The following is a 72,089-nucleotide window of genomic DNA, read 5'->3' as shown; positions in this document are numbered from 1 at the left end:
TTAGACTTAGACTTGCATGAGATTAAGGTCTGGTCGGAGAAAAACATCGAACGTAATTAACCGTCAACGTCAACAAACAAATCTATTGAGTATACCAATCACTACACCTCTAACTACTATCCCACCAACCATACCTGACATAATGGCTGAAGAAAGAGAGACTCCTCTCTCCGACTTTTACAAAGCCTTGAGCGATAGCCCTAAATCTTGCATCGTTCTAGCAGACCGATTGGGGATTTTTGAATTCCCCAAACATATTTAATTTGTTACCCGTTTTCCATGGTTTAGACCATGAAAACCTTATCAACACATCGTAGGATTGAACAAGTCCTTACAACATTCCATCATCCTACGGTTGGTGCGGAACAAATTAAACTGAGGGTATTCCCTTTCACCATAGCCGATAAAGGCGGTCTTGGTTAACTGCCCAAAGCGCCTAACTCGTGGACTCGTGGGCTAAACTTGTTGTTTGTTTATGGAACATTTTACCCACCCCTAAAGACGGATGAGATGCTTTCCAAGATTCATTTTTTCCAACAAAATCCTCATGAATCGTTTTCTGAGGCTTGGAATCGTTTCACCGATATGCTTATTAAGTGTCCACACCACAACCTAGCAAAAGACACGTTAGTTCGTGCCTTTTTCAAAGGACTTCAACATCACCATAAAGAAGTCCTTGACATAATGAATGGGGGTAGTTTCCTAAGTAAAGGAGCCTCGGAGGCTTACAAATTTTAGAAGATCAAACTAAACGTAATAACAATTGGGGAGTAACGATATCCCCCGCGCAGTTAGTTCTTCTTCAATAGTTAAGGCCGCCGGTATGTTTGAGATGAAACCCGATCTAGAACTAAAAAGTTTAATCGAATCTCTAACTAAAAAGGTTGAGGCTATTTTTGTGCAACAAAAGCCTACCCCCGTCATGAATGTTAACTCCAACCCATGTAATGTCTGTTTGAGTCCTGAGCACCCTGACTCCTATTGTCCTCTCGCCTATGAACAACAACAATTAGAGCAAGATAATGTTTACTCCATTAATAACTATCCTATTCCTAATGCCCCATGGAGACAACATCCCAACTTTAGTTGGTGAAACAATCAACAAGTTTCACCTCCATGGTCTAATAACCAAAATGTTAGGCAAGCAAACAACTATAATCAAGCTCCACCTAGGCAAGGCCAGGGACTAAGTCAGGGAAATTATAATAATTATAACAACCAAGCACAACCACGACAAGGTTTAGCACAAGGTCAGGGTAATTATAATAGTTATAATACCAATAGAGGTATCGTTTCGGTTAACAATAGTAACTATCACAACCCACCCATAAATAATCAACGTGAGATAGTTCCAGTCGCACCACCTGTGACTACTACACAATCACATCCGGATCGTATAGACGCCTTTATATAGGTTACCCAACAACTTTTCCAATCAATGACTCAATCAAACCAACATATCTTACAATCCATAAATCAGGGCATACAACAGTTAGCCCAAGAGAAAGTCCAACCAAAAGGCGTGTTTCCAGGACAAGCCATACCCAACCCTAAAACAACAAACACAGCCTTTGACGTAAACGGTAATACTAGTACGGAAACGACAATAGTAGATGACCTGAATGCCATCACCACTCTCCGCTCTGGAAGAGTGGTTGATAACAAAGTAACTATGCCTATAGTTACCCCATCAAGATACTCTTACACCGGATATCGAACTAGATACGAAATAGAAACTCAAGAGCCTACCAGCGTAGAGGTACCCGGTTAAACCACAACCTAAGAAACGTAAAGCCAAGGTAACACATCAAGTCGAGCCATACGCTAAATATAGAGCAAAACCACCATTCCCTCATAAGTTAGCCATGCTAACCGGGGATACAAACTTTGAGGAGATTAGGAACGCGTTTTCAAGAATTTAACGATAAACCTTCCTTTTCTCGGCTATTAAAAGCTCCCTAACCACGCTTAAGTTTCTTAAAGAGTTGTGCACTACTAGGCGTAAGACCAACATACCTAAAGACGCCTTTTAAGCGAACAGTTCCCAACTTTATCCGAAAATAATGGAATCGTTAAGTACAAGGACCCTGGTCGTCCTACTGTAAAATGCACCTTAGGAGATTCCTACATGAGGACCGCTTTATTAGACCTGGGGGAGAGTGTTAACTTACTCCCGTATTACTTGTATAAACAAATAGGTCTACAGGAAATGCAACCTACAAAAACAACGTGCAATTAGCGGACAGGTCAATTAAGGGTGTAGTGGAAAACGTGCTTGTTAAGGTTCAGGATTTTTACTATCCTACTAATTTTGTTATCCTCGATACAGAAGTTGCCAACGATTCTGTACCAATCATCTTAGGGTGCCCCTTCTTAGCAACTGCCAACGCACTTATAAATTGCCGCGATGGTAAGATGTCCTTATCTTTTGGCCATCTTACAGTTGAGGTAAATATTTTTAAAATGATGAAACAATTACCAGATTCGCCTATAGATGGGGAGGTTAGCATGATCGGAGAGCTTAGCTCAAGATTATTTTAACAACACGTTTCCTGAAAACAATATGTACAAATTCCTTTCTTTTGGAACTTCAGATTTTGTAAATGACTCCTACTTAGAGGAAGTCAACACCATCCTTGAGTCCACACCAATTGTAGACACTTCGGTTGCTCCACATATTGAGTATGAAGACTTGCTACCTAAGCAAGTATTCATTATGCAAAATAAGGACCCCGACGAAACATCTATTGATTTTCCTTCCACCCCAGTGCTTAAACCCCTTCCCCCAGAGTTAAAATATATTCAACTTGATCCGGATGGTAGTCATCCGGTAATTATATCTTCTCTGTTATCTAAGAATGAAGAGACACGTTTAATCCGGGTGATTAGGGAACATCGGTCTGCGATCGGTTGGTCCCTAGCCGACATTAAGGGAATTGACCCTAATATTTGCACTCATCGTATCCATTTGAGGATAACGCCAAGACTTCTCGCGAACTCAAATGCCGCTTGAACCCAGCCATGAAAGAGGTGGTTAGGGAAGAAGTCTTACGATTACTCGATGCGGGTATCATATACCCCATATCTGATAGCGAATGGGTAAGCCCCATTCATGTAGTTCCTAAGAAATCGGGAGTTACCATGGTACGTAACGGGAAGGGTGACTATGTTGTCACACAAGGCCCTATGAAATGGAGGATCTGTATTGATCACAGACGTTTAAATGCTATGACACAAAAGGATCACTTTCCCTTACCTTTTATAGATCAAATGCTCGAACGCCTAGCTGGTCATGCTTTTTATTGTTTTCTGGATGGCTACTCAGGCTATTTTCAGATTATTATTGATATTGATGACCAAGAAAAGACTACCTTCACATGTCCCTTTGGAACGTATGCCTATAAACGAATGCCTTTTGGCCTTTGTAATGCTCCTGGTACCTTCCAGCGATGTATGCTTCATATATTTAGTGACATGGTAGAGAGCGCTTTATGGAAGTTTTCATGGATGATTTTTCTATCTATGGAGACTCCTTCACGATCGTTTGTCTAACCCTGTCTAAGGTTTTGACACGGTGTGAAGAAAAGAGCCTCGTTTTAAACTGGGAAAAGTGTCATTTCATGGTGAAAAAGGGCATAGTACTAGGTCACATCGTATCTAGTGATGGCATTCCTAAAGCCATCATTAGTGATGGTGGAACACATTTTTGCAACAGAGTTGTTGCATCCCTAGTGAAAAAGTATGGAGTTACACACAAAGTAGCAACTCCGTATCATCCACAAACTAGCGGACAAGTAGAAGTTTCTAATAGGGAAATCAAAAAGATTTTAGAAACAACTGTAAACCCCGATAGGAAGGAAAGGGTCGGGTCGTGCCTATCGGATGCCTTATGGGCGATATAGAACCGCTTTTAAAACTCCTATAGGTATGTCTCCCCTTTAGACTTGTATTTGGGAAACCATGTCATTTTCCGTTGAATTAGAGCACCGCGGTCTCGTGGGCTATAAAAGCCTTAACTTCAATATATTGATGAGGCAGGTGTCAAACGCAAGTTGCAATTGAATGAGCTTGAAGAAATCTCCAGAGCGATTCTTACGATCTCAAGAAAGGATTATAAAGTTAACATGAAACGTGTTCATGATAAGCAAATCTTATGCAAAGAGTTTGTAGTCGGTCAAAAGGTCTTGCTTTACAACTCCCGTCTACATATTTTCCAGAAAAAACTAAAACCCGTTGGTTCGGCCCTTTTCTCGTTATGAAGTCACCCCTTACACGGGGCAATCACCTTGGTAAATCCAAATGACAACAAGTACCTTTCAAGTTAATGGTCAACGGTTAAAACATTTTCACTTAACTTCGTCCCCCCGATGTAGAGGAAGTCCTTTTACAGACCCTCGCCTATGAGGATTGACCTTTGTCATTGGTGTACTTCCTTTCACTTCCATATAGTGGTAAGTACACCATTCAGGTAACCAGGCCCTCCCTATGGAGTGTGTGGACTGTAAGTACCGGATCCTAAGTTCACGGTTAACATAATTCACGTTTTCCACTTTTGCATGTTCTCTTGGTTTTTGAGTCATGTTCATCTAAGGGGTGAATTATGTATTTATTGTTTTTCGTTTAACTTATAATAAACTAATAAAAAATAAAAAAATAAAAAAAATACATAATAATAAAAAATTCTTAATCATAAAAATAGCAATCCAACAAGTCTTGGGAATCTGACTTTAAACGACCCGCGTTAGAACAAATTTTGTGTTTAAAAATTTGTTTGGGGGTGGGCAATCGGTCTCTCCATCTGGATTGCTCGAACTTTCCATTAGTGTTGCTTAGGCCCATTACTTGTAGTTCAATTGGGTTGACGTAATCTAAACTTAGATTTCCTTCGTTCGCATAACTTACGTCACACACGCACTTCGAGGTGTTTTTCCACCCTTTTATACTTCATCCATGGTTGGAATTGAGTGTTTTATGGATCATTGGATTGGAAATTCTCTATTGATCATTTCCATAACTCATTCGCCAAAATCGGGCCAGTAACGAAGCGGCAAATTGAGTTTGAAATTGCGCAAAAAATCGGAAAATTTCGGATTTCATACTGGGCTTGGGCCCAAACCGCACGCACGTTTGTGCGTCTCCTTCCTTCCCAAAAACAAACGCACGGTTTCTCTCTTTTTCGTCAATCCCGCCGGTTACCTATTTTAAATCAAACCTTGAAAACCAAAATAAAAAAAATAGAGAGAGAGAAGAAAACCTAACTACACCCACACCAAGATAATCAAATCCAACTAAATTCTTCTCTAAACCATTACCAACACCACCCCAAAAAAAAAAAAAAAAAAAAAAACAGCCACCAATTCAACACCACCGCCACCACCGTTGTTTTTAGTAGTTTTTTCTTCAAACTCGCCTCCCCCACAATCTACAAAACCATTAGTTGTCTCAGAAACTTCAATGGCGCTACGACGAAGAATTTTGCCGAGCACACGGCGTTTGTTTCAACGGCCATTCGCCGCCATTTTTTACGACGGAGATGATTAGGAGGCATTGGAACGGACTGTGGTACTAGACTGAGGAGTTCTATCACCATGATTTGGTAGAACAATTTTATAAGAAGCGAGAATTGGAGGGGGATAGGATTTTCATAAAGGTAGCAGGAGCGAGGAGGGAAGTAACGAGACAAATTTGTTGGTGAACTATTAGGAATTACTTTGAAAGCAACCGGTAGCGACACAATTCAGGAATCCCAAAGATAATCGTAGTTCCCGCTTTGATGAAGGATACCGTCGTGGAGGGTGAATACAATCCGACATCTCATTCGTCCCGCCGATCGACCTCGAGAACCAATCAACGGGTCAGCTTCGGATGGATTGGTAGGAACGCCGGGGAAAGACAAAGTCGATGATATCGGCCTGCAATGTCTGCACGTTCTCTGGATTTTGCAAACAAATAAGTATAATTTCTGCATCATTGATTTAATGTTTAATGTGATTCAAGGAGTGGGGAAGAGCTTGGTGCCTCTTCCCGTATTGATCACTAAGATCATGCTCTCCTTTAGAGCTATCGCAAGATCTACTCCTATTAAGATCAAATTGCATTCTAATGCAAGTATCTATACGGATTGCATCCAAGAGACTTGGCCGTTGTCTGAAGAAAAAATGGATGAGTCGGAGGATGAAAGGGAGGATATGACATGTCTGGATGACGATGCATTAGATAAATGTAGTTCTAATTTAGAACGCATGCAAGTATTGCAAACTGCCTTGCGTTGCGTTTATGGTATTTGTGAAGATATCCGAGATAGACAGATTGTAATTCGAAAGAAGCAAACGAACCTTCAGACGAGACTTGAAATGCTCGAAGGGGTTCAGGACGATATCCTGTCTAACATGGAGACTATCCACCAGCATCAACAAGCCCAGTATGTAGTACTCCGGACTGAGATGGAAGCACAACGCTTGTTCCGAATAGAGATGTTACGACGCATGCCACCCGTGGAGGACTCTATTTCAGCCGAGTCCGACAGGCATGAGCGTCGTCGCCAAAAGACAGATGGTTCAAGCCATTCTCCATCCCAGGGCCAATCTCCATCTCAGGGTCCATCTTCATCACACAACTAGGTGTTCACCATCAGTTGTGTTCGCTGTTATTTCATAGTTTTGATTGTTTTATTAGTTGAAATTTAATTAAGTAGTTAAATTTAAATATTAATGTGTTTGTTTTATGTTGTTTGGATTTAAATTTTATTTTTAATATAATTGGTTAATTTCGAAAAATCGCTTGTTTTATCATTAATCCCACCTTCCCGACTTGTTTGGGGTGGTAATATTTATAACCGAGCATAATTGTTATATGATCATCCGCGGTAAAGTAGTCTTGAAGGAAGGGTTGATAATTTGGCCGATATCGGCATATCTATGATTTGTGTGGTGGTAGCATGAAATCTAGGAGAGTTTAGAAGTTACTATTCTAAATCCAGTATGAAAGATACTAGGATTTATAGAAAATCATGGAAATGGTTTGTTTCCATTTTCGGGTTTGGAATTTTTCTATTTCCGAAAATTGCCTTCAAACAATTTGGGAACTTGCCGATTTCTTTTGGTAGCTCAGAACCTATTTAAACTCCCTTCTTTCTACACTAACAACCCACACTACACCCCACCATCATCCCGCACCTTCCACTCCAAGTTTTTCTTTCTTTTTGCTCTAAAACTCCGGTTTCAAAGATTCTAAGAGCGCGCGCTTCGTCGAGCTTCGCGCTCTACATTTTCACAAAATTTTGTCAGAGTGCGACCAGCGCGATCCGCGCCCAAAACACTGTAATTCTAAAACCCACGAGCGCGACCGCCTCTATGTGGCGCACCTCTACCTTTCGTTAACGGGAAATTCCAATTTTCGAGGGTCACCCAGGATTTTTGAACTGTTCAAAGAGTAGTTAAGATGACATCTCCTATAGTCATACCTGAACAGTCTTTCGAAGATGTGTTGGGCACCGAGACCTATGGACATTGGTTCCGACACAGGATCCTGCAGTTAGGATGGCGTCATCTACTGGTAAGTGATGACGATTCATATTCACCATAGCTTTACTGCTTATTTCTACGACCATGTTAAATTCTATTGTAATCGGGATGGAGAACAAGAATTCTCCGTCAGAGTCGAAGACACGACACATCAATTTGATAAAAATGTGGTCGCTTTAGTTTCGTGGATTACCAATACCGATCCCGTTCACACATGGGCATATATGACCGATAATGCATATCTTTATGATTATACATATTTCCATGAGTATTATGGGGAGGGGTATTTCGAGTAATGGACCGGGGCTTATATGGCATTGCCCTTGATAGCCTTTCCCTAAACGTAGGCACCACCATGTTATTCATCCCGATGAATATTTTGGGGAATGGCGGTTCATTTCACGCAAACAAGATCTGGCTGGTGACATTTTCCTCGCTTTAGCTGAGGGACGTCGCCGATATGACATTCCCCGAGTTTTAGTCGCTAGTCTTAAGAGAGCCCAAACCATGAGGCGTAAGTATCTTCTTATGCCTGTGTTGGTAAGCCGCATCACGCGTGAAGTTGTTTACGTGATTACGTGCACAATTCACAGATTGGAAAAGGGTTGAAGTCATGAGACCCACTAATTGGGTGGTTCGCTCAATGCGAATAATGACTTGGCCGGGATGGTAGGTGCAGCCTCAATTGGTCGCCCCGTACATCCCATCAGACATAATAACACTTAACATGTTAGCATTAGTAGATGATAAATGGCGGCAAGCGTGGCAAATTATAATAGACTGGCAGGATGTGAAGGAACCTCGTCTCATTAACGAGGAGGAAGATGTTTAAGCGGGAGATAAGGTAAGTTTTTAGTTTTGTTAGTGTCTGTTTATGTCCCAAGCAATTTAATTCGGTTAACCCCATAATGGGTGGAACTCTTATAGAGTTCGTCGGTTTTATTTCCTATATTAGTACGTTCTAACTTTGTTTTGCAGATGTTCTTGAATTTCACACGTTTCAATGGTATTTTTCCTACCATCTTTATTTACAATACTTTGAGGACAAAGCATGCTTCTTGTTTTGGGGGCATAGAAACATGTGTAATTAAGGCATCTGTTAGGATATAGATATGTATAATATGCATTTGTTTTCTAGTTAAAGTTTCAATAAATTTCAAAAATATAAATAAATAAGTTTATGCTATACACTTAGGAATATTAGTATTGTTTTCTTTCTCTATGCTCTTAACAATCTAGAAGTCTCAATGTAGCTTTTGCATCGTAATAATTGTTAGAAACTTAGGTTAATATGTAGGTAATAATCTTTGCATCTATCTATAAATATATTACATGAGTATCTATGATTGTTAACAAGAAGTTTTTGAAATCTAGGCTAGAGTACTTATTCTACAAATCCCGTGGAGAAGATAGCCTAAAGCCTTATATGATTTTAAACATGTGAGAAAATGACACAAGGGAGAAGTAAAATCCGGATAGAGAAATCACACGTCCACTTGCTTGATCACTATGCCATATCCTAAGCGAGAATTTAGGCCCTCTTTGGATCGATATAGCCATAAATTCAAACCTATGAATTATTTTCCGCTAGTCGCCCCTCTGAGCCTTTCTTTAGCCTTCCATAAACCACAAATCCTTTACCCTGTTACAAAAACAGAACAAAATAAAAAAAATCAACCTACCCAATCTAGAATAAGTCTGAGAATAGAATGAGGAAGAGAGAAGAAGAGAAAAACCGGTGTAAACAAAAGTTAGTTAATTACTTCAGAAAATAAAGAAAAGAAGTTCCCATCCAAAGAAAAGAAAAATAAAAATATAAATAAAATAAAAACTCCGAAAAAAAAATAGAATAAAAGGAGTTAAAAGCCAAAGAAAAAGAAAAAGAAAAAAAAATATATATATATATGGCTAAGGATGGAAACAAAGTGTAGAAGCAAAAGTAAATAACAAGGTTTCTCTAAGTTACATAATATGAAGACTCTACTATCTCAGACTTGTCCTTTTTGAATATCCATTTCCTTCCTTCTTAAACCATCTCCTAATCCCCGTAACACCTAATAAAGACCTCTAGCTCAATTAGGAATATGTTAGTGTGATAGTAAGTGGCAGATGTGTTTGATCGACTCCGGCTTCCTTGTTGTCATTGAGATTGTAAGGTAAAGTGTGCCCACTGCACACTGGAGTAGCAAAACTTGAGCGGAAAAATCAGAGTGGTTTTCGTCTTGACATTTGTGTGAAGACCTACTTAAGGACGCTATTCCGAGTTTTCATAAACGAACCTGCTAGGCATTTCATGGTATTACTCATAGTACTTATATTCGTATTATAGATGATTGATTATTATGCATATATTAGCTTAGGTTTTTTACTTGGTTATTCTTATTCATTTGCTAGTGAGATGTATAGATAGTTGGGACATGAATGAGGAAAATAATAGTTTTATTTCTTAGTCGTTGTAGTATAGTTGAAGTTTGTGAGTACCTTCACTGGAAAACTCTCACGAGGCTATAACTCGTCCACTAGGGAATTCCTAGTGGTTTAAGGCCTTGTTGCATATGGTCAATGCAATCGCACTCAGCGAAACGAGAGTAGATAAAACTCCATTCTTGGTCACTTATTCTAATTTCTCATCTTTGCTTGAGGACAAGCAAAATGCTGTTTGGGGGTGGTTTGATAAGAGCCCAAAACTGTAGTTTTAACCCCAGAATACTTCATACTTTTAGACCAATTATGTGAGTAATAATTAAGAGTTAACACTGATTACGTGTTTTTATGCATTTCAGGTTTCAAAGTCCATTATGTGCAGAAATGTGCCACTTTAGCGAGATAAAGGAGAACAGGTCGGTTACTAAGTAGTTCCGTGATTAAAGGCCAAGATTCAAGAAGACAAAGCCTTCCTAAAGCCCGGTCAAAAGCTGAAAAGTCAACACGGGCAGAAACATCACACAAGTCAGTAGAACTTCCGAAGGCCGTATCTTTGGACTCAGACCTTAGAATGGGTCCTACCTTATGTCAAAACGACCGGCTCGGAAAGAGCTTTCCAATGGTCCAAGACTTGACCCAATCAGAGGAGCAGAAGTGGACAAAAAGTCTGTTGAAGCCAACTGCAGCTGAAGAGGCCTTTTTGGACTGAAAGAATTGGGTTTTGGGCCTGATTCTCTGGCCCAAAACATGGCTCCAAGCCCATGCACGATTTTTGGATCTGAAAGTATAAAAACCAAAGCTTAGCTCTTTGTTAATGGTAGCTAGTTAGACCTAAAATAATATAGATAATTCTAGATCTATTTTTCAGTAGAATAATTAAGTTTTAGTTCCATTTTCAATTCTTGTTTTAGATTAAGTCTTTGAATCATTGTTCTTGATTGATTAGATAAATAAAATAGTTATTTTGTTAATTTCGATTTTTGTCATCTCAATTTATAGATCTAGTTTTAATTCTTGTTGATTATCATTTCGTAGTTTAAGTAGATTGAAACATTGTTAGTTAATTTAGTTAAGTTAGAATTTTAATATGATGAGTAGTTATAATTCCATGGGAAATGATGGCTTGATGACTCAAGGCTAAAACCTCCATTAGAGGGGTTGATGAAGCTTTGATGAAAACTTAGTGGTATAGTGTAGAAACATTGTAGAATCTATTCCACTCTAGAAGGTCGTGATTCGCCATGAGAATGGGTGGACGACCTCACATGCTAGTTAGTATTTGGTAGAAATGCCATGAACACTAGGGATTAGAACTCGAAATTCTTGCCTTAAGAACGTAAGAATCGAGATACAAGAATCTATGCTAGGTTATTAAGTTGGATTCGAGGTGGATTCAATTCCCCTCTAATCCTTTATCTAGATTTAAAAACAATCATATTTCCATAGCATTCGTAGTTAAATTCAACATAATCAATTTCATATTGTATCGTAGTATAACACCCTTCGTAAAGCTCTCATTAGACTTAAGACCGACTAATTAGATTAGAAAACATTCCATGCTAGAGCACTAGGAGTGGAACGAATTTGTGACTCCACTCTATTTCAATAGATTCGATAGTAGAAAACAAATATCTTTGATAAATATAGACACGTAAATAGTTTGTAGTTTTACTTTCGTATAGAGTCAGCATCGCTTTATTTCGTAGGTAAAACTAATCAATTTTATATTTTATCAACATGAAATAATAAATAGCGCTTGGGACATAAATTGACTCAAACATATAAATAAAATAATACCATACGTTCACAATTCAAGCATGCGCATATTGTGGCTCCTATAAGATTAGCTTTCGAAATGATGGGAAATAGGAAAATTTTATGAAATTAAGGTACCTAATTACATTATGCATCCCATTTAAATCAACAAGGTCTATGGGTTCTATATTTCGATATTTATACCCGTAATTTTAATATGTGAGCGTACAATGCGCTAAAATTAAATATACCACACCCAAACAATTTGGAAAAAGGCGGTTCATGAAATAATTCAATAGCATAGTGAAATTACTTAACTAATAAAGCTAGACTCTACTGGAGTAAACATGACAGGCAAAATGTGGCAAAAAGTTTTGAAATGAAAGACCAAAATACGCCACCCCCAAACAAAATTTGAATTTTTTTTTACGTTTGAAAAATTTTGTGGCCTATACTCCAGAAAGGTGGTATTGTACAAAACTTAGGTCTTTTAAAATCAGATTCCCTAGACTTACTAATATATGTTTATGTTTTTATTTATTTTTTTTAATTTTTATATGTTTGATTTTTAAAAAAAACAAAATTATGAGGAAGAATTTAAAAATGAAAATGAAACTCACTCCATAGAGAAACATTATTCAAATAACGAGATAAAAGTATAAGAGATAAATGTGTGAGTTACATGAAACGTGGACTAAGGATCCGGCACTTACAACCACTCACTCCAAAAGGAGAGTCTAGTTATCTTAATGGTGCACTCCCATAAAATAAGATTGGAATGGAGTACACTGAAAAATGAGTCTTTTATAGTAAGATACTCAAGACTTTATCTAAAATATATATATGCGTGGTTTACTATATATCAACAACCGAAAGAGTTGTGGGTCTTTCCATAAATAATTATCATAGAAAGCACCCCCAAACAGAATTAGGCACCAAGATTTTCTATGATGTGGCTTAGCAGAATGAGAGTGAAGTCTAATGGACCTAGAACCTAATCGAGCATGCAACTTCTTCTTTTTACTCCAACAAAAGGGTCTCCAAGTGAATGATCATGAGAAAATGGATGGTTGTGGAAGATACGTGGGATATCGATAAGTTTTAGTAGGAAGGAATAGAAAAAATGTGAATGTGGGTTTCACACAAAAGTTATTTATGGTGTAGGTCTAAACTGTCTCATATCTGAAAATGAAGGTGTCAGGTGGCTTGTCCTTGGGTATTATTTTTGTACCAGGAGGGTTTAGGAAGTTATGAAGCACAGGAGAAATGAAAAGGTCAAATCCAAACTCAGGGTTCCATTAAAAAGGCGGAGGGAGGGGAATTGAGGTGGTGGTAAATGATCGGATTTTATAAGGGATTAACTCAGGTGGATGATGGTCGGGTGGTGCTCTAGGTAGTTCTTGAGAATGTGGATCATCACAGGCTCTTAAAAACTCATCAAATTCCTCATCTAGGTTGTTCGCATCAACATAATTATGGTATTCATCTGCATCTATCTCATCCATTATGAGGGTGACTTTATCTCTTATAGGGTCAGAAGGCAGGTTGGAAAATTCTTCCTCTATTTCAGTTATGTTTAGGGAGTCAAAATTGTGATATTTTTCTTCTCCCAGAAGAGGGGTATCTACGAGTGTTATGACGAAAGTGTCGACTGCACTAATGTGATATACAAAACTCTCAATGGACTTCACTTCTCCTTCTATAGGCAAACCTAGTTGTCCATGATTGAGTCTAAACATGTTAACCTCCACAGAAAGATTTCCAAAGGAAAGAGCCATTGATCCATCCCGACAAATGATTTGGGCATTGGCGGTTGCCAAAAAAGGATGCCCTATGATGATGGGAATAGAATCATGCGCAACTTCTGTGTTGAGGATAACGAAGTATGCTGGGCTGTAAAAGTCTTGAACTTTAATCAAAATATTTTCAACTACGCCCTTGGGATACTTAATAGAACAATCGACTAACTGCAAAGTCATTTTGGCCGGTTTAAGTTCGTGTAGACCTAACTATTCATATAAATAAAAATGGAGTAAGTTAACACTTGCCGCTATGTCTAATAGTGTAGTTGTTATGAAGTTATCACCGAAGGTGCATTGTACAGTAGGACGACTAGGGTCCTTATACTTAATAATTCTGTTATGTTCAGATAAAGAGGGATATTGTTTAGTTAAAAAGGCTTCTTAGGGTATATTGGTTTTCCTCTTCGTGGTGAACAACTCTTTTAGAAACTTAGAGTGTCTAGGTAGACTTTTTATAGCATCTATAAAAGGTAGGTTTATAGTCAGATTTTTAAACACTTCCCTAATCTCATCAAAATCCTCATCCTTTTTAGACACAACTAGTCTCTGGGGAAACGGTGGTTTTTCTCTATACATAGCATAAGGGTCAATAGTAGTATTAACATTGTCTTTATCTTTTGTCGCTTTCCAACTAGGTTTCCATATTGGAACCTCTACAGGTGTAGGATCATCAATTTCTATTATGGGGTCTTGTAAGGTTTTCACTTTTGGTTGTGGTTGGATTGGAACTTCTACAGTTGTAGGGTCTTCAGTTTCTATGACAGTATTTGGTATGGTTTCTTCTTTAGCTTCCATTTGCAGGTGATCTTTAGGCACAGTTACTTTGTTATCAACTACTTGATATTTGCAAATTTACATTAACTAACTATCTATGCGTAAGCACAAATAATCAATTAACTAAATAAGTTCTTAAATCAATATTCCTACTCTCAATTCATTATGCAATATATAAAGAGTACGGATTTGTTCTACTCATAAACTATCAAGACCTAAATAGAACTCAACTAATCAAACAAAAGGAACAATGATGAGAGTAATCATAATAATATGAAAACAGTAATTTTAAGAAGCTAAAACAGTGTTTATAATGATGAGAAGAATAATTAGAGAGGGGAAATTCTACCATGCAATACGATTAGCTATTAGTCAGTCATCGAATCGAATATTGATCCCTAGTGAATACCAAGTCCTCTCGAATCAAGGTTATACTAGCATGAGAGTTTAGCTCCACCACAAATCTCTTTGATGGTGGCACTAAACTCTAGTTCATCATTATGAGGTTTATCTCTAAACACTCATAATAATGAACTTGAAATTCTATTCTAAATAACTACTATTCTAACAAGCAATCATCCTCATATGAATTCTTTAACCTCCTCTAATGGAGGTTTTAGCATTGCTTCATTGGATGAACAATATCAAAACAATAAGATGAAGATACTAAATTAAAGAGACAAAAATTGAATATTAAACTAAGGATTTTTATTGAAGGATTTAATGGAGGCTACAAACTAAATTATTCTAACCTAAACTAAACTACAAAAGGAGAGAGAGAGAAAACCCTAAACTATATGAAACTAAAATGGGAGTAGCCAATCTTTGTTTTAGCCTTAACCCTCTTCATATATGAGAGGGTTAGGTTACAATTTCTTGCATGGGCTTTTAGGTTAGGTTATGGACCCATAAATCAAGTCCATAACCCAATTGGTTAAATCCAAAACTTCCAATTTGGATTATGTTACTGTAGCACACATTTTCACCAACTTATACTGCTCTAATCGAGTTAAGGCCGAGACCATTGGAAAGACCTTTCTGAACTGGTCATTTTGATATAAAATAGGCCTAATTTCGAGGCCTGAGTCCAAAGATATGGCCTTTTGAAGTTCTGTTGACTTTTCTTCAGCTCTCTAATCCGGTTTGACTTTCACTTAACAGTGTTGACTTGAGCTTTTTTAATCCTTTTAGTGCTTAATTAGTAATGAATTGACATTTATTCAACTCCGAAGCCTGAAATACTCAAAAGCATATAATTAGTGATAAACCTATATTATTAATAACATAATTGGCTAAATAGAAATATTATTAAAGGGTTTAAACTACAGTTTTGGGCTCTTATCAAATCACCCCCAAACAGCATTTTGCTTGTCCTCAAGCAAATATAAGAAATTAAAATAAGTAGCCAAAAATGTATTTTTAACTAGTCTCGTCTCCCTGAGTGTGACTGCATTGACCATATGCAATAATGCCTTAAACCACTAGGAATTCCCTAGTGGACGAGTTATAGCCTCATGAGAGTTTTCTAGAGAAGGTACTTACAAACTTCATTAATACTACAACGACTAAGAAATAAAAGTAATTATCCCCTAATTTATCTCATATATCTATACATCTACCTAGCATTTAAACAAAGATCATCAATCTAACTCCTAAATTAATACATGCATAATAATCAAATCATCTTAAGATAAACAATTATACAATGAACTATGATATGAAATGCAATGGCATGTCCGTTTCTGAAACTTTTGGGTAGCGTGCCTAAGTAGGTTCTCACAAGGAATGTGTCAAAACACATAACACTTTGATTTTTCTACTTAAGTTTGCTAACTCCAGTGTGCAGTGGGCACACGTTTCCTCAAAATCTCAATGACAATCCAAGGAAGCCGAGGTCGATCAAACATATCTACCACTTACTATCACACCAACCTATTCCTAATTGAGCTAGAAGTCTTTATGAGGTGATACGGGGTGTATGCGTTGGCTAATGAATGAAGGAAATGGATATTCAAAAAGACAAGTCTGAGAAAATAAGGTCTTCATATTATGTAACTAGAGAAAACCTTGTTCTTATTTTTCTTCTACACTTTGTTTCCATCCTTAGCCTTTTTATTTTGGCTTTTTGACTCCTTTTATTCTATTTTTGGAGTTTTTATTTTATGTTATTTTTATTTTCTTTTTTTTGGATGGAAACTTCCTTTTCTTTTTCTTTTATGAAGCAACTAACTAATTTTTGTTTACCCAGGTTTTTCTCTTCTCTTTTCTTTACTCATCCTATTTCTCAGACTTATCTAGATAGGTGGTCTGATTTTATTTTTTATTTTGTTTTATTGGGTAAAGGATTTGTGGTTTGTGAAAAGGCTAATGAAAGGCTCAGTGGGGCGACTAGCAGATAATAAATTTCATATAGGTGTGAATTTATGGCTATATCGATCCAAAGAGGGCCTAAATTCTCGCTTAGGATATGGTGTGGTGTTGAAGCAAGTGGATGTGTGATTTCTCTACTTGGAGTTTACTTCTCCCTTGTGTCATCACTCAAATATTTCACTTTTATGAGGCTTTTAAGCTAGATGCTCACAGGATATGTATTAAGTACTCTAACCTAGGTCTCAAAGAAATATTGCCAAGTACAATCAAAGATGCTCATGCAAGATGTTCATGAAAAGATGCAATGACTATTACCTATATATTAATTTATGTTTTAAAAATTAAATCCTAATTCAAGTACTACGTGAGATTTCTAGACTAATATTATCATGGAGAAGGGAACCATACTATTATCACTAAGTGCCTAGTATAAACAATATTTATGATTTTTAATTTTTTATAAAGAAAAGTGTGTAATTTACATCCTAAAAGTGCCTAATATTTGCAAATGTTTTTATCCCACCCCCAAACAATCGAACGCTTTGTCCTCAAAGTGTAAATAGATAAGGAAAGAATTTACCATAGAAACGTGGCAAAAATTGGCAGTACCTGTAACAGATATATTATAAAGATGATATGATAACATGAATCACAATTAAACTATTACATACTAACTAACATCAATTCTACTGGAGTAAACATGACAGGCAAAAGGTGGCAAAAAGATTTGAAATGAAATACGAAAATACGCCACCCCCAAACAAAATTTGAAAACTCTTTTTAAGTTTGAAAATTTTTGTGGCTTATACTCCATTAATGTGGTATTTTACAAAAAAATTGGGTCTTTTAAAGTCAGATTCCCTAGACTGTGCACACCTCCAAACAAGTAAGAAACTGGGGTGGCACAAAATGGATGATGCGTGGTAAACTATAAACTAATAGTCGAAAGAGTTGGGGGTCTAGCCATAAAAACATGATACTAAAAGCACCCCTAAACAGAATGAAGTTGTATAATTGGAAGCGAACATGTAGAAGAATGAATGAAAACTTATGCAACCTATTAAAGAACATATGCAAACCATCATGTTGTAGTTGTTTTAAAGGGTTAGAATGACCCAAAAGATGAAATAGTGATATTTTAGGTGAGAAAGGAATGAAGTATGGATCCTGATGTCTTTCATGAGGCTCAGATGAGGAAAAATAAGACAAACTAGGTTTCTCACTACACTCGGTCAAAGCTTGGCTCTCAACTATAGGAATGGTGTACTCATGGGATTGTGTGCTAGGCAAACACTCTTCCCCGTGAGGGTTGAAAAAATTATAGAGGGTCTCCTGAGGCAATTGGCTCAAGTGCAAATTGGAGGTTCCTTCGAAATGGTGGAAGAATGGATAGCTTAGTTATGATAGATGGTTGGATTTTAGGAGGTTGTAACTTAGGTGAAAGGTGGTTGGTTGGGGTGGGATCCTCACACGTTCTTAAGAAATCATAGAATTCTTCATTTAGCTTAGCTAAATCTATAAAGTTGTGGTTCATGGCTTTATATTTAAGAATTTCATCTATTTCTTCCATTGTTATGTCCTCAGCTGCCAAACTAAATTGAGGTTCACATTGCAATAAAGAAGTTACTTCCTTTAATTCCTGCACATTACCTTGTTTATGCCTTAGATTAGAATTGTTGATTTCTATTTCCTCACTCTCGTCCTCTAAAATAATATAAGTTTCCTCAATGGCATCATGGTCCTTTGAAACAAGTCCTACAGAGTCGTCTTCAAAAATTTCCTCATCCAGGTAGTGTGTGGAGTTAATATAATGGTTAATGGGAGGGTCATGGGAAGGTAATGGTTCATGAAATTCAGAGTAGGTCTTAACTAGGTCGAATGGTTTGGTTATGGGAATATGTTGTTCTACTGATGTGTTGATCTTTAGCAAGATTGAAAGTTCTGTGTTAGGTGAGGGGATCATGGAAATCATTTAGGCTAGATTCTGAAGCATAGTTTGGGTTTTGGCATTTTGTTCTCTAAACATTTTTCCATTGTTGGCTATTTGTTGGGAAATTTGGTCTGGGAAGGGTGGCGAGCTAGATGGGTGGGTGATTTCTGGCATGGTGGAAGGGTCTGGCGTAGGTGAGGTTAGCATCAATCTTGTCTGTTCTTTGTTCTGAAGTATTATTTTGTTTTGGGCCATTATTTTATCAAATGTTGTTAGCGGAGGGGAAGCTTGGTGGTGTGGTTCTAGTTGGTACGGTGTTTGATAGTCATAGTTATTGGCGTTTGAGTAACTCTGGTTGATTTCGTACTGTGCTGGGTTAGGTTGAGGTTGACTAAATATAGGACATGAATGGGCGGTGTGGTCTAGATCTAAACAAATTGTGCACGGAAAAGTGTTTGGTTCATTGTACACACTCATCACGGAACTAGAAGTAGACGACACTAGTTGACTCCATGTATAGTTTGGATGACTAGAAAACTCTTGATTGTATTGGTTACTATGAAATTTGAAAATTGAAGCTCATAATTATTATTATATTCTATAGTAGGTCCAAACTCTTGGTATGATGGGCAATGAGAAACCCAATGGTAAGGACTACCGCAACATGAACATGGTGAATGGTTTGCATAATAATCACATGATTGTTTGTCTACATATTGATATTCCATATTGGTTTTAAAAATATATTCTAGGACAATTAATATGAAAATGAAACTACGACTATAAATTTCTAGATAGGCGTGTGGTATTATGTTTACAAAAAAAAAAACAAAAAACAAGCCTAATTATACTAGAATTAAAACTCCTTTGACAGAAGAGGCGAGGAGTGGAAGGAGGAGTACCTGAATGCCTCCTTGCTACGCTTATGGATAACATCTTGTATATGCGAGCTCAGTGTATTTAACAAGTTAGAAACATTGAATAACTTGAAGAAATGGAAGTTTGTACTAACCTGTGAAAATCGGGTTGTTCAAAAAGAGGGCTACTTCGAGAATTGCCTAAGAAATGGTGGTCGCGCTCCTGTCTAACTCGAGTTCCAGGTGCTTCAGTGCAAGGCGCGCTTAGAATTTGCCTGTGAATGGCGCAGGTCGTGCTCGTGCCTGAAGCAATGTCTAGTGAGTTGAGCGCGGTGGGGCGCTCAGAATTTGCCTGACACGGGCGCAAGTCGCGCTTTGCCTTTGGCAATGTCCAGTATGTTTAACGTACTCCAAAAATTTGAAATTTTACAGTAGTTTGCTACGATGTATATCAAGTAGCCTGTAAATTTTCAGATCAATCGGAGCTATGAAAGTTCTTCTACAGCCCTTCAAAGTTTGTGAAACAGTTTTCGGACACAATACAAACATCCGAATGGTTAACCAATCAAAACAAAGCCAAAAATCACCAAACCTTTACTGGAGACTCCTAACAGATCCTACGTGTTCCTGTAAACTTTTTAGAGCAATTGGAGTTCTACAAACTATCCTTATCAGCTGAAGTTTCAGAAATTAAGTGTTTGCAAAACTGCAAAAGTACACTGAAAACAATCCACTAGTTAGGTGGTCAAAACAAATAAAAAATTTATCAAAGTTTTACTAAAAACTCTTGACTTATGATAGATACTCCTGTAAAAAATTTAAATTTTTTGGAACTGCCTAAGTAACCCTACTCATCTGTTTTTCAATAACTTACGGTTTGGAAGCTAAAATGCAGCACTGTAAATATAGTATTAGTTCACTAGGTAAAACAACTAGGAAAAATCTGAAACAATTACAGTAAATCAATAACACCTTGAAGATTATGCCTGTAAATGTTCAGAATTTTTCAAAATTTACAAATACCTTTACTGCAGTGTTTGCCTATGTGAATCTGCAGCCCCTATGACTAAAACAGTGAACAATACCGAAAATACAAGAAATAAGAATGAAAAATTAAAAGGGTGGGTGGGTTGAGAATGGGGGATTGCCCCTTGGATTCAAGCAATTGAATTCTTCTCCTGAAAGAGTTTAAGATGGCAGCGGCACCATTTGATATTTGTAAATTTACGTTAACTAATTATCTATGCGTAAACACAAATAATCAATTAACTAAATAAGTTCTTAAATCAATATTCTTACTCTCAATTCATTATGCAATATATAAAGAGTACGGGTTCGTTCCACTCATAAACTATCAAGACATAAATAGAATTCAACTAATCAAACAAAAGGAACAATGATGAGAGTAATTATAATAATATGAAAATAGTAATTTTAAGAAGCTAAAATAGTGTTTTTAATGATGAGAAGAATAATTAGAGAGGGTAAATTCCCCCATCCAATTCGATTGGCTATTAGTTATTCATCGAATCGAATATTGATCCCTAGTGAATACCAAGTCCTCTCGAATCAAGGTTCCACTAGCATGAGAGTTTAGCTCCACCACAAATCTCTTTGATGGTGGCTCTAAACTCTAGGTCATCATTATGAGGTTTATCTCTAAATACTCATAATAATGAACTTGAAATTCTATTCTAAATAACAACTATTCTAACAAGCAATCATCCTCACATGACTTCTTTAACCTCCTCTAATGGAGGTTTTAGCCTTGCTTCATTGGATGAACAATATCAAAACAATAAGATGAAGACATTAAATTAAAGAGACAAGAATTGAATATTAAACTAAAGGTTTTTATTGAAGGATTTAATGGATGCTACAAACTAAATTATTCTAACCTAAACTAAACTACAAAAGGAGAGAGAGAGAGAGAGAGAGAGAACCCTAAACTATATTAAACTAAAGTGGGAGTAGCCAATCTTTGTTTAGCCTTAACCCTCTTTATATAGGAGAGGGTTAGGTTACAATTTCATGCATGGGCTTTTAGGTTAGGTTATGGACCCATAAATCAAGTCTATAACCCAATTGGTTAAATCCAAAACTTCAAATTCTAGTTGTGTTACTATAGCACGGATTTTCACCAACTTATACTACTCTGATCTAGTGAAAGCTTGAACCATTGGAAAGAGCTTTCTGAGCCGGTCATTTTGATAGAAAATGAGCCTAATTTCGAGGCCTGAGTCCAAAGATATAATCTTTTGAAGTTCTTTTGAATTTTCTTCAGCTCTCTAATCCAGTTTGACTTTCACTTAACAGTGTTGACTTGGGCTTTTTTAATCCTTTTAGCTCCTAATTAGTATTGAATTGACATTTATTCAACTCCGAAGCCTGAAATACTCAAAAGTATGTAATTAGTGATAAACCTATATTATTAATAACATAATTGGCTAAATAGAAATGCTATTAAAGGGTTTAAACTACAGTTTTGGGCTCTTATCAAACCACCCCCAAACAGCATTTTGCTTGTCCTTGAGCAAATATGTAAAATTAAAATAAGTGACCAAAAATGTATTTTTAACTAGTCTCGTTTTGCTGAGTGCGACTGCATTGACCATATGCAATAAGGCCTTAAATCACTAGTAATTCCCTAGTGGACGAGTTATAGCCTAGTGAGAGTTTTCTAGAGAAGGTACTCACAAACTTCATTTATACTAGAACGACAAAGAAATAAAAATAATTGTCCCCTAATTTATCTCATATATCTATACATCTACCTAGCATTTAAACAATGATCATCAATCGAACTCCTAAATTAATACATGCATAATAATCAAATCATCTTAAGATAAACAACTATACAATAAACTAATGTCTGAAATGCAATGGCAGGTCTATTTCTAAAACTTTTAGGTAGCGTGCCTAAGTAGGTTCTCACAAGGAATGTGTCAAAACACATAACACTCTGATTTTTCCACTCAAGTTTGCTAACTCCAGTGTGCAGTGGGTACACGTTTTCTTAAAATCTCAATGACAATCCAAGGAAGCCGAGGTCGATCAAACACATCTACCACTTACTATCACACCAACCTATTCCTAATTAGCTAGAGGTCTTTATTAGGTGATACGGGGAGTAGGTGTTGGTTAAAGAAGGAAGGAAATAGATATTCAAAAAGACAAGTTTGAGAAAATAAGGTCTTCATATTATGTAACTAGAGAAAACCTTGTTCTTATTTTTCTTCTACACTTTGTTTCCATCCTTAGCCTTTTTATTTTGGTTTTTTGACTCCTTTTATTCTATTTTTGGAGTTTTTATTTTATTTTATTTTTCTTTTCTTTTCTTTGGATGAAAACTTCTTTTTCTTTTTCTTTTCTGAAGCAACTAACTAATTTTTGTTTACACAGGTTTTTCTCTTTTCTTTTCTTCACTCATTCTATTTCTCAGACTTATCTAGATAGGTAGGCTGATTTTATTTTTTATTTTGTTTTATTGGGTAAAGGATTTGTGGTTTGTGAAAAGGCTAATGAAAGGCTCAGTGGGGCGACTAGCGGATAATAAATTTTATTTAGGTGTGAATTTATGGCTATATCGATCCAAAGAGGGTCTAAGTTGTCGTTTAGGATATGGTGTGGTGTTCAAGCAAGTGGTTGTGTGATTTCTCTACTCGGAATTTACTTCTCCCTTGTGTCATCACTCAGAAATTTCACTCTTATGAGGCTTTTAGGCTAGATGCTCACAGGATATGTATTAAGTACTCTAACCTAGGTCTCAGAAAAATACTACCAAGTACAATCAAAGATACTCATGCAAGATATTCATGAAAAGATGCAATGACTATTACCTATATATTAATTTATGTTTCAAAAATTAAATCCTAATTCAAGTACTCTGTGAGATTTCTAGACTAATATCATCATGGAGAAGGGAACAATACTATTATCACTAAGTGCCTAGTATAAACAATATTTATGATTTTTAATTTTTTATAAAGAAAAGTGTGTAATTTATATCCTAAAAGTGCTTAATATTTGCAAATGTTTCTATTGTTTGGTTTGCATAAAGGCGTCGAAATGATCCGGTTGTGGAGGAGTGTTTGTTACAGGTTGTGTGACAGGAACTATGTCACGTTGATTATTAACATGTGGGTTGTATAGTTATGATTAATCGGAATGATACCTCTATTAGCATTATAATTATTATTGTTTTATTTATTTTAATTACTCTGACCTTGTCCTTGTCGTGGTGGTGCTTGGTTATAATTGTTTGTTGGCCGAACATTTTGATTATTATACCCTGGTGGTGTAACTTGTTGATTATTTCTCCAACTGAAGTTGGGATGTTGTCTCCAAGGGGCGTTAGGAATAGGATAGCTAGTAATTGAGCAAACATTATCTTGTTGTGATGTTTGTTGTTCATAAGCGAGAGGACAATAGGAGTCGGGATGTTCAGGACTCAAACAGAAATTACATGTATTAAAGTTGACATTCATGATGGGAATAGGCTTTTGTTGAACAAAAATAACTTCTACCTTTTTAGTTAGAGATTCGATTAAAGCTTTAATCTCAGGATCGGATTTAATCTCAAACATACCGGCGGCCTTAACTGTTAAGGAAGAACAAAGCGGAGCCGAGAGATATCGCCACTACCCCCTTATTATTACGCTTTGTTTGATCTTCTAGAAATTTATAAGCCTCTTAGGCTCCTTTACTGAGGAAACTACCCCCATTTATTATGTCAAGGACCTCTTTATGGTGGTGTAACAGACCCTTGAAAAAGGCACGAACTAACGTGTCTTTCACAAGGTTATGATGTGGACACTCTATAAGAAGGTCAGTGAAACAATTCCAAGCCTTTGAAAATGATTCATGAGGATTTTGTCGAAAAAAATGAATCTTGGAAAGCATTTCATCTGTCTTCAGTGGTGGGTAAAAATGTTCCATAAATAGTTGAACAAGTTTGGCCCATGAGTTCACAGAATTAGGCACTTCGGCAGTTAACCAAGACGCCACCTTGTCAGCTAGGGTGAAGGAAACACCCTCAGTTTAATTTGTTCAGCACCAACCGTAGGATGATGGAATGTGGTAAGGGCTTGTTCAATTCTACGCATGTGCTGATAAGGTTTTTCATGGTCTAACCTATGAAAAACGGGTAACAAATTAAATATATTGGGGGGGATTATGAAATCCCCCACTGGGTTTGCAAGAATGATGCAAGATTTTAGGCTATCGTTCAGGGCTTTGTAAAAGTCAGAGAGAGAAGACTCTCTTTCTTCAGCCATTATTTCAGGTGGTGTGTGGTATACTAGATAGGTTTGTGTGTTGACGTTCACGATAGATTACATTAATAATTTTTTCTCTACCTGATCTTAATCTCATGCAAGGCTAAGTCCAATATTGAAAAAAATGACAACAGTCTAAACAACCTTGATATGCTAGTATAAATCCTCTAACAGGAGATGCGAGGAGTGAAGAAAGAAGTACCTGAATGCCTCCTTGCTTCGCTTATGAATAGCGTCTAGTATACGCGAGCTCAGTGTATTTAACAAGTTAGAAACACTTAATAACTTGAAGAAATGGAAGTTTGTACTAACCGGGAAAATCGTGCTGGTCAAGAAGAGGGCGTGGGTCGCGCTCAGAAATGGCCTTGGTAGGGCGCAGGTCTATTTCGAGTTCCAGGAGTTTCAGCGCTAGGCGCGCTCAAAATTTGCCTTGTACGGGCACGGGTCGCGCTCAGGCAATTCTTGTGAATTTTTTTACTTTCTGAACCAACCGATCACAGTTAGAATCAAACAAGGGTGGGTGGGTTTAATGGGACTTTGGGAAGATTAACAATACTAATGAAAATAATTCTAAACAGAACTTAGATGACAGTGGTGCCATTTGATAAAATGTAAAATGGTAGTTTTACCCACTGATAAAGGTAGATTGAATAGTCTTACCTACGAAATGAACGATGAACTCAAAACGCAAGTAAAACTAAAACTATTTATGATGCTATATTTTATCAAAGATTTCTCTACTCTCAATCCTATGAGATATAGTGGAGTAGGAAGTTCGTTCCACTCCTAGTTCTCTAGCATGGAATGTTCCCTAGTCTAATTAATCGTTCTTAAGTCTAACGAGAGCTTTACGAAGGGGAATTATACTACGATGCAATATGAAAAGCAATATGTTGAATGTCACTACGAAATAAATGGAAATACTAATATTCTTGAATCTAGACAAAGAATTAGAGGGGAATTAAATCTACCTCGAATCCAACTTAATCACATAGAATAGACTGTTGTAATCCAATTCTTACGTTCTTACGGTAAGAATTGCTCGTTCTAATCCCTAATTAACATGGCATTTCTACCAATTATAACTAGCATGTGAGGTCGTCCACCCATTCTCATGGCGAAACACGACCTTCTAGAATGGAATAGACTCTACAATGCTTTTACACTATACAACTAAGTTTTCATCAAGGCTTCATCAACCCCTCTAATGGAGGTTTTAGCCTTGATTCATCAAACCATCATTTCCCATTGAAATTGAATACAACATATTACAAAGATTCTAACTTTATGAAATTTAACTAAACAATAATCGAAATCTAATTAATAACTAAGCATTGAATGATAACAAGAATTGAAATTAGATCTAATAAATTGTAAATGACAAAAATCGAAATTGACAAGCATAACTATTTTATTTATCTAATCAATAAAGAACAATGATTTAAAGTTTTAACTCTGAAACAGGGAATGAAATTCTAAAACTGAGATCTAAAACTAATTAATGGAGGCTACTAATCTAATTTCTAATCTAGGTCTAACTATCTACCATTAACAAATAGCTAAGCTTTTGTTTTTATACATTCAGATCCAAAAATCGTGCATGGGCTTGGAGCCATGTTTTGGGCCAAAGAATCAGGCCCAAAACCCATTCTTTCAGTCTAAAAAGTCCTCTTCAGCTGCAGTTTGCTTCAACAGACTTTTCGTCCACTTTTGCTCCTTTGATTGGGTCAAGGCTTGGACCATTGGAAAGCTCTTTCCGAGCCGGTCGTTTTGACATAAGGTAGGCCCCATTCCGAGGTCTGAGTCCAAAGATACGGCCTTCGGAAGTTCTGCTGACTTGTGTGCTGTTTCTGCCCGCGTCTACTTTTTAGCTTTTGACCGGGCTTTAGAAAGGCTTTATCTTCTTGAATCTTGGCCTTTAATCACGGAACTCCTTAGTAACCGACCTTTGCTCCTTTATCTCACTAAAGTGGCACATTTTTGCACATAATGGACTTTGAAGCCTGAAATGCATAAAAACACGTAATCAGTGTTAACTCTTAATTATTACTCACATAATTGGTCTAAAAGTATGATTATTAAAGGGTTAAAACTACAGTTTTGGGCTCTTATCACCCACGTATAAGCACACCCCATTTCGGAGCGTACCCTGCGTTGAAAACACTGTAACTCGAATTGGACCTGAGAGCGACCCGTGGCTTACCAAGACCATTTCTGAGCGCACCCCACGCCCTGACCTTCGTAGCCCCAGAAATTTCTAATTTTTTGTGAGTTGTTCCAGGGTTGTTTGCAGCACTTCTAGAGTGTGTTTATTGTGATGACATCTCCTACAATCATACCGTAGCAGTCTTTTGAAAATTTGTTCCAAAGCAACACTTATGGTGCCTGGTTTTGCAAGGTGATCATACACGTAGGCTGGGAACCACAAATGGTAAGACCTAATGAACATTATTCTCTGGCACTTACATCATATTTTTATGATAATTGTAAATTCTTTGATAGACTGGATGGAGAACAAGTGTTCTCCATCACCATTGAGGATGAACCAATTGAAATTACCAGGTTCTTGCTAGCCTTTGTTCTTGGACTTGCTATGCCCGCTGAAATACAAGACTCACATGCCTATTTGGTCGATAATATGTACCTTTATAACTATGAGGGTTTGCATGAGCATTACGGGGTAAGAATCTATAGGATAGAGGACCAAGGGGAATATAACGTCGCCTTTAGTAGCCTGTCCATAAACGTGGCCACTGTTATGTTTTGGATCATGCTAAACATTAGAGGGGAATGATGTTATTCTTCTCTGAATGACGAAACTTGTGATATTTTCCTTGCTTTAGCTGGGGGACGTATACTCTATGATATTCCCCAGACCCTAATGTCTAGTTTAGCACGAGCCCATAGCATGAGGCATAAGTACCTTCTTATGCCTGTTTTAGTTTGTCGTATTATGCTATGTTTCCTCCCTATTTTTTGTGCCCGCTTCACGAATTGGGTTGGGGTCGACATTATGAGACCCACCAATTGTATTATTCGATCTTTCCGTCCAATAACTTGGCAAGGGTGGAGGATACAACCTCATCAGGTTGCACCTTACACCCCATCCGACCAAGTGGCGCTTAACAGATTAGTGATCGTAGATGATAGATGGCGTGAAGCCTGGCAAATCATCATGGCGTGCAAAGATGCGAAGGAACCTCATTTCTTTATAGAAGAGGAGGAGGATGACGTTTAAACGTTGGAGATAAGGTAAGTTTTTAGTTTCAGTTAGTGTCTGCTTATGTCCCAAGCAAATTAATTCTTGTTATCCCCATAATGGGTGGAACTCATATAGAGTTGCGTCTGTTTTTTTTTTTTTTTATCTATATTAGTATGTTTTAACCTTGTTTTGCAGACGTTCCAAAATTTCACGCGTTTCCATGATATTTTTATACCTTTTTTTTTTAATACTTTGAGGACAAAGCATGCTTCTTGTTTGGGGGTGGCATAGAAACACGTGTAATTAAGGCATCTGTTAGGATATAGATATGTACAATATGCACTTGTTTTCTTGCAAAAATTTCAAAAATTCAAAATATAAAAAAAATATGCTATACAATTAGGAATATTGGTATTGTTTCTTTCTCTATGCTCTTAATAATCTAGAAGTTTCATGTTAGCTTTTGCGTTAGAATAGTTGTTAGAAACTTAGGTTAATATGTAAGTAATAATCTTTGCATCTTTCTATAAACATATTGCATGAGTATCTATGTTGTATTGGCAGTAAGTTTCTGAAATCTAGGCTATAGTACTTGTTCTAAAAATCCTGTGAGAATATAGCCTAAAAGCCTTATATGAGTGAAACATTTGAAAATGACACAAGGGAGAAGTAAATTATGGATAGAGAAATCACACGTCCACTTGCTTGATCACTATACCATATCCTAAGCGAGAATTTAGGCCCTCTTTGGATCGATATAGCCAAAAATTCAAACCTATGAATTATTTTCAGCTAGTCACCCCTCTGAGCCTTTCTTGAGCCTTTCATAAGCCACAAATCCTTTGCCCTTTTACAAAAACAAAACAAAATATATAATCAACCTACCCATTTTAAAACGAGTCTGAGAATAGAGATGAAGAATATAAAAGGGAAAGACCTTTGAAATCAAGAATTTGTTAGTTGCTACAAATAAGAAAAGAAAGTTTCCATCCAAATAAAAAAATAAAAAAAAAATAAAAAAAAAAAATAAAGAGATAGAACTCCAAAAACAGAATCAGAGGAGTCAAAAGCCAAAGAAAAAGAAAAAAATGGCTAAGGATGGAAACAAAGTGTAGAAGCAAAATAACAAGGTTTTCTCTAGTTACAGAATATGAAGACTCTATTATCTCAGACTGGTTCTTTTAGAATATCCATTTCCTTCATTTTTAAACCATCACCTAATCCCCGCAACACCTAATAAAAACCTCTAGCTTAATTAGGAACAAGTTAGTGTGATAGTAAGTGGCAGATGTGTTTGATCGACTTCGGCTCCTTGTGTGTCTTTGAGATTGTAAGGTAAAGTGTGCCCACTGCACACTGGAGTAGCGAAACTTGAGCGGAAAAATTAGAGTGCTTTTGTCTTGACATTTATGTGAGGACCTACTTAAGGACGCTATTCCAAAGTTTCAGAAACGGACCTGTTAGTGCATTTCATAGTATTACTCATTGTATATATGTTTATTCATAGATGATTGATTATTATGCATACATTAGCTTAGGTTTCAACTTGATTATTCTGTATTCATTGTTAGCGAGTTTTATAGATCATTGAGACATAAATAAGGAAACAATAGTTTTATTTTTTAGTCATTATAGTATAGATAAAGTTTGTGAGTACCTTCATTGGAAAACTCTCATGAGGCTATAACTTGTCCACTAGGGAATTCCTAGTGGTTTAAGGCCTTGGTGCATATGGTTAATGCAATCGCACTCGGTGAAACGAGATTAGTTAGAACTACATTTTTGGTCACTTATTATAATTTCTCATTTTTTCCATTCTTTCCTTCTAAAACTTATCCATATCCAACATATCTTCCACAAACATCCATTTTCTCACGATCATTCACTTGGACACCCTTTCGTTCAAAAATGAAAAAGAAGGTGCATGCTCGGTTACGTTCTAGGTCTATCAGACTTCGCTTTCATTTCACTAAGTTGCGTCGTAGAAAATCTTGGTGCTTGATTCTGTTTGGGGGTGCATTCCATGTTATTTATTTATGGAAAGACCCACAACTCTTTAGGTTGTTGATATATGGAAAACTTCAGGGTATGTATATATATCTAGTTATTTGTTAAAGTCTCGAGTATCTGACTATAAACGACTCACTTTGTTGTTTGGTGTATTTCCTTACACTTCCATATATTCGTAAATGCACCATTCAGGTAACCGGGCCCTCCCTATGGAGTGTGTGGCTATAAGTACCGGATCCTAAGACCACTTTTAACATAATTCACGTTTTCCACTCTTGCATGTTTTCTCGATTTTTGAGTCATGTTCTTCTATAGGGTGAATTATGTCTTTATTGCTTTTCATTTTTCTTATATTAAATCTTATTTATAAAAAGAAAAAAATACCAAAACCATATAAATAGTAATCTATGAAGTCTCGGGAATCTGACTTTAAAAGACCCACGTTTAAAACAAATTTTCTAAACTCTGTTGTATCAAATTTGTTTAGGGGTGGGGTGTTGGTCTTCCCGTCCTTAATTGTTCAACTTTCCATTTTTTTGTTGCTTATGTCGTTTAATCGTATTTTGATTCGGGTTGACATTATCTATAAATTTAGATTTTATTTGTTCGCATAACTTACGTCATTCACGCACTTTGAGGCATTTTCCATCTTTTTATATGTCACCCACGGTTAGAATAGAGTGTTTTATGGATCATTGGATTGGAAATTCTCTCATGATTGTTCCATATCTCATTCACAAAAATCGGACCGGTAACGAATCAGCAATTTTAGTTTGAAGGTTGCGCGCATAAAATCGGAAATGTCAAAAATCGAATTGGGCTTGGGCCCAAAATTTTTCGCACGCATGTGCATCTCTTCCTCAAACCAAAATAAGTTCGCGATTTCTATTCCAATTCCGCCATTAGCGCCCACAAACCCCTAACCAATATAAAAAACCAAATCCCACCATGCCAATTATAAAAAAATCGAACCAAAAAATAAAAAAAATAAAAATAAAAATAAAACCACCACCGCGCCACCTCCCAAATTTTAAGTGAGTTTGATTCAAACTCCATCCCCATATTGCATTCAAACCCACAAACCGACTACAACCTTCAATGGCGCAAAGATGAAGAATTTTGTCGGAACAAGCTTTTACTGCCGACCACTTTGCACCGTTTTACAGTGACGAGATGATTCGTAGGGATTGGACGCATTTGTGGTATTCGACGAACGACTTTTATCATGATGATTTGGTCCAAAAATTCTATAAGACGAGGGAGTTGGATGGTAATAAATTTTTTGTGAAGGTGAATAAATCAAGGAGAGAAGTGGATAGAAATTTGTTGGCTCGTATTTTCGGCATGGAGGAAGGACCCAATCTAGTAGCCACATTGCATGAATCCCAAATTGGTGGGATCGAGCCTTTGATGAAAGAGACGATTTTGGAGGGAAACTACAATGCGAGTTCGCATTGTGTTTGCCAGTCGTCTCAACGAACCAACCAGCTGGCTGTAGCTCAGTAGATTGGTAGAAATGTTATTTGATAAAAGTAAAATGATAGTTTTACTCACGAATAAATAATGAAACTTAAACGCAAGTAAAACTAAAACTATTTTCGTTTGTGTTTATCAAAGATTATTCTACTCTCGATTCTATCGAAATAGACTTGAGTAAAAGATTCGTTCCACTCCTAGTTCCTTAGTATTCAATGTTTTCTTAGGTTATCGATCTATCCAAAGTTAGTGAGAGTAATGGTGGGAGTTATACTTCGATGCAAATTATGCTAACAAGATATGAATAACTCAACTACGAAGTGCTAAATTGACTATATGATAAGGAATTAGGGGGGATTGATTCCACCTTAACTCGACTTAATTAACTAGCTTAAGAATCGTAAGTAATCGAATTGAATCGCTGCGATAACAATTGGTTCTTCAAAATCCCTAGTTGTTCATGGAAATCTCTACCAACTAACATCTAGCATGTGAAACAATCAAACCCATTCTCATGGTGAACTAATTGCTTTCTAGATTGGAATGGAAAATTACGACTATTCTACGCTAACAACAATCAAGCTTTCATCAAGGCTTCCTCAAACCCCTCTAACGGAGGTTTAGCCTAGAGTCATTAAACTATCATTTCCAATTGAATTTAAACAAGACATCATAAAAGGATTGTAAATTTACTTATTTGATATAATTAATAATAATCTAATGATTCCAAATGAACTAAACAAAATTAAGAACTAATTTATAACTATGATTATGATTTATCTAATTATGAAATGAAGACAACTAATTTATGAATTTAACAATACTAAAACTAAATAAGAATTTAATTGATAAACTAAATTAAGATGAAAATGAATACTTAATTATGAAACTAATATTTGATTCTAAAATAACAATCTACTAGTTCTAACTCATCTATTGCAAAGTAAAAACTAGATCTAAAACAATAATTGAAAACTAATTAATGGAATGTAAAACTACATCTAGAAGTATTCTCTAATGGCTACTTGCTACCCTAAGCTAAAAGATTGCTTAAGAGTTAAGTCTTGTGTGTTGAAATGGAGGAGATCAAATCCACATTTCCGTGCATGGGTTGAGGAGCCATATTTTGGGCCGGAAAATCGAGCCCAAAACCCAATGTCTTCAGTCCATAGAGGCCTTTTCAGCTAGATTTTTCTTTAATAGACTTTTCATCCACTTTTGCTCCTCTGGTTAGGTCAAGGCTTGAACCATTGGAAAGCTGATTCCAAGCCGGTCGTTTTGACATAAAATAGGCCCAATTCCGAGGTCTGAGTCCAAAGATACGGTCTTCGGAAGTTCTAGTGACTTTTGAGTGTTGTTTCTGCCCGCGTTGACTTTGACTTTTCAGCTTTGACCGGGCTTTATAAAGGCTTTTTCTCCTTGAATCTTGGCCTTTAATCACAGAACTTCTTAGGAACCAACCCTTGCTCCTTTATCTCGCCAAAGTGACACATTTCTGCACATAATTGACTTTAATGCCTGGAATACATAAAAGCACGTAATCAGCATTAACTCTTATTTATTACTCGCATAATTAGTCTAAAAGTATTATTGTTAAGGGGTTAAAACTACAGTTTTGGGTTCTTATCAAACCACCCCGAAACAGCATTTTGCTTGTCATCAAGCAAAGATGAGAAATTAGAATAAGTGACCAAAAATGGAGTTCTAACTACTCTCGTTTCGCCGAGTGTAATTGCATTGACCATATGCAACAAGGCTTTTAAACCACTAGGAATCCCTAAAGTGGACGAAGTTATAGCCTCATAAGAGTTTTCCAGTGAAGGTACTCACAAACTTCATCTATACTACAACGACTAAGAAATAAAACTATTGTTTCCTTATTTATGTCTCGATTATCTATACATCTTACTAGCAATGAATACAGAATAATTAAGTCAAAACCTAAGATAATATATGCTTAATAATCAATCATCTATGAATAAATATATATGCATTGAGTAATACTATGAAATGCAATAGCATGTCCGTTTATGAAACTTTGGAATAGCGTCCTTAAGTAGGTCCTCACATAAATGTCAAGACAAAAACACTCTGATTTTTCCACTCAAGTTTCATACTCCATTAAGTAAGTGGGCACACTTTACCTTACAATCTCAATGACACACAAGAAAGCCGGAGTCGATCAAACACATCTGCCACTTACTATCACACTAATCTATTCCTAATTGAGATAGAGGTCTTTATTAGGTGTTGCGGGGATTAGGAGATGGTTTAAGAAGGAAGGAAATATATATTCAAAACGGACAAGTCTGAGATAATAGAGTCTTCTTATTATGTAACTAGAGAAAACTTTGTTCTTTATTTTTGCTTCTACACATTGTTTCCATCCTTAGCCATATTTTTTTTTCTTTTTCTTTTGCTTTTGACTCCTTTGATTCTATTTTTTGGAGTTCTAACTCTTTATTTTCTTTTATTTATTTATTTATATATTTTTTTATTTGGATGGAAACTTTCGTTTCTTATCTGAAGCGACTAACAAATTCTTGATTTCAAAGGTCTTTCTCTTTTCTATTCTTCATCTCTATTCTCAAACTCGTTCAAAGAATGGGTAGGTTGATTTTTCATTTTGTTTTGTTTTTGTAATAGGGTAAAGGATTTGTGGTTTATGAAAGGCTAAAGAAAGCCTCAGAGGGGTGACTAGCGAAAAATAATTCATTGGTTTGAATTTCTGGCTATATCGATCTAAAGAGGGCCTAAATTCTCGCTTAGGATATTGTATAGTGATCAAGCAAGTGGACGTGTGATTTGTCTATAAGGATTTACTTCTCCCTTGTGTCATTTCTCAAATATTTCACTCATATAAGACTTTAGACTATATTCTCACAGGATTTGTAGAATAAGTACTCTAGCCTAGATTTCAAAAACTTACTGCCAAACAATTATAGATACTCATGTAATATATTTATAGATAGATGCAAAGATTATTACCTACATATTAACCTAAGTTTCTAAAAATTATTCTAATGCAAAACCTACGTGAGACTTCTAGATTATTTAGAGCATAGAGAAAGAAAACAATACCAATATTCCTAAGTGTATAACATAACTTTTTATTTATATTTTTGAAATTTTTGAATTTTTACTAGAAAACAAGTGCATATTGTACATATCTATATCCTACAGATGCTTTAATTTCACGTGTTTCTATCCCCAAAAACAAGAAGCATGGTTTGTCCTCAAAGTATTTAAATAAAAAGGGTAGAAAAATACCATGGAAACCCGTGAAATTGGAACATCTGCAAAACAAAGTTAAAACATACTAATATAGGAAAAATAAAAACAGACGCAACTCTATAGGAGTTCCACTCGTTATGGGGTTAACAAGAATTAAATTGCTTAGGACATAAGCAGACACTAACTGAACTAAAAACGTACCTCCTCCCCCGCTTAATCGTCATCCTCCTCAACTTCCTCTCCAAAGAGATGAGGTTCCTTCGCGTCCTGCCATGCCATGATAACTTGCCAATCCCACCGCCATGTGTCATCAACTTGTGCTAACCTGTCGAGTGTTACTATGTTTGATGGTGAGGCTGCACCTGCCATCCCGGCCAAGTCATAATTCGAAATGAACGAACCACCCAATTGGTGGGTCTCATGACTTCAACCTTTTTCCAATCCGTGAACTGGGTACAGAATACAGGTAAACAACCACGCATGATGCGGCAAACCAAAACAGGCATAAGAAGATATGTATGCCTCATGCCTTGGGCTCTCTTAAGACTAGCCACTAATACTCGGGGAATGTCATAACGGCGATGCCCCTCAGCTAAAGCAAGGAAAACGTCACCAGCGGTACTATTTGCAGAAGTAAACTGCCACTCCCCTAAAATATTCATCAGGATAAATAACATGGTGGTGCCTACATTCAGTGACAGGCTACCAAGGGCTATGTTATAATGCCCTTGGTCCATTATACGAAACACCCCTCCCCCATAATACTTATGGAAATATGTATAGTCATAGAGATATGCATTATCGGTCATATATCCCCACGTGTGCATAGGATCAGGCAGTGGTAATCCCAAAACTATCGCTACCAAATACTTATTGAATTCTAGTGGCGTGTCATCAACTACGACGGAGAATTCTTGTTCTCCATCTTGGTTATAATAGAAATTAACATGGACGTAGTAATAAGCAGTAAGCTGAGGTGAATACGAGTCATCATCACTTACCAATAGATGCCTCCATCATAACTGCAAGATCCTATCGCGGAACCAACCTCCATAAGTCTCGCTTCCCAACAAGTCTTCGAAAGACTGCTCGGTATGACTATAGGTGATGTCATCACCAAACTACTTTCTAGAACTGCTACAAACGATCCTGGAACAACCCACAAAAAATTTGAATTTTTCATGCCTACAGATGTTAGAGCGTAGGGGGCGCTCAAACTATGCCTGGGTAGGGCGTAGGGTGCGCTCAGGTTAAGGTCGAGTTCCAGGCACTTAGGTGCAGGGCGTGCTCACTTTTAGCTTGGGATGGGCGCGGGGTGCACTCTAGTCTAACTTGAGTGATAAGCACTTAGGCGCAGGACGCGCTCACTTTTTGCCTAGGATGGGTGGTGGTCGCGGCCGCTTTTGAATTTCGAATTTGGTGTGGGCAAGCTTAGGCTAAAGTGGCGCAGGCGCCCGCTCCGTCGCAAAGCTGAAGTGAAGAAGTGAAGAAGAAAAGAGGGAAACTTGGGAGTGAAAGGTGATAGATGAAAGTGAGATGTAGTGTAGGTCGTGAGGGTAGAATGAAGGAAGTTTATATAGGTTGAGAGTTTCCAAAACGAATCGACAAGTTGCCAAAAAGTTTAAAGGCAATTGTCGGAAACAAAAATATTTCCAAAACCGAAAACGGAAACAACCCATATTCTCTATTCCAAAACAAACCCAATACCTTTTAGGTTGAATTTAGGATAGTAACTGCCTAACTCATTGAGATTTCATTCTACCACAATATCTACGAATAGTTATGCCCATATCGGTAACATTCCTAACAATCATCGCAAAATTATATAATAAATTTTTGGATCATATAAAAATCATGCTATAAGAAATAATACCACCCCGAAACAATCCGGGAAGGTGGGATTAACAATAAAATCAAAGCATAATTTGAAAAGGACCAAATTATATTAAAATTCAAATTCAAATACAATTAACTACCGAATTCAAAATTTAACTACTAAATTCAAAATTTAACTACTGAATTCAAAATTAACATCGGAACTAATAAAAATAATAAAAACACATCAATCAATAAACTCCCTAAACCACGCACTGCTGATTGAAGATGGAGCATGAGATGAAGATGGGGCCTGAGTTCCCAATGTGCCCGAGCCATCCGTCCTTCGCCGACGACGCTCGTGCCTCACAGACACCTCCTCCTGAAAAGAACTCCCGTGGTGTGGGAAGTGTTCCAACATATCTTCTCAGAACTTGCGCTGTGATTCCATCTCGGCCTTTATCTCTTCCCAACGCTCATCCTCGCGTTGGGCACGAGTCTCAAAGTTATGATGCATGGTAGCCTGTCGAGTCTGGAGATCTTCACAAATAGTATTGAGAGAACGCATGCCACGATGAAGCACCAACATACGTTTTGTATAAGACGTACACCTCTCCAAGGCATCGACATCAAAACATGCCATGTCGTCCTCATCATCATCCGAATCAGTCTCTTCCACTACTCTTGGTAACCTCCAAACCTTCTAAACACAGTCCATATATGCTATGACATTTGAATGCAACTTAATCATAGTACGCTCAGTTTTTGGAGTTGCTCTCAAACTAATCATGATCTTTGTTATCAAAATGGGGAGAGGTGCAATACTCTTCCCAACTCCCCTAATCATATTAATCAAAAACTCGAGAATACAGAATTCATACTTCTGCTCCTGGAGTATCCATAGAATGTGAAGGCAGTTCAGACTAATGTCACTGACCTTCTCCTTCCCGATGACATTCCTACCAATCCATTGAGCTACAGCCAGCTGGTTGGTTCGCAGAGACGATTGGCGAACAAAATGCGAGCTCGCATTGTAGTTTACCTCCAACACCGTTGCGTTCATCAAAGACTCGATCCCACCAAATTGGGATTCTTGCAATGTGGCATTGAGATGGCGTCTAGGTGGAATGCCTAAAATCTCAGCCAGCAACCTCGTAGATATTTCTCTCCTCGTCCCAGCCAACTTAACAAAAATTCTATTCCCATCCAACTCCCTCCTATAAAATTGTTGAACCAAATTTTAGTGGTAAAAATCGTTTGTTGAATACCACAAATGCCTCCAATCTCTCCTAACCATCTCGTCACTGTAAAATGGCACGAAGCGGTCGGCCGTAAAAGCTTGTTATGGCAAAATTCTCCGTCTTTGCGCCATTAGAGTTTTGAAACAATTTGAGGGTTTGAATAAGGTTGAGGGGACGAGTTTGAAACCAAATTTACTAAAACCAATGGGAGGTGGCGCGGTGGCTCGATTTTCTTTTTTTTTTTTTTTCAAAATTTTTACTGTGGTGGCTGTTGAAATTGTTGGAGATGGTGGTGGGGATGTTGTGAGGGTGGTTTGGGGTGGTTGAATCCTAATTGGCGTGGAAGTATTTAGTTTTTTTTTTTTTTTTTTTTTTTTCTTGTTAGGGTTTGGAGTTTTAATGGCGGAAGGAAGAAATCGCGATTCTGTTTTGTTTGGAGGAAGGAGATGCACGTGCGTCACACGTGCGTGCCTTGGGCCCAAGCCCAAATCGTATTTCCAAAAAATTTCGATTTTTCGTGCAACTTCAAACTAAAATCGCCGATTCATTACCGGTCCGATTTTTGCAAATGAGATATGGAAATAATCAGGAGAGAATTTCCAATCTAATGATCCATAAAACACGCTGCTCTAACCGCGGATGACATATAAGAAGATGGAAAATGCCTCGATGTGTGTGCATGACATAAGTTATGTGAATGAATGAAATCTAAATTCATAGATAATGTCAACCCGAATCAAAATACACTTAATCGGCAGAAGCAACGAAAATGGAAAGTTTAGCAATCATAGCTGGAAAAACTGACAGCCCACCCCCACACAAATTTTTGGCAACGAAGATTGAAAATTTGTTTTAAAACGTGGGTCTTTTACAGTCATATTCCCAAGACTTCCTAGATTACTATTTTTATGGATTTGATATGTTTTACTTTTTATGAATAAAATTTAATATAAGAAAAACAATAAAGCAATAAATACATAATTCACACCGTAGAGAAACATGACTCAAAAACTGAGAAAACATGCACGAGTGGAATACGTGAATTATGTTAACCGTGGACTTAAGATCTGGTACTTACAGCCACACACTCCATAGGGAGGGCCCGGTTACTTGAATGGTGCACTTACCAATATATGGAATTGTAAGGAAGTACACCAAACAACAAAATGAGCCGTTTATAGTCAAATACTCAAGACTATATTTAAAACATATGTATATACTTAACATGCAGTTTACCATATATCAACAACCGAAATAGTTGTGGATCGTTCCATAAATAATTACCATGGAATGCACCCCCAAACAGAATCAAGCACCAAGATTTTCTACGATTCAACTTAGTGAAATGGAAGCGAAGGCTGATAGCATGCTCCTTCTTTTTCATCTTTGAATGAGAGGGTGTCCAAGTGAATGATCATGAGAAAATGGATGTTTGTGGAAGATATGGTGGATATGGATGAATTTTAGACGTAAAGAATGGAAAAAATGAGAATGTGGGTGTAGCACAAAACTCATTCATGGTGTAGGTAGGAACTGTCTCAATTCTAAAAATGAAGGAGTCAAGTATTTTTCTCTTGGGAATTATTTATGTATTAGGAGGATTTAGAAAATCATTAAGCACAGAAGAAACAAGAGGGTCAAACACAAACTCAATGTTCCTTTGAAAGGGTGGAGGGCAGGGAACTTTGGTGATGGAAGATGAATGAGTGTCAGCTAGAGCTCTCAGGTCTAGATCATTAGAAGCCTTGAGATATGCAAGACATTCCTCGATAGGTGGGTCAAAAGAATCATTGGGATAGAGGGTGAAAAAATCATCTTCCGTCATAGTGTCAAGGGATGAAGGAATGTTGGCAGGGTGGGACTCGCGAGGTGGCAAGGAAGAGTTGCAAAATAGACGAAAGAAATCTTCCTCGACTTCCAGGGAGTTCTCGTCAAAGTTGGAACTTCCAAAGGAAAGGAATTTGTGCATCTGATCATCTAGAAACTTGGTTTTGAAATAATCATGAGCTAAGCTCTCGATCATGTTAACCTCTCCATTGATATTCATGTTAGGAAACTATTTCCTCTTTTTAAAAACATTGACCTCAATAGAAAGATGGCCAAAGGACAAGGACATCGAACCATCGCGGCAGTTTATAAGCGCGTTGGCAGTTACCAAGAAAGGGCGCCCTAAAATGATCGGAACAGAGTCATTAGCGACTTCTGTATCGAGGATAACAAAATTTGCAGGATAGTAGAAATCCTGAACTTTAACCAGCACGTTTTCCACTACACCCTTAGGATACTTGATAGACCAATCAGCTAATTGCAACATCATTGTTGTAGGTTGCATCTCTTAGAGACCTATTTGTTTATATAAATAATAAGGGAGTAAGTTAACACTCGCCCCTAGGTCTAATAAAGCAGTGGTCGTGTGAGTATCCCCTAAGGTGCATTGTACAGTAGGACGACCAGGGTCCTTGTACTTAACGATTCCATTGTGTTCCGTTAAAGTTGGAAACTGTTCATTTAAAAAAGAGTCTTTAGGAATCTTTATCTTACGCCTAGTAGTGCACAACTCTTTGAGAAACTTAGCATGGTGAGGTAACTTTTTAATTGCTCCAAGAAAAGGTAAGTTTATCGTTAGATTTTTAAAAACTTCCCAAATCTCGTCAAAATTTGTATTCTTGTTTAACATAGCTAATCTCTGAGGAAATGGTGGTTTCTCTCTATATTTAGCATATGGATCAATATGATGTTTAACCTTGGCATTCTGTTTCTTAGGTTGTGGTTTAATTGGCCGGTACCTCTACAGGGGTAGGCTCTTTAGTTTCTATTTCGGTATCTAGTTTAATCTCCGGTGTAGGGACTACTTGTGGGGTAACTATAGGCATAGTTACGTTGTTATCAACCACTCTCCCAGAATGGAGAGTGGTGATGGCATTTAGCTCACCTACGTTTGTATTTTCCGTACTATTATTACCGTTCAACTCAAAGGCTGTGTTTGTTGTTTTAGGAGAGTAGTATTGCTTAACCTGGAAACACACCTTTTGGTTTTACTTTCTCTTGTACTAACTACTGTAAGGAAAGTTGGATGGCTTGTAAAATTTGTTGTTGGGATTGCATAAAGGCATCAAAATGATCCGGTTGTGGAGTAGTAGTTGTTATAGGTTGTGTGATAGGAACTATGTCACGTTGATTATTAATGGGTGGATTTTGATAGTTATTATTTACCGGAACGATACCTTTATTAGCATTATAATTATTATTGTTATAATTCCCTTGTCCTTGTCCTTGCCTCGGCGGAGCTTGGTTATAATTGTTTGTTGGCCTAACATTTTGGTTATTAAACCTTGGAGGTTGTTGATTATTTCGCCAACCGAAGTTGGGGTTTTGTCGCCAAGGTGCGTTAGGTTCGCTATTAATGGAACAAATATTATCTTGTTGTGATTGTTGTTGTTCATAGGCGAGAGGACAATAGGAGTCAGGATGCTCAGGGCTCAAATAGAAATTACATAGATTGGTGTTGACATTCATGATGAGGATAGGCTTTTGTTGAACAGAAATAGCCTCTACCTTTTTAGTGAGAGATTCTAATAAATTTTTAAGTTCAGGATCGGGTTTCATCTCAAACATACTGGCGGCCTTAACTGTTGTAGAAGAACTAGTAGAACGGGAGATATCGTCACTACCCCCCCAGTTATTATTATGCTTTGTTTGATATTCTAAAAATTTATAAGCCTCTGAGGCTCTTTTACTGAGGAAACTACCCCCATTCATTAAGTCAAGCACCTCTTTGTGGTGGTGTAATAGTCCCTTGAAAAAGGCACTAACTAACATGTCTTTCGTGAGGTTATGGTGTGGACACTTTATGAGAAGATCGGTGAAACGATTCCAAGCCTCTGAAAATGATTCATGAGGATTCTGGCAAAAGAAATGAATCTTGGAAAGCATTTCATCTGTCTTCAGGGGTGGGTAAAAATGTTCCATAAATAGTTGAACAAGTTTGGCCCACGAGTCTACAGAATTAGGCGCTTGGGTAGTTAACCAAGACGCCGCCTTATCGGCTAAAATGAATGGAACACCCTTAGTTTAATTTGTTCAGCACCAAACGTAGGATGGTGGAATGTTGTAGGACTTGGTCAATACTACGCATGTGTTGATGAAGGTTTTTCATGGTCTAACCCATGATAAACGGGTAACGAATTAAATATATTTTGGGGGATTTCGAAATCCCCCACTGGGTCTGATAGAACGATGCAAGATTTTGGGCTATCGTTCATGGCTTTGTAAAAGTCAGAGAGATGTGAATCTCTTTCTTCAGCCATTATTTCAGGTGTTATGTGTGGTATGCTAGCTAGAGGTGTAGTTAGTGGTATACTAGAAAGGCGTGTTTGTTGACGTTGCTAGTTGATTACGTTAGGCGTTTTTCTTCGTCCTGACCTTAATCTCATGCAAGGCTATGAACAATCTTAACTAAACACGACAACACTCCAAACAATCCTGATATGCTAGTATGAACCTCTAACAGGAGATGCGAGGTGTGGAAGAAAGAAGTACGTGAATGCCTTCTTGCTTCGCTTATGAATAGCGTCTTGTATACGCATGATCAGTGTGTATAACGAGTTAGAAACACTGAATAATTTGAAGTGATGGAAGTTTGAACTAACCTATGGAAATCGGATAGTTCAGAGTAGGGCTTGTGTCGCTCGAGAATCACCCTAGGTAGCGGGTATCTTTCAGTCCAACTCGAGCTCCCAGCCGGTCGCGGGGGGAGCTCTAACTTTGCATTGGCAAGGCGCGGGTCACGCTCAGGTAAAAACTCAAGTTCCAAGCACTTCAGGGCCGGGCGTGGTCTCGAGTAAAACTCAAGTTCCAGCGCCAAAGCTAGGGCTTCGAAGTTTTGCCTTGGAGTAAAAGATTCGTTCCACTCCTAGTTCCTTAGTATTCAATGTTTTCTTAGGTTATCAGTCTATCCAAAGTTAGTGAAAGTAATGGTGGGAATTATACTACGATGCAAATTATGTTAATAAGATACGAATAACTTAACTACGAAGTGCTAAATTGACTATATAATAAGGAATTAGGGGGGATTGATTCCACCTTAACTCGACTTAATTAACTAGCAAAGAATCATCATAATCCGAATTGAACTGCTTTCACATAACAATTGGTTCTTCCTAATCCCTAGTTGTTCATGGTAATCTCTACCAACTGACATCTAGAATGTGAAACAATCAAACCCATTCTCATGGTGAACTAATTGTTTTCTAGATTGGAATAGAAAATTATGACTATTCTACGCTAACAACAATCAAACTTTTATCAAGGCTTCCTCAAACCCCTCTAATGGAGGTTTAGGCTAGAGTGATTAAACTATCATTTCTAATTGAATTTAAACAAGACATCATAAAAAGATTGTAAATTTACTTATTTGATCTAATCAATAATAATCTAATGATTCCAAATGAACTAAACAAGATTAAGAACTAATTTAGAACTATGATTATGATTTAACTAATTATGAAATGAAGACAACTAATTTATGAATTTAACAATACTAAAACTAAGTAAGAATTTAATTGATAAACTAAATTAAGATGAAAATGAATACTTAATTATGAAACTAATATTTGATTCTAAAATAACAATCTACTAGTTCTAACTCATCTATTGCAAAGTAAAAACTAGATCTAAAACAATAATTGAAAATTAATTAATGGAATGTAAAACTAGATCTAGAACTATTCTCTAATGATTACTTGCTACCCTAAGCTAAAATATTACTTAAGAGTTAAGTCTTGTGTGTTGAAATGGAGGAGACTAGATCCACATTTTTGTGCATGGCGTGAGGAGGCATGTTTTGGGTCGGAAAATGAGCCCAAAATCCAATGTCTTCAGTCCATAGAGGCCTTTTTAGTTGGATTTTTCTTCAACAAACTCTTTGTCCATTTTTTCTCCTCTGATTGGGTCAAGACTTGGACCATTGGAAAGTTGATTCCAATCCGGTCCTTTTGACATAAGGTAGGCCCAATTCCGAAGTCTGAGCCCAAAGATACGGTCTTTGAAAGTTCTAGTGACTTTTGAGTGTTGTTTCTGCCCGCGTTGACTTTGACTTTTTAGCTTTGACTGGGATTTATAAAGGCTTTTTCTCCTTGAATCTTGGTCTTTATTCATAGAACTTCTTAGCAACCAACCCTTGCTCCTTTATCTCGCCAAAGTGACACATTTCTGAACATAATTGACTCTAATGCCTGAAATACATAAAAGCACGTAATCAACATTGACTTTTATTTATTACTCGCATAATTGGTCTAAAAGTATTATTGTTAATGGGTTAAAACTACAATTTTGGGCTCTTATCATCATTGAAAAAGAGAAAGTCAGTGACATCAGTCTGAATTGTCTTCACATTCTGTGGATACTCCAGGAGAGGAAGTATGAATTTTGTATCCTCAAGGTTTTGATAAATATGATTAAAGGAGTTGGGAAGAGTATTACACCTCTCCCTGTGTTAATAACAAAGATCATGATGAGGTTGAGAGATACTCTGAAATCTGATCGGATTATGCTGAAATCGCATTCAAATGCAAGTATTTACACGCAATGTATCCAAAAGACTTGGAGGTTGCCGGCTGATAAGGTTGTTAGTTCGGATGATGAGGAGGACATGGGATGTTTTGATGCCGATGCCTTAGAAAAATGTAATTCTAATGGAGAACGCATGTCAGTGCTTCATCATGGCATGCGTTATCTTAATACTATTTATGAAGATCTCCGAACTCGGCAGACTACCATACATCAGAATTATGAGACTCGTACCCAGCGTGAGGATGAGCGTTGGGAAGAGATGAAAGCATTTATGGAGGTACAACGCAAGTTCTGAGTAGAAATGCTAGAACACTTGCCACCCCAGGGGGGGTTCTTCTTCTGAGGAGGCATCTGTGAGGCATGAGCGTCATCGCCGAAGGATGGATGGCTCGGGCCCATCTTCATCCTAGGCCCAATCTTCATCTCAGGGGCCATCTTCATCTCGTGGCTAGCTGTTTAGAAAAATTTGTTGTTTTGATGTTAATTTTTATTTTTTTTATTAGTTTTGATGTTAAGTTGTTGAATTCAGTAGTTAAATTTGAATTCGGTAGTTTTTTTTTTTTTTGAAAAAGCTAGGGGTTAAGGTTTCCCCAACCTTTATTTGATCATGATCTCAAGTACAACTTACCCTCTTCATCCTCTTTGACCAAAACATGCAGTCTTTGGTCTAAAGGGGGAATGAAATACAAAACACTATCATCTATAGAATCACTAAGCTTAGATAAATAATCTGCAGCCTGGTTCCCTTCTCTGTAAACATGTTCAAAGTCCACCAATTCAAACTCAACAATAATGCGCTTTATCTGTGCTATGCTATTCCTCTCCGTCCAAGGTGGCTCCTCCTTCAAGTTCAGAATACGTACAACCCTCGTGGAGTCAGATTGTACATGCAGTCTCTTTACACCCAGCTGGGCAGCTCCTTGTAGGCCTTTCATGACTCCTAGCAGTTCCTGACGAAGCACTGAGGGAGATTTTGACGATCCAGTAAACCCAAAGAGGACCCTGCCATCTGAGTTTCTCATTAGCCCACCATACCCTGCCTTGCCAAGTTTCAGCGAACCATCAGTATTCAGCACCGGTACCTGATCATTCGGCTTTGACCAGCGCACCCACTGTTCCTCAACTGGCTTGTAGTTTCCATCTATACCTAGTCTTTGCAGCAACACCCGCATCGCATGACTCTCCTTAATAGACTGCAGTGTTTTTCCAAGATACACTTTCATATCATTCAGAATCTGTATACTCAAGATACTCGGTAGTCTTTTCCTGCCTTTCTTTAGACGCCAGTTCCGCTCATTCCATATCGCATGGACTGTTGCACAAGTGAATGCCCGCAGAATTTCATTTTGCATTGAGTTTGCTCTGCATAGTCTCATTAAGAAGTACCACTCTTCATGTGATCGCTGCACCTGCCCAGACAAGCCCATAGCTAGCTTTATCCTCGCCCAAACTTGTGTTAAGTACGCACAGTCAAAAAAAGATGCGAAGAACATTCCGCGTGACCAGTGCATAGACAACAGCTGGATACATTTATGACTTTCTTAAACATAAGTCGATTTTGGGTGGGCAAGGATCCAGAGAAGAGCTGCCATACAGTAAAAGAGTGTTTGGGCACCGATAACTTACCCCAAACAAGCTTGAACCATTTTACTTTTCCTCGAATTTTCTTTAGCGAGAGATGCGCCGATGCAAGGGAGAAGCGACCAGTGCTTGTTGGTGTCCAGATGACTCGATCCTCTGTCAAGAAGCTGTTTACCTCCATTTCCATGATACACTTTTTCAGTTCGCAGCTTGGTAATTGACAAATGACATTTGACCAACTCCCGTTTTCAATAATCGATCCAACACAAGCATCATTAGGAATAGAAGTCGCTAGCAGTTCTCTAGCTTAGGCGTTGAAGATCAAAGGACCAGAACACCACGGATCATGCCAGAAGCTCGTTTTCCAACCATCAGCAATACTGTATCTCACACTCTTCCAGGTAGCCTCCCTGTGCCTAAGGATGCCTCTCCACACCCAGGAACAGTCCTTGGGTTCTTTTATAGTCCAGAAATGTCCCCCCTTTATTTGATGCTCCCATGTCCATTTCACCCACAAGCAATCATATTTCTGAGCAATCTTGACAACAAGCCCACAGTAGGCCGCTTTATTCCAAGTTCTAGGATCGAGCAGCCCAAGCCCACCTTGATTTTTAGCCACTCTCATAGTTTCATTTAGCCACCTTGAATTCGGTAGTTAATTGTTATTTAAATTTTGATTTTAATTTAATTTGGTTCTTTTTAGCGCATGCAATGATTTTTGCGTTAATCCCATCTTCCCGAATTGTTTGGGGGTGGTCTTATTTCTTTTAGCATTGTTATTATATAATCCACCATTTTAGAAGTAATATTTCGATGATTGTTGGGAATGTTGCCGATATTGGCATAGCTATGATTAGATATTGTGGTAGGATGAAATTTCAATGAGTTAGGAAGTTGTTATTCTAAATTCAATCTAAAAGATATTAGGTTTGTTTTAGAATAATGAATATGGGTTGTTTCCATTTTAAGTTTTGGAAATATTTTATTTCAGGCAATTGCCTTAAATTTTTTTGGCAACTTGTCGATTCGTTTTAGAAACTAAAACCTTATATATACTTCCTTCATTCTACACTCAAAACCCACACATCTCACTTTCATCTCTCACCATAAACCTCCAATTTTTACTCTTGATTTTCACTGCACCCTGTTCTTCACACACAGAGCGCAACCCGCACCCTACCAAGGCTATTTTTTAGCGTGACCCGCTCCCTGACCTTCGTAGCCACGAAAAATTCTGATTTTTTGTGAGTTGTTCCAGGGTTGTTTGAAACTCTTTTAGAGAGTAGTTATTGTGATGACATCTCTTACGGTCATACCTGAGCAGTCTTTCGAAGACTTGTTGGGAAGCGAGACCTACGGAGGTTGGTTCCGCAACAGGATCTTGCAGTTAGGATGGCAACATCTACTGGTAAGTGACGATGACTCGTATTCACCTCAGCTTACTGTTTCTTTCTACAATAATGTTAATTTCTATTGTAACCAAGATGGAGAACAAAAATTCTCCGTAGTAGTTAATAACACGATAATGGAATTCAGTAAGAATTTGGTAGCTTTGGTTTTGGGATTGCCTTTCCCTAATCCTACACACACGTGGGGATATATGACTGATAATGCATACCTTTATGACTATGCATATTTCCACGAGTATTATGGGGGTGGGGTGTTTCGTGTAATAGACCAAGGACGATATAACATAGCCCTTGGTAGCCTATCCCTGAATGTAGGCACCACCATGTTATTAATCCTGATGAATATTTTAGGGGAGTGGCAGTTTAGTTTTGCAAATAGTACCGCTGGTGACGTTTTCCTTGCTTTAGCTGAGGGACGCCGCCTATATGACATTCCCAAAGTTTTAGTGGCTAGTCTAAAGAGAGCCCATAGCATGAGGCATAATCAGGCAAGGTTGTTTACCTAAATTCTGTACCTAGTTCACTGATAAGAGCCCAAAACTGTAGTTTTAACCCTTTAACAGTCATACTTTTAGACCAATTATGTGAGTAATAATTAAGAGTTAACACTGATTACGTGTTTTTATGCATTTCAGGCTTCAAAGTCCATTATGTGCAGAAATGTGCCACTTTAGTGAGATAAAGGAGAAAAGGTCGGTTACTAAGGAGTTCCATGATTAAAGGCCAAGATTCAAGAAGATAAAGCCTTCCTAAAGCCCGGTCAAAAGCTGAAAAGTCGACACGGGCTGAAACAGCACACAAGTCAGCAAAACTTCCGAAAGCCGTATCTTTGGACTCAGATCTCAGAATTGGGCCTACCTTATGTCAAAACGACCGGCTCGGAAAGAGCTTTCCAATGATCTAAGCCTTGACCCAATCAGAGGAGCAGAAATGGACGAAAAGTCTATGGAAGCCAACTGCAGCTGAAGAGGCCTTTTTGGACGGAAAGAATTGGGTTTTGGGCCTGATTCTCTGGCCCAAAACATAGCTCCAAGCCCATGCACGATTTTTGGATCTGAAAGTATAAAAACAAAAGTTTAGCTCTTTGTTAATGGTAGCTAGTTAGACCTAAAATAATATAGATAATTCTAGATCTGTTTTCATTAATTAAATTAAGCTTTAGTTCCATTTTCAATTCTTGTTTTAGATTAAGTCTTTGAATCATTGTTCTTGATTGATTAGATAAATAAAATAGTTGTTTTCTCAATTTCGAATTGAGTTATTTCAATTTATAGATCTGATTTTAATTCTTGTTGATTATCATTCCGTAGTTTAAATAGATTGAACCATTGTTAGTTAATTTAGTTAAGTTAGAATTTTAATATGATGTGTACTCATAATGAAATGGGAAATGATGGTTTGATGACTCAAGGCTAAAACCTCCATTAGAGGGGTTGATGAAGCCTTGATGAAAACTTAGTGGTATAGTGTAGAAACATTGTAGAATCTATTCCAATCTAGAAGGTCGTGATTAAGCCATGAGAATGGGTGGACGACCTCACATGCTAGTTAGTACTCGGTAGAAATGCCATGAACACTAGGGATTAGAACTCGAATTTCTTGCCGTAAGAACGTAAGAATCGAGATACAAGAATCTATGTTAGGCTATTAAGTTGGATTCAAGGTGGATTCAATTCCCCTCTAATCATTTATCTAGATCCAAAACAATCATATTTCCATAGCATTAGTAGTTTAAAAGTCAAGTAATCAAATTCAGTAAGTATCGTAGTATATCACCTTCGTAAAGCTCTCATTGACTTAAGACCGACTAATTAGACTAGAAAACAATCCATGCTAGAGCACTAGGAGTGGAACGAATTTGTTACTCCACTCTATCTCGATAGAATTGAGAGTATGAAACTTTGATAAATATGAGTATCATAAGATTAGTTTAGTTTACTTACGTTTTGAGTTCATCGTTCATTTCGTAGGTAGACTATTCATTTAACAATTTATCATTTTATCATTCACGGATTGGGTTAGGGTTGAAATCATGAGACCCACCAATTGCGTGGTTCATTCATTTCGAGTTATGACTTGGTCGGGATGGCAGGTGCAACGTCATTTGGTTGCTCCTTACACCCCATCAGACCGAGTAACACTCGACAGGCTAGCATGGGTTGATGATACACGGCGAAGGGCTTGGCAAGTTAACATAGCGTGGCAGGACGGAAAAGAGCCTTGGTCCTATGAAGAGGATGAGGAGGAGGATGACGCTAAAACGATGGAGTTAAGGTAAGTTTTTAGTTTCAGTTCGTGTCTGCTTACGTCCCAAGCACTTTAATTCTTGTTATCCCCAAAACGGGTGGAACTCATATAGAGTTGCGTCTGTTTTTAGTTTTTATATTAGTATGTTTTAACCTTGTTTTGCAGATGTTCCAAAATTTCACGCGTTTCCATGGTAATTTTCTACCCTTTTTATTTCATTACTTGGAGGACACAACATGCTTCTTGTTTGGGGGTGGCATAGAAACACGTGTAATTAAGGCATCTGTTAGGATATAGATATGTACAATATGCACTTGTTTTCCAGTAAATATTTCAAAAATTCAAAAATATAAATAAAAAGGTTAAGCTATACACTTAGGAATATTGGTATTGTTTTCTTTCCCTATGCTCTTAATAATCTAGAAGTCTCACGTTAGCTTTTGTATTAGAATAGTTTTTAGAAACTTAGGTTAATATGTAGATAATAATCTTTGCATCTTTCTATAAATATATTGCATGAGTATCTATGATTGTTTGGCAGTAAGTTTCTGAAATCTTGGCTACGATTACTTATTCGCAAAATCTGTGAGAATATAGCCTAAAGCCTTATATGAGTGAAACATTTGAGAAATGACACAAGGGAGAAGTAAAATCCGGATAGAGAAATCACACGTCCACTTACTTGATCACTATACCATATCCTAAGTGAGAATTTAGGCCCTCTTTGGAATGATATAGCCAGAAATTCAAACCTATGAATTATTTTCTGCTAGTCACCCCTCTGAGCCTTTCTTTTCTTTAGCCTTTCATAAACCGCAAATCCTTTAACCTTTTTCAAAAAAAAAAAAAAAAACCATTATTTGAATGAGTCTGAGAATAGAGATGAAGAATAGAAAAGAGAAAAACATTTGAAATCAAGAATTTGTTGGTCGCTTCAAATAAGAAAAGAAAGTTTTCATCCAAAAATAATAAGAATAAATAAATAAAAGAAAATAAAGAGTTAGAACTCCAAAAACAGAATCAAATGAGTCAAAAACCAAAGGAAAAAATATGGCTAAGGATTGAAACAAAGTGTAGAAGCAAAAGTAAATAACAAGGTTTTCTCTAGTTACATAATATGAAGACTCTATTATCTCAGACTTGCCCTTTTTGAATATCTATTTCCTTCATTCTTAAACCATCTCCTAATCCCCGCAACACCTAATAAAGACCTCTAGCTCAATTAGGAATAGGTTAGTGTGATAGTAAGTGGCAGATATGTTTGATTGACTTCGGCTTCCTTGTGTGTCATTGAGATTGTAAGGTAAAGTGTGCTCACTGCACACTGGAGTAGCGAAATTTGAGCTAAAAAATCAGAGTGTTTTTGTCTTAACATTTATGTGAGGACCTACTTGAGGATGCTATTCTAAAGTTTCAGAAACGGACTTGCTAGTGCATTTCATAGTATTACTCATTGTATATATGTTTATTCGTAGATGATTGATTATTATGCATATATTAGCTTAGGTTTCAACTTGATTATTTTGTATTCATTGCTAGTGAGATGTATAGATCATTGAGACATAAATAAGGAAATAATAGTTTTATTTCTTAGTCGTTGTAGTATAGATGAAGTTTGTGAGTACCTTCATAGGAAAACTCTCACGATGCTATAACTCATCCATTAGGAAATTCCTAATGGTTTAAGGCCTTGTTGCATATTGTCAATGCAATCACACTCGGCGAAACGAGATTAGTTAAAACTCCATTTTTGGTCACTTATTCTAATTTCTCATATTTGCTTGAGGACAAAGCAAATTGATGTTTGGGGGTGGTTTGATAAGACCCCAAAACTGTAGTTTTAACCCCTTTAACAATATCACTTTTGACCAATTATGTGATTAATAAGTAAGAGTTAGTACTGTTATCGTGTTCTTGTTTATTTTAGGCATTGGAGTCGAATATGTGCAGAAATGTGTCCCTTCTGCGAGATAAAGAAGCAAAGGTTGTTTGTTAAGAAGTTCTATGATTAAAGACCAAGATTCAAGGAGAAAAGGCCTTTTTAATGCCCAGTCAAAGCTGAAAAGTCAAAGTCAACGCGGGCAGAAATAGCGCACAAAAGTCAGCAGAACTTCCAAAAATCGTATCTTTGGATTCAGACCTCGAAATTGGGCCTACCTTAAATCAAAATGACTGGCTCGGAGCGAGCTTTCCAATGGTTCAAGCCTTGACCCAATCAGAGGAGCAGAAAGGGACGAAAAGGCTGTTGAAGTCAAATCTAACTAAAAAGGCCTCTGTGGACTTAAGAAATTGGGTTTTGGGCCCGATTTTTCGGCCCAAAACATGACTCCTCAGCCCATGCATGAAAAAGTAGATCTTGTTTCCTCCATTTGAAGACACAAGTCTTAGCTCTTAAGCATCTAGTTTTTTAGTTAGCCATTATCCAATAACTTAGTTTAGATCTAGTTTTTTTTTTCCATTCCAATAGATTAATTAGAACAAAAAATGAATATTATTTAGAATCATATTTAGTTTTATAATAAATTATTAGTTTTTCATTTCAAGTTAGTTTATTAATTCAATTCTTATTTAGTTTTAGTTGTCTTAAATTCATAATTAGTTTGTCTTCATTGATAATTAGTTAACCATCATCTTAGTTCTAAATTAGTTTTAAATCTTGTTTTAATTCATTTGGAATCATTATTATTATTGCTTAATTAGATTTATAAGTTTAATCATTTATTCAACAATGGGTTGTTCTATGTGTTATTGTTTATATATAAATGGTAGTATAATGATTCAAGGCTAAAACCTCCATTAAATGGGTTTGAAGAAGCCTTGATGAAAACTTGATTGTTGTTAGCGTAGAATAGTTCGTAATATTTTATTCCATTCTAGAAAGTAATTAGTTCACCATGAGAATGGGTCTGATTACTTCACATGCTAGTTGTTAGTTGGTAGAGATTACCATGAACAATTAGGGATTAGAAACACCCAATTGTTATGCAGAAGCATTACAATTCGGATTACGACAATTCATCGCTAGTTGATTAAGTCGAATTAAGGTGGAATCAAATCCCCCTAATTCATTATCATATAGTCAATTTAGTATTTCCGTATTTTGAATTATCGCATCTTGATTAGTATAATTTCCATCATTACTCTCATCAACTTTGATAGAACTGATAATCTTAGTTAACGTGAATTCTAAAGAACTAGGAGTGGAACGAATTCTTTACTCCAACTTATTGCAATAGCATCAAGAGTAGAAAACTTTGATAACATTAAGCAGTAAAATAGTTTTAGTTTTACTTGCATTTGAGTTTCGTAGCTTATGCGTAGGTAAAACTATTCATTTTACTTTTATGAAATGGTGCCGCTGCAATCTTAGTTCCGTTTAGAATTGTTTTCATTAGTATTGTTAGTCTTCCCAAAGTCCCATTAAACCCACCGATCCTTGTTTGATTCTAACTATAATCGTTTGGTTCAGAAAGTAAAAAATTTCGCAAGAATAGCCTGAGCGCGACCCGCGCCCTACCAAGGCCATTTCTGAGCGCGACCCGCGCTCTCTTCTTGAACAACCCAATTTTCCCAGTTAGTTCAAACTTCCATTTCTTCAAGTTATTCAGTGTTTCTAACTTGTTAAATACACTAATCCCACGTATACAAGACGTTATTCATAAGCGAAGCAAGGAGGCATTCAGGTACTTCTTTCTTCCACTCCTCGCATCTCCTGTTAGAGGATTTATACTAGCATATCAGGGTTGTTTAGACTGTTGTTTTTTTTTTTTTAAATATTGGAGTTAGCCTTGCATGAGATTAAGGTCAGGTAGAGAAAAAACGATTAATGTAATCTATCGTGAACGTCAACATACAAACCTATCTAGTATACCACACACTGCACCTGAAATAATGGCTGAAGAAAGAGAGTCTCTCTCTCTGACTTTTACAAAGCCTTGAACGATAGCCCAAAATCTTGCATCGTTCTTGCAGACCCAGTGGGGGATTTCCGAAACCCCCCCAATATATTTAATTTGTTACCCGATTTTCATGGGTTAGACCATGAAAAACCTTATCAGCACATGCGTAGGATTGAACAAGTCCTTACCACATTCCATCATCCTATGGTTGGTGCTGAACAAATTAAACTGAGGGTGTTTCCTTTCACCCTAGCCGACAAGGCGGCGCCTTGGTTAACTGCCCAAACACCTAATTCTGTGGACTCATGGGCCAAACTTGTTCAACTATTTATGGAACATTTTTACCCAACACTGAAGACAGATGAAATGCTTTCCAAGATTCATTGTTTTCAACAAAATCCTCATGAATCCTTTTCAGAGGCTTGGAATTGTTTCACTGACCTTCTTATAGAGTGTCCACATCATAACCTTGGGAAAGACACGTTACTTTGTGCCTTTTTCAAGGGACTGTTACACCACCATAAAGAGGTCCTTGACATAATGAATGGGGGGTAGTTTCCTCAGTAAAGGAGCCTCAGAGGCTTATAAATTTCTAGAAGATCAAACAAAGCGTAATAATAACTAGGGGGGTAGTGACGATATCTTTCGCTCCGCTAGTTCTTCTTCAACAGTTAAGGCCGCCGGTATGTTTGAGATTAAACTCGTTCCTGAGCTTAAAACTTTAATCGAATCTCTAACTAAAAAGGTAGAAGTTATTTCTGTTCAACAAAAGCCTATTCCCATCATGAATGTCAACTCTAATCCATGTAATTTCTGTTTGAGTCCTGAGCATCCCGACTCATCTATTGTCCTCTCGCTTATGAACAACAAACATCACAACAAGATAATGTTTGTTAAATTAATAGCTATCCTATTCCTAACGCCCCTTGGAGACAACATCCCAACTTCAGTTGGAGAAATAATCAACAAGTTACACCTCCAGGGTATAATAATCAAAATGTTCGGCCATCAAACAATTACAACCAAGCTCCACCACGACAAGGACAAGGTCAGGGTAATTATAATAATTATAACAAAAATAATTATAATGCTAATAGAGGTATCGTTCCGGTTAATCATAACTATCACAACCCACCTGTTAATAATCAACGTGACATAGTTCCTATCACACAACCTATAACAAGCACTCCTCCACAACCAGATCGTTTTGACGCCTTTATACAAACCCAACAACAAATTTTACAAGCCATCAAACTTTCCTTACAGCAGTTAGCACAATAGAAAGTACAACCAAAAGGTGTGTTTCCAGGTCAAGCGATACCTAATCCTAAAACAACAAACACAGCCTTTGAGGTAAACGGTAATACTAGTAAGGAAAATGCAAATGTAGGTGAGCTAAACAGTAATACTAGCAGAGTGGTTGATAACGCCGTAACTATGCCTGTAGTTACCCCACCAGTAGTCCCTACACTGGATATTTTACTAGATACCGAAGTAATAACTAAAGATCCTACCCCAGTAGAGGTACCAGTTAAACCACAACCTAAGAAACAAAAAGCCAAGGTAAATATCCTGTTGATCCATATGCTAAATATAGAGAGAAACCACCGTTTCCCCAGATATTAGCTATGTTGAACAAGGATACAAATTTTGATGAGATTAGGGAGTTTTTTAAAAATCTAACGATAAACCTACCTTTTCTCGAAGCGATTAAAAAGTTATCTCACCATGTTAAGTTTCTCAAAGAGTTGTGCACTACTAGGCGTAAGACAAATATTCCTAAAGACGTCATTCTAACTTAACAGTTTCCAACTTTAACCGAACATAATGGAATCGTTAAGTACAAGGACCCTGGTTGTCCTACTGTACAATGCACCTTAGGAGATTCCCACACGACGACCATACTATTAGACCTGGGGGCGAGTGTTAACTTACTCCCTTATTATTTATATAAACAAATAGGTCTATAAGAGATGCAACCTACTAAAATGACGTTGCAATTAGCTGATCGGTCTATTAAGTATCCTAAGGGGGTGGTTGAAAACGTGCTTGTTAAGGTTCATGATTTCTACTATCCTACTGATTTTGTTATCCTCGATACAGAAGTTACTAACGACTCTGTTTCGATCATTTTAGGGGATCATTTTAGGGCGTCCTTTCTTGCCTACTGCCAACGCGCTCATAAACTGCCACGATGGTTCGTTGTCCATGTCTTTTGGCCATCTTTCTATTAAGGTAAATGTTTTTAAAACGATGAAATAGTTCCCAGATATAATTTTGGATGGAGAGGTTAGCATGATTGAGAGCTTAGCTTAAGATTATTTCAAAACCACGTTTTCTGATAATCAGATGCACAAATTCCTTTTCTTTGGAAGTTCTAACTTTGACGAGAACTCCCTGGAAGTCGAAGAAAATTTCCTTCGACTCTTTTGCAACTCTTCCTTGCCACCTCGCGAGTCCCTCCCTGTCAACATCCATTCATCCCTTAACGCTATGATGGAAGATGAATTTTTCACCCTCTTTCCCCGTGATTCTTTTGACCCACCTATTGAGGAATGTCTTGCATATCTCAAGGCTTCTGATGATCTAGACCTGATAGCTCTAGCTGAGCCCCATTCATCCACCTCACATCATCTTGTCACTCATTCATCTTCCATCACCAATATTCCCCACCTTCCACCTTTCCAAAGGAACCTTGAGTTTGCACTTGACCCTCTTGCTTCTTCTATGCTTAATGATTTTCTAAATCCTCCTAATACGAAAATAATTCCCAAGGGAAAGGCACTTGACACCTTCATTTTTAGAATTGAGACAGTTCTTACTTGACACTTTCATTCTAAATTCTCAGTTTTTCTATTCTTTCCTTCTAAAATTTATACGTATCTAACATATCTTCCACAAACATCTATTTTCTAACAATCATTCACTTGGACACCTTTTCGTTCAAAGATGAAGAAGAAGGTGCATGCTCGGTTATGTCTTAGGTCTATCAGACTTCGGTTTCATTTCACTAAGTTACGTCATAGAAAATATTAGTGCTTGATTCTGTTTGGGGGTGCATTCCATGTTATTTATTTATGGAAAGATCCACAACTATTTTGGTTGTTGATATATGGTAAACTGCATGTTCATTATATACATATGTTAGAGATGAAGTCTCGGGAATCTAACTTTAAAAGAGACACGTTTAAAACAAATTTCCTAAGATGTTGTTTGTATTGTTTTTAGTAGATTGGATGTTAAGTTGTTAAATTTGAATTCTGTAGTTAATTGTTATTTTAATTTTAATTTTAATTTAACTTGGGTTTTGTCTAAGCATGCGATGATTTTTGCGTAAATCCCACCTTCCTGAATTGTTTGGAGGTGGTATTATTATTTTTAGCATTGCTTTTATCTGATCCACCATTTTAGAAGTAATTTTGCAATGAGTTGGTCGAGAATGTTGCTATTATTGGTGTGGCTATGATTAGATATTGTGGTAGGATGAAATTTCAATGAGTTAGGAAGTTGATATTCTAAATTCAATCTAAAGGATATTAGGTTGGTTTTGGAATAATGAATCTGGGTTGTTTCCGTTTTAGGTTTTGAAAATATTTTGTTTCCGACAATTGCCTTAAATTTTTTGGCAACTTGTTAATTTGTTTTAGAAACTAAAACCCTATATATACTTGATTCATTCTACACACAAAACCCACACATCTCACTTTCATCTCTCACCCTGAACCTCTACATTTTTCCTTTTATTTTTTTTTTCACTTCATCCTACTTTTCACACACGGAGAGCGCCCTGTGCTCAACACACCCCATTTTGGAGTGCACCCTGCACTGAAAACACTGTAACTCGAATTGGACCTGAGCGCGACTCGTGCCCTACCAAGTCCATTTTTAAGCGCAACCCACGCCTTGACCTTCGTAGTCCCAGAAATTTCTAATTTTTTGTGAGTTGTTCTAGGGTTGTTTGCAACACTTCTAGAGTGTATTTATTGTGATGACATCTCCTACAATCATACCGGAGCAGTCTTTTGAAAATTTGTTCGGAAGCGACACCTATGGTGCTTGGTTTTGCGAGGTGATCATACACATAGGCTGGGAACCGCTAATGGTAAGACCTGATGAACATTATTATCCAGTACTTACATCTTATTTTTATGATAATTGTAAGTTCTTTTATAGACCGGATGGAGAACAAGTGTTCTCCATCACCATGGAGGATGAACCAATGGAAGTTATCAGGTTCTTGCTAGCCTTTGTTCTTGCACTTGCTATGCCCGCTGAAATACAAGACTCACAGGCCTATTTGGTCGATAATATGTACCTTTATAACTATGAGGATTTTCATGAGCATTACGGGGCAGGAATCTTTAGGATAGAGGACCATAGGGAATATAACGTCGCCCTTGGTAGCCTGTCCATGAACGTGGGCACTGTTATGTTTTGGATCATGCTAAACATTAGAAGGGAATGGCGTTATTCTTCTGTGAATGACGAAACTTGTGATATTTTCTTTACTTTAGCTGGGGGACGTATACTCTATGATATTCCCCAGACCCTAATGTCTAGTTTAACACGAGCCCATAGCATGAGGCATAAGTACCTTCTTATGCCTGTTTTAGTTTGTCGTATTATGCTATGTTTCTTCCCTATTTTTTGTGCCCGCTTCATGAATTGGGTTGGGGTTGACATTATGAGACCCACCAATTGTATTATTCGATCTTTCTGTGCAATGACTTGGCAAGGGTGGAGGATACAACCTCATCAGGTTGCACCTTACACCCCATCCAATCAAGTGGCGCTTAACAGGTTAGTGATCGTAGATGATAGATGGCGTGAAGCCTGGCAAATCATCATGGCGTGGAAAGATGCGAAGGAACCTCATTTCTTTATAGAAGAGGAGGAGGATGATGCTTAAATACTAGAGATAAGGTAAGTTTTTAGTTTCAGTTAGTGTCTGCTTATGTCCCAAGCAAATTAATTCTTGTTATCCCCATAATGGGTGAAACTCATATAGAGTTGCGTCTGTTTTTCTTTATCTATATTAGTATGTTTTAACCTTGTTTTGCAGATGTTCCAAAATTTCACGCGTTTCCATGGTATTTTTCTACCATTTTTATTTCAATACTTTGAGGACAAAGCATGCTTCTTGTTTGGGGGTGGCATAGAAACACGTGTAATTAAGGCATCTGTTAGGATATAGATATGTACAATATGGACTTGTTTTCTAGCAAAAATTTCAAAAATTGAAAAATATAATTAAAAAGTTTATGCTATACACTTAGGATTATTGGTATTATTTCTTTCTCTATGCTCTTAATAATCTAGAAGTTTCACGTTAGCTTTTGCGTTAGAATAGTTTTTAGAAACTTAGGTTAATATGTAGGTAATAATCTTTGCATCTTTCTATAAACATATTGCATGAGTATCTATGTTGTATTGGCAGTAAGTTTCTGAAATCTAGGCTAAAGTACTTATTCTACAAATCCTGTGAGAATATAGCCTAAAGCCTTATAGGAGTGAAACATTTGAGAATGACACAAGAGAGAAGTAAATTCTGGATAGAGAAATCACACGTCCACTTGCTTGATCACTATACCATATCCTAAGCAAGAATTTAGGCCCTCTTTGGATCGATATAGCCAAAAATTCAAACCTATTAATTATTTTCCGCTAGTCGCCCCTCTGAGCCTTTCATAAACCGCAAATCCTTTACCCTTTTACAAAAAGAGAAAAATATATATATAATCAACCTACCCATTTTAGAACGAGTCTGAGAATAGAGATGAAGAATATAAAAGGGAAAGACCTTTGAAATCAAGAATTTGTTAGTCGCTTCAAATAAGAAAAGAAAGTTTCCATCCAAATAAAAGTAAATAAATAAATAAATAAAAATAAAGAACTCCGAAAACAAAATTACCCGACGGACAAAAAAGGAGTCGGGACAAGCCACGCGCTTGCTTTGATCTGTTGGAATTAAAGGACTCCAAAAACAGAATTAAAGGAGTCAAAAGCCAAAGAAAAAGAAAAAAATGGCTAAGGATGGAAACAAAGTGTAGAAGCAAAAGAACAAGGTTTTCTCTAGTTACAGAATATGAAGACTCTATTATCTCAGACTGGTTCTTTTTGAATATTCATTTTCTTCATTCTTAAACCATCACCTAATCCCCGCAACACCTAATAAAGACCTCTAGCTCAATTAGGAATAGATTAGTGTGATAATAAGTGGCAGATGTGTTTGATCGACTTCGGCTCCTTGTGTGTCATTGAGATTGTATGGCACTACTAAAAGAAGGGCTTTTTGTGTCAATGTCACTTTTAAGTGACACAAGAAGTCACTTGTGTCACTTTTGAAACTAATTCTAAAGTGACCTATAAGGCCCCCGACACATAAAGTTTTACCAAAAGTAACACAAAAGCCTTACTAAATGTGTCACTTTTTGTTAATAAAAGTGACACTTAAGAATAGCCTCTTGTGTCACTTTTAAGAAAGAGTATCACAGTGCTTTGTCAAAAGTGACACTAGTTGTATTAGTTTTGGACCAGAGTGGGACATAATTTTGTCAAAGGTGACACATTAAGTATACTATTTGTGTCACTTTTGGACCAGTGTGAGACATAAGTACATCAAAAGTGACACATTAAGTACACTAGTTGTGTCACTTTTGGACCAGAGCGAGACATAAGTATGTTAAAAGTGACACATTAAGTACACTAGTTGTGTCACTTTTGGCCCAGAGCGAGACATAAGTACGTTAAAAGTGACACATTAAGTACACTAGTTGTGTCACTTTTGGCCTAGAGCAAGACATAAGTAAGTCAAAAGTGACACATTAAGTATACTAGTTGTGTCACTTTTGGACCAAAGCGAGACATAAGTACGTCAAAAATGACACATTAAGTATACTAGTTGTGTCACTTTTGGACCAGAGCGAGACACAAGTACGTCAGAAATGACACATTAAGTATACTAGTTATATCACTTTTGGACCAGAGCGAGACACAAGTACGTCAGAAATGACACATTAAGTATACTAGTTGTGTCACTTTTGGACCAGAGCGAGACACAAGTACGTCAAAAGTGACACATAAGAGTGGTCAGTTGTGTCACTTTTTCCAAAAGTGAAACAAATGAAAATAATTGTTTTTTAAAACATTTTCCATTTTTGTATTCGATCGTATTCATTTCTCAACCTACATCATATACGTCATAACCAAAATCCCATTAACCTGCTTTATGACATAAACAACATCCACATGCATTTATTAAAACATCACAACCAAAATCACTTTAACCTGCTTTATGATATGGAAACAACATCCACTCAAGAAAAAAGAAACAACATTCAAAACAATTAACTTCTATTGATTTCATTGATCAAACCTAGTATCTATTATCCAGTTTGACTCCCAACAAAATAAGTCATTCCAATACCAAAAAAATGAAAATAAATTAAAAAAAATAAAAATAAAAAACTACATGACGCCTTTTCATGGTGCGAACTGCACGCTGTAATTTAGCTTGCTTTTTCTTCTTGCTGGCACTCGTGCCCTTGTGATGTGCCTAAAATCCAAGACAAGAACAAAGGTTAAGGAACTTATGGGTGTTTAGAGACTTGAAGAGAAAATGTCATAAATTGCTTCACTTGATAACACAACACAAATAATTTGATTAATTTTGTAGCCATAAGTAACTAACTCGATATGAATCTTAAAAAAAGTCTTCTTTGTTAGCATGCCAAGATGACATCGGTAACTTATTTTTGGACTCCTTCCAACCAGGACCCACATGAAAATCAGAAAGATCGGGCTGCAAACAAACACAATCTATCCAAATGCAGATTAATACTTGTTTTTCGAAGGATAACAGTCTCTCATGGACATAGATAGATGAAAGCATTGATAGTAGTCAGGCAAAAGCATTGATAGGTCCGGTTAAACAAAAACAAGACACAGCATACAACTTGCGACTTACTTTTAAACCAACCTTTTGCTTCTCTTACTGAATATTAAACTTGAAAGGAATGATATATGGAAAAGTAATATAGGATGTAAACAGATATGAAATAAGGGAAAAGAGCCTATAGAGTATATAAAAAGGAATGCAGGATTCTACATGGTTTCAGCCAATCATGCCAACTTCAAATTCCAACAAAAAAATAACTGCAGCCCTAATACCCAGTGGCCAGTTTTAAGTAAAGAAATCAACAAACTAAATATTTTAAGTAAAATTTTGGAGTAATACATAAAAGTTTAGAATCATGGTTGCCAACTTATGCTTATGTGTTATTAACTATATTTATAAAGTTTAAAAAGGTAAATAGGTACAAAGAGTTGTGCAATTGTACTAGGATATTTTTGGAACTTTACCGTTTACCTTATAGTAGCATATGACAGTAAATCTTCAATTTATTCACTCGATTGACAATGGTCAAAATAACATAATTTTTCACTAAGCCCTCGGAGGAAAGCAAAAGGTGAAATAAGGAACTAAAATACGCCACACAACAAGTAATAATTAATCTACTGAAATGGTGAAATGAGCCCAAAAGTAATTGATTCAAGGATGAAAATGTCGTATATACAACCACAAATAAAATTTGAAAGAGAGAGGGGGGTCCCAAAATCTGAAATGTCGAAGCTCTCTCACAAATAAAATAGCATAGTGAAGTAAAGAAAAACACAAAGAAGAATCTAGAGCATTGAAGACTAAGAGAATACCTTGTACCCAGCCTCCCTACTGATAATAACTTGAGGGTTTTAAGGAGTCATATCGTCTTCATCACCTGAGTCATCACTACCATCTCCTTCTTCAATCCGTTCAAATCCGAGAAGGAAAGGCAGACCAGAAATCATAATCTTGAGCAATTCAGATATCAAACTTATGTCCAAATTATTCATTATACAGCCATACCTCCAAAAGACATTAAGAAAACTAAACCTGGAAGACGAGTGAAAACACGCTGTGGATATTGCATTTGCAGTTCTCTCATCAAACCAAACCCTTCTATGGTGAAGATCACAAAGTACAACAAGTGCTCTTTTAGCTTTCCTTTCATCCTCATTCTGATTATTGAAACACAATTATCAAAATTTAGTCCTAAGAAGTAAGTATTAAACTCCGTATAAATTCACAAAAAGGTATTACAATACAAACCTGTAGCATGGAAAATATTATATTATGAAGTGCACGATTCTTAGCATCATTTTTATGTTTCATATTCATACGCCGAATACTATGAACAACATGAGAGAAACACAGTTTCCTCAAAACTCTATCCCCAAATGTTTGCAAGTCCATAAATAAACCAAGATTCTCTCCAAGATTGGTGCCAGTGGGTGCATTCTCATCATCTCTTTTACTATACATTTTAAATACGGAAGGTTTGGGATGTCTTTCTCCTCCACCCATCTATTTCTACCAATCACCTTATCCAACTCTGCAGTTACTTGTTTATAAATTTGTGGTTGTTTCAATACTTCTGACATTGCCCATTCTATTGTGATTGTTGTGGTATCAGTCCCACCGGCTAATAGGTCCTAATGACAAATACAATGTATTAATAAAAGTCCTTTAGGAGCAGCTGATGTAAATAAAAACATGCACCCGGCCAAGGGGAGGAAAATAAGTTACTGAAAAGTTGGAGATAGACTTCTAACTTCCAAGTGCTACCTCTTTTGAGATCAGGAGAATTTTGAGATAGTAACAACATGAGAGTGCACTTTTCTATGAGGAACTTTGGTAAACATTCAAAAGAAAAGGTTATGTGGTTGACTGGATTCCCAAGCAAAGAAAACAACGCCATCTAGGGCCGAGCATTAGACATAACTTTTTAAAGGGGGGTGGCTCCTTAGCATTTCTCCATATAATAATCAGTTTTCAAATATAAATGGTGAAAGTTTGAAAAATAATGCAAAGAAAAATAGAAATAATGTAGAGGAAAATAAGGCCTTTGACTTGATTTCGGGATAGTTTGAGCTCAGGCTTGGGATTATCAGCTAATAACTGCAACAATACTTCCAACATATCCTTAGGCAAGAATTCCCACAAGTGAATAACCATGTTTTAAATAAAATTGTAATGTGCCCTTCCTATTGTTCGTGTTTAGTTCATAAACACGAACAATAGGAAGGGCCTACTTGTATATCTGGTAGCGACATGCAATAGCAGAACATAGTCGACTAACCTGAAGAATTCAGATATGCACGCACAAATATTTCACGCTCCTCTAAACCTGTTGAATAAGCAACCCATAACGACTGGAAGTAATTAGTTATGGTTGGAGTGAAACGTTTTATGGTGCATGCATGCATAATATAGCTTTAGCATTTTAGAAAGGAAGCATCTAAATAACATATTTTTCTCAACTGACCCGGGTATTTATCATAATCAAGAACATGAGGTGTTTCAGAATGATAATCTACCGCCATTTCACAGAAGTGATTTGCAAGATCAAACACTATGGGATTGTAACACGAATACTCGTAGTCCTGTAAAGAATAAAGAATTGGTAACATATTGAACTTTAAATTGATTTACCTTCCATTTTTAACTGCAAACAGAAAACCGAAGGGCGGGATATCTACAGCCCAATGGTTTAACCATAAATTCCCTAGATATAGGCCCATAATTTGACCCAAGAACTAGATTGTTCCTTAGATGTTTTCTACCGAGAGTTTCTTTATAGATATGTTGTGGAAGCTTTCTACAATATATCTAAGTTTATGGCATGTGGAATATCTAGCAGTTTATATATTTATAGAGTTCTAGAGATAAGAGATTCTACAGAGTCCAATAGGAACATTTGAACTTTCTCATGTCCAACAGACATGCTCATGGTAAAGCGAACTTGATTATTCTCTTACAACTCCTTTTTAATACAAAACTATATAACAAATATAAAAATTTCTTACTCTCACAAAACCATCATAAGAAAAACCATGGATTGAACAATGTTGACTGTGAGATAACGTGTCTATGTGCACAATTAACAATTTGAGTATAGGAACTTACAATGATAGTTACTACTCTAGTCTCTTCGTCCATCATGATATTCCCATATTGTAAGTCGTTATGACAAAATCCTATGCTTTGGTTTTCCCCTGATAACTCCTTTTCCAATCTAGAAATTTCCATCTCTATGGCATCCAACTTAAATGCTTTCACAGTTTCACTTCGTCGAGGGAACATAACCGCTTAGATGCTCTCAACTAATTTCTGGAGGAAACAAGAAACGGATCATTCAACTTCAAAAATTTAATACTGACAGGAGCTTAAGCTTCCGGGGAACAAATGTGTACCTCAATCTGTTCCAAAGCATTACATTTTTTGGACCGGGCATGTGAAGATCATGGAACTCCCTAAGTTTGGTTGCTATCAAAGCAGATATTTCTACGTCACGCAAGTCAGTGCTGATAATGTCTCAAATTCCAATAGAATACATAACCGTAATGATGTCAATTTAAGAATGGCTATAAACATTCTACAATTTCCTCCCGAAAACGACTCAAAATTAGAAATCAAAATAGCATATTCCCCGAGCATGTATGAATTCCTCAACACGGCCAGTTGGGAATTGTCCCAAAAGACGAGGCCCCTGCCCATGCTTTGACATGCTTTCAAATGTCATGATCTCTTGGGTGGAATAACGGTGAGGTCTCTTCAGCGTTTTTGCGAGACAGAGTTTTTTTTTTTTTTTAATCCTAAGTGTTCTTTTCTTTTCCTTTTAGGTTTAGTAAGTTAATTCTTTTTGGCCCAAATCACGACTTTCAATTTCGTGGCATAAGCAATTAGTAGTGTCGCTTATTTATTTCGATAATTTGTTAATTGTTTTTTCGATGTTTTTACACCCAGAAGTGACACAACAAGTCAAACCACTAGTCTCACGTTCAAATAATGGGACACAAAAAATAAAATTAATTGTGTCACTTTTCCTAGAAGCAACACATCAACCATCATTCCATAAAAAAATGACACATCAAAACTCCGTGTGTCACTTTTTTATAGTAAGTGACACTAGACAAAAAAATTAAGTGATACAAAAAGCCCTTCTTTTAGTAGTGTGCCCACTACACACTAGAGTAGCAAAACTTGAGCGGAAAAATCAGAGTGTTTTTGTCTTGACATTTATGTGAGGACCTACTTAAGGACGATATTCCAAAGTTTCAGAAATTGACCTGTTAATGCATTTCATAGTATTACTCATTGTATATATGTTTATTCGTAGATAATTAATTATTATATATATATATTAGCTTAGGTTTCAACTTGCTTATTCTGTATTCATTGCTAGTGAGATGTATAGATCATTGAGACATAAATAAGGAAACAATAGTTTTATTTGTTAGTCATTGTAGTATAGATGAAGTTTGTGAGTACCTTCACTGGAAAACTCTCATAAGGCTATAACTCATCCACTATGGAATTCCTAGTGGTTTAAGGCCTTGTTACATATGGTCAATGCAATCGCACTCATCGAAACGAGATTAGTTAGAACTCCATTTTTGGTCACTTATTATAATTTCTCATATTTGCTTGAGGACAAGCAAAATGCTGTTTGGGGGTGGTTTGATAAGAGCCCAAAACTATAGTTTTAACCCCTTTAACAATATTACTTTTAGACCAATGATGTGATTAATAAGTAAGAGTTAGTACTGTTATCGTGTTCTTATGTATTTCAGGTATTGGAGTCGAATATATGCAGAAATGCTCCCTTTTGTGAGATAATGGAGTAAGGGTTGGTTGTTAAGAAGTTCGTTGGCCAAGATCCAAGGATAAAAAGCCCATTTAAAACCCGGTCAAAGCTAAAAAGTCAAAGTCAAAGCGGGCAGAAATAGTATACAAAAGTCAGCAGAACTTTCGAAAGAAGCATCTTGGGACTTAGAGCTCGGAATTGGACCTACATTATGTCAAAATGACCGGCTCAGAACGAGCTTTCTAATGGTCAAACCTGTGAACCAATCAGAGGAGCAAAAGTAGATGAAAAGGCTGTTGAAGTCAAATCTAGCTGAAAAGGCCTCTGTGGACTGAAGAAATTGGGTTTTGGGCTCGATTTTTCAGCCCAAAACATAGCTCCTCAGCCCATGCACGAAAAAGTGGATCTTGTCTCCTCCATTTGAAGACACAATACTTAGCTCTTAAGCATCTAGTTTTTTTTACTTAGCCATTATCCAATAACTTAGTTTAGATCTAGTTTTTTTTCCATTCCAATAGATTAGTTAGAACAAAGAATGAATATTATTTAGGATCATATTTAGTTTTATAATAAATTATTAGTTTTTAATTTCAAGTTAGTTTATTGATTCAATTCTTATTTAGTTTTAGTTGTCTTAAATTCATAATTAGTTTGTCTCCATTGATAATCAGTTAATCATCATCTTAGTTCTAAATTAGTTTTAAATCTTGCTTTAATTCATTTGGAATCATTATTATTATTGTTCAATTAGATTTATAAGTTTAATCATTTATTTAATAATGGGTTGTTCTATGTGTTATTGTTTATATATAAATGATAGTATAATGATTCAAGGCTAAAACCTCCATTAGAGGGGTTTGAAGAAGCCTTGATGAAAACTTGATTGTTATTAGTGTAGAATAGTTCGTAATATTCTATTCCATTCTAGAAAGTAATTAGTTCACCATGAGAATGGGTTTGATTACTTCACATGCTAGTTGTTAGTTGGTAGAGATTACCATGAACAATTAGGGATTAGAAACACCCAATTGTTATGCGGAAGCATTATAATTCGGATTACGACAATTCCTCGTTAGTTGATTAAGTCGAATTAAGGTGGAATCTAATCCCCCTAATTCATTATCTTATAGTCAATTTAGTATTTTCGTATTTTGAATTATCACATCTTGATTAGTATAATTTCCATCATTACTCTCATGGACTTTGATAGAACTGATAATCTTAGTTAATGTGAATTCTAAAGAACTAGGAGTGGAATGAATTCTCTATTCCAACTTATTGCAATAGCATCGAGAGTACAAAACTTTGATAACATTAAGCAGTAAAATTGTTTTAGTTTTACTTGTGTTTGAGTTTCGTTGCTTATGCGTAGGTAAAGCTACCGTTTTACATTTAACTAACTATCTATCTATGCGGCGCCATTTGATATTTACAAATTTATGTTAACTAACTATCTATGCATAAACACAAATAATCAATTAACTAAATAAGTTCTTAAATCAATATTCCTACTCTCAATTCATTATGAAATATATAAAGAGTACGGATTTGTTCCACTCATAAACTATCATGACATAAATAGAATTAAACTAATCAAACAAAAGGAACAATGATGAGAGTAATTATAATAATATGAAAACAGTAATTTTAAGAAGCTAAAACAGTGTTTATAATGATGAGAAGAATAATTAGAGAGGGGAAATTCCACTATGCAATTCGATTGGCTATTAGTTAGTCATCGAATCGAATATTGATCCCTAGTGAATACCAAGTCCTCTTGAATCAAGGTTCCTCTAGCATAAGAGTTTAGCTTCACCACAAATCTCTTTGATGGTGGCTCTAAACTCTAGTTCATCATTATGAGGTTTATCTCTAAACACTCAAAATAATGAACTTGAAATTATATTCTAAATAACAACTATTCTAACAAGCAATCATCCTCACATGACTTCTTTAACCTTTCTAATGGAGGTTTTAGCCTTGCTTCATTGGATGAACAATATCAAAACAATAAGATGAAGACATTAAATTAAAGAGACAATAATTGAATATTAAATAAAGGTTTTTATTGAAGGATTTAATGGATGCTACAAACTAAATTATTCTAACCTAAACTAAACTACAAAAAGAGAGAGAGAGAGAGAACCCTAAACTATATTAAACTAAAGTGGGAGTAGCCAATCTTTGTTTTAGTCTTAACTTTCTTTATATAGGAGAGGGTTAGGTTACAATTTCATGCATGGGCTTTTAGGTTAGGTTATGGACCCATAAATCAAGTCCATAACCCAATTGGTTAAATCCAAAACTTCCAATTTTGGTCGTGTTACAGTAGCATGAATATTCACCAACTTATACTACTCTGATCTAGTTAAGGACTAGACCATTGGAAAGATCTTTCTGAGTCGGTCACTTTGATATAAAATGGGCCTAATTCCGAGGCCTGAGTCCAAAGATATGGCCTTTTGAAGTTCTGTTGACTTTTCTCCAACTCTTTAATTTGGTTTGACTTTCACTTAACAGTGTTGACTTGGGCTTTTTTTAATCCTTTTAGTGCCTAATTAGTAACGAATTGTCATTTATTCAACTCCAAAGCCTGAAATACTCAAAAACATGTAATTAGTGATAAACCTATATTATTAATAACATAATTGACTAAATAGAAATACTATTAAAGGGTTTAAACTATAGTTTTGGGCTCTTATAACTACTCTACTTGAACGAAGGGTAGTGACTGCCTGTAGTTTCCCTATGGTTATATTACCATTACATTGAATATTGTTTACTTCGGAAGTAGTGTTTGTATACTTAGGATTAGGCACTGCTTGACCTAGAAATACGCCTGTTTGGTTATTATTTTGGTTAGGAGACATATGAATAACCTTTTGGCACAAAGACTACATCATTTGTATCGTGTGTTGTAGCATGTTAGTGTTTTGATCATGTTCATCTTTCATCAAGTTAGAGTTTTGTTACATAATTTAATTTTGTTGTTACAGCAAAGTCACTACTACTTCCACTGTAGATGGTTTAGCTAGGTTAGTGGCCATAGGAGGAGTGACTGTAACTAAGGCTTGTTGAGTATTCATGTTTAGATGTTGATAATTCTGGGTCATGGGCACTAAACCTCTATTCTGGTCACCTAAATCTCCTTGTCCTAGATGTTGGTTAAGTTGGTGGAAGTTTGTAGTAGGCCTAACATTTTGATAATTAAAGCATGGAGGTGTAAGTTGTTGTTATTGATTATAATTAGTGTTTTGCATCCATTGTGTGTTAGGGTTGGTGAAAGAGTAATTATCTACGGGTTGTGGTAGAGGTGAATCGTAGAGTAAAGGACAAAAGGAATTGGTATGGTTGGGATTAAAACAAACATTACATGGACTAGTGTTTTGTTCATGACCGGATTGGGTTTCGGTTCTTGTTTGTAAACAAAGAGGGCATCGACTTTTCGAGAGAGGGATTCAATCGGAGATATTGACTCAGGTTTAGGTGTAGCCTCAACTATGTTGGTTGCCTTAGCTGTTGATGAACAAGTATTAGAGCGGGAGTACTCATAACCTCCCCAGTTGCTCCTCTTAGTGATTGATCTTCTAAGTAGATATACCCATCAGATGCACTTTTACTTAAGAAATTTTCTTCATTCATGATGTCTAGAGTTTCCTTGTGGTATTGTGAAAGACCTTTGAAGAAAACATGAACAAGTGTGTCTTTCTAAAGGTTGTGGTGTGGACATTCAAATAGGAGATCCGTAAAACGACTCCAAGCCTCTGAAAAAGATTCATAAGGGTTTTGGTGGGTAGAATTGTTACATGAATAACCCAACTAGTTTCTCCCATGTGTCCACAGAGTTTGGTTTTTGTGATGTTAGCCAAGCAGCAGCCGCTTTGTCAGCTAGGGTGAAAGGAAACACCCTAAGTTTTATTTGTTCAGGACCTACTTCAGGGATGATGGAAGGTGGTTAGTACTTGTTGTATCCTACGTAAGTGGTGATAGGATTTCTCATGGTCTAAGCCATGAAAAATAGGTAGTAAGTTAAAGATATTAGGGGGGATTCTATAATCTCCCGTAATATCTGCAAGAATTATGCAGGAGTCAAGTCCATCATTCAAAGCCTTGTAAAAATTAGAGAGAGGTCTCTCTGTCTCTTGAGTCATTGCTATAGATGTGGTGTGTGAATTTCTAGATAGGCGTGTGGTATTGCGTCTATGGTAAACAAATAAAACAGGTTTATGCATACTAGATTTTAATCTCATACAAATTGAAGTCTAATATGCAAACAACCTTTTTAAGCATGCAAAACAGTCTGATTATTACTAGAAATTAGTCCTCTTACAGCAAATACAAAGATGTAAAGAGGTGTTACCTGAAGCGTCCTTCCTATGTGGATAAATTGCGCCTTCAACAGTCTTGAAGCATGTATTTTGTTACTGGAACACTTATACAAGTATTGGATGTGGTGATGTACTAATTTCACTACTAAAATCTTTCCAAACCAATGGCCAGGCCGCTTAAGAATTGAGAGAGATTGTCCGTGCGTGCATGTTCCTTAATTAAATAACCACAATCCTTTAAGTTTTCTAGACACCATATAGTATGAAAAAAAATTATTATGAAATACTGTAGTGGATGGGCATACAAGTCCTTCTACTGCCCTGCAAATTTTGTGAAACAGTTTTCGGTACATAATACAAACAAACGAATGGTTAACCAATCAAAACAGAGTAAAAAATCGCCAAATTTTAGTGGAGACTCCTGACTCATCATGTGTGTTCCTGTTAAAATTTTAGAGAAATTGGAATTCTACAAACCCTACTTATCGGATGTTGTTCTAGAAATTAAGTGTTGCAAAACTGCAGAAACACACTGAAAACAATCCACTAGTTAGGTGGTCAAAACAAGTCAAAAACTCTTCAAATTTTTACTGAAAACTCTTAACTTTTGATAAATACTCCTATAAAATATTAGAATTTTTGGAACTGCCTCAGTAACCCTACTCGTCTATTTTTTCAGAAACTTATGGTTTTAAAGCTGAAATGCAGCACTATAAAGATGGTATTAGTTCACTAGGTAAAACAAATAGGAAAAATCTAAAAATATTCCAGTAAATCAATAACACCTTAAGGATTATGCCTGCAAAATTAAGAATTTTCTAAAAATTACAAATATTTTTACTGCAGTGTTTTTCATTGTGACTCCGCAGTCACAAGGGAGGGCGGGGCGCGCTCTGTGTAAGGCAAATAGGAGTGCGGGCATCCCCTAATTTTAACCAATGAAATTGAACTTTTGACAGATGACTTCTATTTATGTCTGGACAACTTTTCTTTAGTTGTATTCCCCAATCGGGGTCTAAAAAAATCACAGTAAGAATATCCAGTAAGAAATTAATGAAAATGCGAAAAACAAGAACGAAATATTAAAAGGGTAGGTGGGTTGAGAATGGGGTTTTGCCCTTTAGATTCAACAAATTTAATTCTTATCTTACATGAACTTAAAATGGCAGTGGCTGTGTCAAGGATGAATAGATGTCAATAGGATGGGACTCGCGAGGTGGCAAAGAAAGGTTGCAAAAGAGTCAAATGAAATCTTCCTCGATTTCATCTAGTATTCCCCGGCAGCGGCGCCGTTTGATCTAATTAAAAACAATAGTTTTGCTACCACTTCTAATGTTATCAATACTTAATTTTAATTTACTCTTATAACATAATCTATAGCATAGATGAGTCACGGGGTCGTTCCACTCTTGCTTCTCAAACACTTAATGAATAAATATATAAAATAAGTAATCACTAATGATGAGAGTAATATGCTATAAAAAAAGTAAATTATGATGCTAAAACAATGAATTAAATTGATAAGAGAAAGATATAGAGAGGGGCAATCCACCACACGATTCGATTGGCTATTAGTTTAGTCATCGAATCGCTTTTCTTGATCCCTAGTGAATACCAAGTCATCTCTGATCATGACTTCACTAACATGAGAGATTACCACCCACACAAATCTCTTTTAAT

At 36.7% G+C, this 72,089-nt stretch overlaps 1 protein-coding gene and 1 pseudogene across 2 annotated transcripts; both read right to left on the bottom strand.

Annotated features, from left to right (window-relative positions):
- Positions 1-46,147: 46,147 nt before the first annotated feature.
- On the bottom strand, positions 46,148-46,465 carry LOC147475039 (uncharacterized). Its single transcript, XM_086585247.1, has one exon. It carries the CDS (start codon positions 46,463-46,465, stop codon positions 46,148-46,150), a length of 318 nt encoding a protein of 105 aa, XP_086441373.1.
- A 15,889-nt stretch (positions 46,466-62,354) lies between these two features.
- LOC147475038 (putative choline kinase 2) lies at positions 62,355-65,016 on the bottom strand (annotated as a pseudogene). The gene is made up of 6 exons (XR_015208547.1): positions 64,921-65,016; positions 64,688-64,806; positions 64,401-64,604; positions 63,760-63,877; positions 63,574-63,621; positions 62,355-62,452 (listed from the first exon to the last, which is right to left on the bottom strand). The product of XR_015208547.1 is annotated as a putative choline kinase 2 (transcript).
- Positions 65,017-72,089: the final 7,073 nt, after the last annotated feature.

The sequence above is a fragment of the Coptis chinensis genome, chromosome 9 (genome assembly GCF_015680905.1).
Source record: "Coptis chinensis isolate HL-2020 chromosome 9, ASM1568090v1, whole genome shotgun sequence".
Taxonomy (NCBI): Eukaryota; Viridiplantae; Streptophyta; class Magnoliopsida; order Ranunculales; family Ranunculaceae; genus Coptis; species Coptis chinensis.
This window is presented reverse-complemented; position numbering and strand designations above follow the sequence as displayed.

Bases quoted from the DNA above. Each gene is read 5' to 3' on its own strand.
- LOC147475039 (XM_086585247.1), bottom strand. From the start codon at position 46,465: ATGAGAGTGGCTAAAAATCAAGGTGGGCTTGGGCTGCTCGATCCTAGA.